Below are 63,109 nucleotides of genomic sequence, written 5' to 3'. Positions count from 1 at the left end.
AGAGAGAGAGAGGTGTTCCTTGCAATAAGGGTATTTTTTAAGTTTGATATGAGTTTGATATGAGGAAGGACTTGAATGAAAGGAAATTAATAAAACAATGGAAGTGGGTGATACTGAGGGCTGGCTGGAGGGAGTCCACAAGAGTTTGACTACTCACAATCGCAATGTTGAAACTATCGTAAAAACCTCCTCCGAGGAAATGATACAAAAAGTTGAACAGACCAAACAATCATCCACTTCCAATTGAAAAAATAAATAAATTAGGCCATGTTCATTTAAGATTAATATGACAACCATTCTGTTATCATTTCCAATTGGACGATCCATTAATCCAATTGGAGGAGGATTATAAATGGATAAATATTTTGGATTTTCACCGGAGACTAGGGATCGATGGACTTTCCATCGGACGCCATTGCAATTGCCGGAAATACTAGGCCCACTAAAGGCACAAAAATAGAGGGTAAGTTGAGATCTGTCATAGAATAGGTGCCTCAATTTAATATTTGGTCTTGGCAAACCAATTATTGGACTCGAATTTAATAGTCGGTTTGGTGTCATAATCTTAAACGAAGAGGGCCTTAAGATTATGTCAACCGATTGTGAGTCCAAAACCAATTATTGGACTCGAAATTAAACAATTTACGTTTAATTTTGGGGAAGTGATATTTACGCCCCTTTTGATCACCAGGCACACCCGGTGTCAGTGTATCAATGACGAAAGGAGGCCTGATGTACTTGATGTCAGAAAAATTCAAGGGCTTTGATTGCAACGTTGACTGTCATTGGGTGTCCCTGGTGATCAAAAGGGGTGTAAATATCATTTCCCATAATTTTGAGTCCAATATTTGTTTTGAACTCACAGTCGATTGGCATAATCTCAAACGAACAGGGCCTTAATCTAACGGTTTGGATTTAATTGTCCATAACAATGACCTTGTTCCTCACACGTATGGTGGAGAGGGGGGCCTTCAGGCATCTTTGACAAATGCTATTCCAGCGAGGTTCCATTTAATTCTTCCGATGAGTTCCATGTAAGAGGAGAAGGGTCTCTTTCATGCCTTGATTTTCAATCCTTTCTTAATGGCGTGAGTGTGTGAAATATTAAAACAGCACGTCTATTTCAATTTCCACCCACTCGACTATACAATAGTTGTTATAGAAGTAATTGGGGTCAATGATTCCAATTTCCAATGCCGTGAAGTTGGGTTTAGGAAAAAGATAAAGACCCTTACGGTTGTCTCCACGTCTAACTCTCATTTTCAATGTTTACCCATGAGAGTAGTGGTGCAACTTGGTAGGGCCCAACCCAAACCCCAGGGCTCTAACCCGATTTCGGCTCGGGTTGGGTTGGGTTGGATTAGTTTTGGAAAAAGCCAACTCAATTTAATTTCGGATTAAGTTAGGGTCAAGGTCCTGGCCCAAGCACACCTATATTGTGACCCAAACCCCTACATAACATCGAACTCTATATCTATTTTATCCCTAGGCCCAACCTGGTGACCTCGAACTCTATTTCGATTTTTGCCCTGGGCCGAAGGTGACTCGATTTGGAAATTCAAGTCGGACATCGTGGGTTAGGGTTAAGAGATTTAAATGAAGATTTGTTTAGGGTTGACCTCCTCAATGAGGTTCGAGTTGGGTCGGATTAGGAATGAGGTAATGTTACTTCGGGTTGAGTTAGGGTCGCCCGAGAGAGAGAGAGAGAGAGAGAGAGAGAGAGAGAGAGAGAGAGAGAGAGAGAGAGAGAGAGAGAGAGTTAGTGGTAATCAGCCTCATTTGAAATCAATAATTTTTGTGCATGAAAATGACTAAATGCACTTGTTATTGGAATTGGTGGGCCACACCCTAATAATTACATTCATCGAGTGATGCTGACCATCCGATCAGCGTACTTTTCATGTTTTGATGTAGAAAGCAACTACACAGAAAGTCACTTTGACAATCAGTGCTATTGTTGGGGTCCACCCATCTTGTAGAACATCACAGGATGACCAAAATGGCCTTAGTCCAGTCCCAAAAAGACATAGAAATCAATGGTTATATTTCCTTGGTGGAATCCAAAATATCTTTATATGGATCAAGGGTCTAGATCATCCGATCAAGGTGTTCTCAACTCATTTGGCTACATATGTTTCTGGTCCGGGTCAACATATCCGATCATGGAAACAGGACATAGAAGTCCATTTGGCATTTGGCATGGGACTAAGACCACGTGGTTCGCAATCTTGATCGTACATACATGTCCTCATGTGGGACCCTACAATTGACCGTTAGTGGATTAATACAATACCCAATATGGCGGGGCCTACTTATAAGATACATGATCGACTTGATGTGGGCACTTGTGGGACCAGGTGAGGATGGTGCGAAGTTTAGTTCCATTTTTCCATTTCACACCAATTTTAGAAGGAAATTGAGCTGAAATTTCTTTTATGCCCCATTTTACGTCGAAAGAAAGAGAGAAAAGGCGGTGAAAGTGCTTACAAAAGGGGTGGACGTATCATTTCTCTGTACATTGAGTTTATTAATCTTGTCGACCATCACAAGTTGGACCCATGGATTTTTAGTCCCATCTTCACCGTCGATTACATATTACATATTAAAGGGGGTGTATTAAAATTTAAAAGGCAAAGCAAAACGTTAAAGGGGCTGAATTTTCTCACGGAAACGGGGGGTGATTTATCAATTGGGGGTCGGTTCTCGGTTCAGTTCTAGGAACCCAAACCCAGAACCGAACCATGTACAATCGGTTTCCAATAGTTTGAACCGGAACTGAACCATATAACTATGGAACCGAACCGAACTGAACCAAATATGCCGGTTTGGTTCCACCCCTATCGGGAATATCTGATTTGCGTGGTTTTCAAGTTCCGGTAATTCCATGGTGGGGCCTACATGGCTAGATCGGATGGGAATGATAATTGGGAGAAGAGGAGTGCCAATATCAGAAATACTGAAAATACAGTACTCATAAAATGTTGATTTTTAGTCCATTAATTACTTTGATTGATGGATGAATGTGAAAGGTCTATGGGCCCACTTGAATTTTGTTCATTGTGTGCTATCTTTGGAAAAAAAGGAAAGGAATAAGTTCGGCCCACGTGTTCTTGGTGTTCTTTTGGAGTTTTGGGGTTGTGGGACCACCCAACATTGTTTTTCGTCCTATTTTCCAACACCTGCTGTTAGGGTGGGCCCACTTTCTAAATCTAAAGATTATTTATTTGATCGAAAGATGATTTCTTATTGGATAATCCTGACTGTTCGATGAACTTTGTGTACCAAAATTAACTGTGGGTCCCATTGAATTTATTTTCTACCAAAGCATTTCCTTTTTCAGATCATACTTTAATTTTGTAAAGTGGGTCCCATATCATTTGCGATAAGCAAACATGTAATGATGATGGCATGGGCCTGGGCCCAAGCCCGGGGGCAAAGTGGCATGACCCACTCGAGTCACCTCAATGGTGTGTCGAGCTTCAAGATTTCATTTGATATTTTATCTCATGGGCCCACTTATAGACATCATAGATTAGAGTAAAAAGTAGCATGAGGGTCACTTATTTGGGTGATCCAAACCATTCATTGATTAGTCCACATCCCCAAATATCTTTTTCATAGGATGATCCTAGCCCTTCAATTATTATGCAATGGACAACTCAGAATGTGGTATAGAAACCTACTAAAACAAAAGGTTAGGGTCACCCTGTCAATAAAATTTTTGGGGTACGACCTACATAAGGAGGAGGAGGACCTACAGGTGAATGGTTTAGATCAGCCAAATGGGTGGGCCCAGTCTAGGTTTTTCTACACATGCCTAGATTGAAACCGATATAATAAGCCCAAACAATGGTAAAATAAGGGGAGTGATAAATCGACTCCCCATATGGATAAATCCACTCCCCATGTGTCTATCTCTCTCCTCTTTCTCTCTCTAAACTAGAGGAGAGAGAAAGACACAGGGGGAGTCGATTTATCACTCCCCTTAGTTTGGGTCATTAATATTGTGGGCCATAGGATCGGATGGGTCACCTGCAGGCGAAAAGTCATGACTGTTTGATCTAATCTTTGTCAACTAATTTATGCCCTGCACCTGCACATAGACCTATAGGATGATCCAAACCGTCCATGTGATTGAACACAAGGTAAATAGCTTGTGCCCCAAAACTCATTTCCATAGGATGATCCTAGCCCTCCGATCTATAGAACTTTCCATAATATGCAGCTCCTCTATAGATCGGAGGGTTGGGATCATCCTATAGAAATGAATTTTGGGGCACATCCTATTTCCGCTATGGCCCATCACATGGACGGTTTGGATCATCATATAGTGTGGTCCGTACAGTATTTTCTTGAAAAATACGCCATATAAAGACTCTGAACTCAGAACCTTCCTTTTTTTAGTAAGCCAGAAATAGAATTAAAACACAATCGGAATTTGTTGTCGAGTAATGATAAATTCGCACCCCTGTAGAATAATTCGCACCCTTATAACGTCAATACAATCGGAATTTGTTGTTGGGTGATGATAAATTCGCAGCCCCAATAGGATAATTCGCAGCCGGCAGACTTATGTGTTGAATACGGCAGCCGGCAGACTTATGAATTGAATACGGCAGCCGGCAGACTTCAATGCTTTTTTCACGTTAAAGTGGTGTGAATTATCCTACAAAGGGGGCGAATTTTTCATCGTCCTCTGTTTTTTTAGTTTGTAATTGCCACGTAGGACATTACCTGGGTCTCACTCACATTGGCTCTATAGCAAGGAAAGACTAGTTCAGAACCCACACACACAGCTTCATTTCCAGCTCATCATCTCTCAGCGTTAAAATAAAATAAAAAATAAATAAATATACAAGTTTAAAAAAACAAAACAAAACACTAAAGATTGAAAAAACAATGTGCTTAAAATTATAACGAAGAACCGGCCTTGAAATCCTGGATTTTGTTCGAACGAAGATCGCTCTCCGCAAAACCCTAATCTCTCTCTCTCTCTCTCTCTCTAAAGGAGACTTTAATGGCCTCCTTTCCTTGAAGATAGAAAATATATGTTTTTTGTCTCACTTTTCCTCATGATTCCAGGTATTTTTATGTTTTTTTAGTTTTTTTTCTCGTTGTAACTTGATCGATTTAGTGTGGAGTTTTTTTTTTCCAGTTTTGGAGTTGTTTAGGTAGATTCGGGTGAGAAATTAGCTATGTTTTTTGGTTTTGTTGATTTTGTTGTGTCGTTGACCGTTAGGTTTTCGAATTTAGTTTAGATGATGGATTTTTTAGGGTTTTTTTATCTGCTGATTTGTTGTGGTTTCGGATTTTGAAGTTTGGAAGTTGATATTCTTGTGATGGACGTAAAGGAAGTGATTAAAATCTATTTTTCGTTGTTTTTTTTTTCTTTTATACTGTATTGTTTGTAGATCTGGAAAGAAAGACTGGCTAATTTGTATTTTTTTATTTTTTTATTTTTATTTTTTGTAATTTATTCTTCTCTTTTTCGATTTAAATTTTGAATTTTGAATTTTGAGATGTAAAGTTGATGCTTTTGTAATGTTGGTGGTTATGTGATGGGATTGGTTTCAGTTTAGATTGAAAATTCTTGTGAAATTCTTATTTTCCTGCTTTGGAATTCACGTGAATTGGGGGATATTGGTATGTTGTAAATTTTAGGGTTTGGTGAGAGTTTGGGATGGATAGAAAGATTGATGTTTGATATCTTTTTGGTGTTTGGAGTAATTTAGGTTATTCTGTTTTGCTCAACTTTTGGGGTTGTTAATTCTAACCTCTGGATTTTGTTATTGATGAAAGGGAATATGCAGCAGGAAATTGTATGTTTTCCGATTCTTCGAATGTAGAACATTAATCTTTGGGACAGATTGATCTTGGTTTTCTTCTATCTGAGCTGAAACCCTAGAATATGACATTGGTTTTTCTTATATCTGAGGTGAAACCCTAGAAAATGCTGCTGGTTTTCTTCTATCTGAGCTGAAACCCTAGAAAATGACGCGGAGGGCAAGGATAAGGGAGAAGCTCCGATGGAGCAACATCTACACCTTCTCCTGTATCCGTCCTAACGTCTTAGAGTCGGAGGGGGGCGCTCATTCCCTACAAGGCGAGGGCTTTTCTAGGATAGTTCACTGCAATCAACCCCGTGTCCACCGAAAAAAGCCTTTGAAGTACCCCTCGAATTATATATCAACCACAAAGTACAATATAATCACATTCCTGCCCAAGGCGATTTTCGAGCAGTTTCGGCGAGTCGCCAATCTGTACTTCCTCTTGGCTGCCAGTCTGTCGCTCACACCAATTACCCCCTTCACTCCTGTGAGTATGATCGCCCCTTTGGCCTTTGTTGTTGGGCTAAGTATGGCGAAGGAAGCTTTGGAAGATTGGCGTAGGTTTATCCAGGATATGAAGGTCAATAGTCGAAAGGTTTGCATCCACAAGGGGGATGGTATGTTTGGTTACAAACAGTGGCAAAAGATTCGGGTTGGAGATGTGGTGAAAGTTGAGAAGGATCAGTTCTTTCCTGCAGACTTGCTTTTGTTGTCTTCAAGCTATGAAGACGGGATTTGCTATGTAGAGACCATGAATTTGGATGGTGAAACTAACTTGAAGATTAAGAGATCTCTGGAGGTCACCCTGCCCTTGGGCGACGATGAGGATTTCAAGGATTTCAGGGGAACTATTAAATGCGAAGACCCCAACCCTAACCTTTACACATTTGTGGGTAATTTCGAGTATGATCGGCAGATTTTTGCTCTTGATCCTAGTCAGATTCTCCTCAGAGATTCCAAGCTCAGGAATACTGGATATGTCTATGGAGTTGTTATATTCACCGGTCATGATAGCAAGGTTATGCAAAACTCGACAAAATCCCCATCTAAAAGGTGCAGGATTGAAAAGAAAATGGATTACATCATATATATCCTTTTTACTCTTCTTGTTTTGATCTCTTTGATTAGCTCGATTGGCTTTGCGGTGAAAACAAAGTTTCAGATGCCAGACTGGTGGTATTTGCAACCAAAGCACACTGATGATTTATATAATCCAAAAAGGCCTGCAGTGTCCGGCTTTTTCCATATGGTCACAGCTCTCATCCTCTATGGATATTTAATTCCCATTTCTCTTTATGTTTCAATTGAGGTCGTCAAAGTCTTGCAAGCAATGTTCATTAACCAAGACATTCAAATGTATGATGAGGAGACCGGAAACCCTGCACTAGCACGGACATCTAATTTGAATGACGAGCTTGGTCAGGTTGACACCATTCTTTCAGATAAAACAGGGACGTTGACATGCAACCAGATGGATTTCCTTAAGTGTTCTATTGCCGGTGTTTCATATGGTGTGGTTTCTAGTGAGGTTGAAATTGCTGCAGTGAAGCTGATGGCTGGTGATCTTAATGAGCAGAACCCAGACATTTCTAATGTCCCGGTGCAGACCAGCAGCACCCATGATTTTTGGGGAAACAATGGAACAAATATCGAAGCATCAGAGATTGAACTAGAAGCTGGGATTACGCCTAAGATTGGAAAGTCACGGAAACATCTGATAAAAGGGTTCAGCTTTGAAGATGATCGCCTCATGGATGGGAATTGGTGCAATGAGCCCAATGCAAAAGTCATTTTGTTATTTTTTCGGATTTTAGCACTATGTCACACAGCAATTCCTGAGCCAAAAGAGGAAACTGGTGGTTTCAACTATGAAGCAGAATCACCGGATGAAGGAGCATTCCTTGCTGCCGCAAGAGAATTTGGGTTTGAGTTTTGTAAAAGAACACAAACAAGTGTGTTCATCCGAGAAAGATATCCTTCGTCTGGGCACCCAATTGAAAGGTCAGATATGAGCAACTCTGAATTACTAATCTCTTTTTCTTGGGGATTCTTGTCATCTTATCTGCCGATTTAAATTTTCAGGGAATTCAAGGTTCTCAATCTACTGGAGTTCAGTAGCAAAAGGAAGCGAATGTCTGTAATTGTTCGGGATGAGGGTGGGCAAATTCTTCTACTGTGCAAAGGTGCAGACAGGTCTGATTCACAATTCTTTTTTGCGGTTGTATTTTTCCTCGGAGGACCTGTAAGCTATCAAATAGTTTGTGTGACACTCGTATAGAATCTTATTATTTGGTTCTGCTTGTCTTGTGCTGTTTCATTATTCTTTATTCTTTACTAATTGGAATATATTCTCAACTCATTTTATAAGTAATATTCATTATACATATGTAATTATATACACAACCAAATCTTTCAACTTCTGATTGCTACAATTATAGTATGAACAGAAAACATTTTAGAGCACGGTGATGGAGCGCCCCTTATCTTTTTAACATCCTGACTCCTCGTGTATTTGATCGTAATCTTTTAATCAACTTTAAGTTATGCAATTGTGCTTTCTTTAAAAAACTCAATTATAACTCCACTTTATGAATCATGCAGCATCATATTTGAGAGGCTAGCAAAAAATGGAAGAGTGTATGAGGAAGATACGACTAGGCATCTAAATGAATATGGAGAAGCAGGGTTGCGAACATTAGTACTTGCATACAGAAAACTTGACGAATCCGAGTATTCTGCTTGGAACAGTGAATTTTTCAAAGCTAAGACCACTATAGGGCCCGAAAGAGATGCCCTTCTTGAACGTGTTGCAGACTTGATGGAAAAAGATTTGATTCTTATTGGTGCGACTGCCGTGGAGGACAAATTACAGAAGGGGGTGTGCCTTTCTATCTCTTTTTTCCATTCTAACCTGTTTCCTTATAAGTCCTTACGAGTTTTGATAGTTTTCCTTTTCCTTCTCAAAAGGTTCCTCAGTGCATAGATAAACTAGCCCAAGCCGGTCTCAAGATCTGGGTGCTGACAGGTGACAAGATGGAAACTGCAATCAACATAGGGTATGCATCCTCCACATTGTAAAATACATTTCTATTTCCAATTAGTCCTTTGCAAAATATGAGTATTTTGCACGACATGTTAGATGAAATTTTTGTTGTGTATTGCAGATTCGCATGCAGTCTACTTCGCCAAGGCATGAAACAGATTGTCATAAGCACAGCAAATGTAGATGCATTAGCCTCAGTTCCTGAAAAGGTACTCCTTTTTTGCTATATATTTTTGCTATCAATCTATCATCCTTATTTTTACTAACAAGCATAGTTTTAAATTTCGTCCGATTTCGGTTCGGCCGAAATTTTGAGAAATTGAAAAAAGAAGGGCAGCCCAGTGCACGAGGCTCCCTCCATTGGGGGGAAATTCTAATATTTTATAAAATTCAATTGTTTTAAAGAAATTTTGAGAAATGATTAATTAATTATTATTTTTAAAAAAATCCGGCTGAAATTTCCGAAATGATTAATTAATTATTTTTTTACCAGATTTCGGCCAAGGCCGAAATTGGTAGGGAAACCAAAATTTAAATCCATGCTAACAAGGTCCGGGGAGTTGATTTCATGTTAGACATTGTTGCTATGTTTGATGACCGATCAGGCTGTGAGAGAGAATATTCTGATGCAAATCACCAATGCGTCTCAAATGATCAAGCTGGAAAAGGACCCTCATGCCGCATTCGCTCTAATTATCGATGGGAAGACTTTATCTTATGCATTAGAGGATGATATGAAGCTTCAATTTTTAGGTCTGGCGGTTGATTGTGCTTCTGTCATATGCTGCCGGGTCTCTCCAAGGCAGAAGGCCCTGGTAGGATTTTGTCACCCTTTAATTGATGTCACTGTTATCCTTGCTGCTCTGTTGCTATTGATATTGTGCTAGAAAGAATATTCTTATTTCCGTTTTTCTATTGGGATTTTCTTTCATCAGGTGACTAGGTTGGTGAAAGAAGGAACAGGAAAAACTACTTTAGCAATAGGTGATGGTGCAAATGATGTTGGAATGATTCAAGAGGCAGACATTGGTGTTGGTATCAGTGGGGTAGAAGGAATGCAGGTTTGTAATGCGTGTAATAGGTGGCTTCTATATCTTCAATAGCATTAATTTGTCTTTAAATTATTTAAGTTTCACTCCTACATTTATAACTGGGCAATTACAAGAGAAGGAAATAAACCACAATTAATGGGCCGGCGCTTAATAATATTCTTTGGAACCAATAGACCTCTGGATCCTAGTCCCAGGGAATTCAATTCTGTTTTAATTATTCTGATCCATAAGATCAACCTTCAACAAATATTAACAGTTTTGCTTGTTTTGGCGGGCTCCTAAACTCACCTTATTGATCACGGTTCTAGGATCATCCAGTTACGGTGGGACAAATTGCAATGGGCTAGATGTGTGGTTGTCGACCAGTTCAACAGATTCATTATGCACATGTGGCATGCATAGGCTTAGAGCCACCTATCTTGGTTTTTCTTTTCTTTTCTTGTGTGACAAAAAAAAAATCGTCAGATTTAGACTATGCTTGTTTTTTCATTTTTCTTTTTTATATGGCCAGGTTTTCTTCATTTTAGGAAATTTTGTTCCCATGTATAGAATATTTATATTATATTTAAACCACAATGTAACACATAGGTTTCTTCAATATAGTTGTTTGTTCGTAATATATGTAATAAAAAAAGGGCGGCCAAGTGCACGAGGCTCCTGCCATTGCGGAGCTAGAGAGGGTTAGATGTACGCAGCCTTACCCCTGCTTTGCAGAGAGGCTGTTTCCGTGACTCGAACCCGTGATCACCATGTCACAATAGAGCAACCTTACCGTTGTGCCAAGGCTCGCCCTCTTTCATCTATAAAAATTACATTTATAAGGTATTTAATAGCTGAAGGTAAATTCATCTGCAAGGTTTTAAATAACTTCGAGGCTCATCTATGGCAGTCCAGGTTTTCCCACTATATAGTATATGTATTTGAAATGTTAGTAAGTGGCTTGTGGAAACTGGAAATGTCTAGTGCCATCCAGAAATGCCCAATCTGTGTTGCACACAGTATAATGATTGTATAAGCTTTTCCGCTTATTCATTTAACATTATCCATGGCACATGCCATGGTTGGTCATACACGGCTAAAACTCAAATCTCTATCTTGATATTTTTCAAAAGCATGTATTACGTGTGAAAGTTGCTTTTCATGCTTACAAAATTTCAGCTTTTTGCAGGCTGTAATGGCTAGTGATTTCTCTATCGCCCAGTTTCGGTTTTTGGAGCGACTTCTCGTTGTCCATGGGCACTGGTGCTACAAGAGGATTGCCCAGATGGTAAGAACTGTGCGCTCTTTGTTTTGGTTTCATCAAACATATAGTCAATATAGATATGGCATATAGTTAACTCCTCTTGGAACTCCATTGCATTCAGGTCTGCTATTTCTTCTACAAGAATATAGCATTTGGTCTCACCCTTTTCTACTTTGAGGCATTCACTGGCTTTTCGGGGCAGTCAGTTTACGATGATCGGTACATGCTGCTTTTCAATGTCATTCTTACCTCATTGCCCGTCATATCTCTGGGTGTCTTTGAGCAAGATGTTTCTTCCGAAGTTTGCTTACAGGTTTTCCTATACCCTTTATTTCTTCAGGCTTCCATTTTCACATTCAGTCTCTGTTTCTTTAGATGCAAAATGGGCATAAACAAATTTTACGACCATTTTAAGTGGGAAAACGGGCATAAAACAAGTTGTACGACCCTTTTAAGTGGGAAAATGAGCGTAAAACAAACTTTTCTCCCATTATTAAAGGGAAAAATGGGTGTTAAATTTGTTTTATACCCATTTCATGGAATATTAGCTTATCAAGTGTTGAGACGGGGTAGGGAGAGTGCGAGAGGGAGAGAATTGAGAGGAAATGACTCAACGAGTAAGAAGATGGTGTGAAGTGGCTGGAAAATAGGGAAAGCAAAAAACTCTATTTTGAGTTGAGTTTTTAGTTTCCCTGTTTTTCGGCAACTTCTCTCCCTCTCCTCACTCATGCCCTCTCATTCTCTACTCATGCTGTCTCATTTCTCTCCCTCTCCCACCCTCCTTGTCCCTCTCTCACCACTTGATAAACTAATATTCTCAATGATATTTCATCTTCCAGTTGTGTTGACACCTACCTATATCTTTGCAGTTTCCAGCACTCTACCAACAAGGACCAAGGAACTTATTCTTCGACTGGTATAGGATAATTGGATGGATGGCAAATGGTCTTTATGCATCTCTCATCATATTCTTCCTCAATCTCATCATATTCTACGACCAAGCATTCCGCTCCGGAGGCCAAACTGCTGACATGGCTGCCGTAGGGACCACCATGTTCACCTGCATTATCTGGGCAGTTAACTGCCAAATGGCCCTAACAATGAGCCATTTCACGTGGATCCAACATCTCTTTGTCTGGGGAAGCATTGGAACTTGGTATATCTTCCTACTACTCTACGGAATGTCTTCCCCAATTCTCTCTGGCAATGCTTTCCGAATCCTCGTAGAAGCTCTCGCTCCCGCACCCATTTTCTGGTCTGCCACACTTCTTATAACCGCCGCTTGTAATCTCCCTTATCTGACCCATATCTCCTTTCAAAGATCATTCAATCCCATGGATCACCATGTCATCCAAGAGATAAAATACTACAGGAAAGACGTTGAGGATCAACGTATGTGGACAAGGGAACGGTCCAAAGCAAGACAAGAGACCAAAATTGGGTTCACTGTGAGGGTGGAAGCCAAGATCAGACAGTTTAGAGGGAGGTTGACAAAAAAATACTCTACCTTATCAGTACAAACAGGTTCATAACAATAGCTCTTTCTTTCCTTTCTTTCCCCTTTTTTTTGTTAGGCTTTGTGATCTTCTTTTTATATTTTTACTTTTTTGGTCTTTCTCTCATTCATTTCTTAGTGTTTTCATTCGGTTTCATGGGGTTTGTTCAGGTCCCTTTATAGCAGCATTGAGGTCTTTTGTTTGTAAATTATTTATAAAAATCCATTGAGTAGCAGGTTATGAAAATAGTTGATATAGTCACAGTTTTGTTTCTTGGCTCCTCTTGTCTCTATATGCATTGTGGCTTTTGTGGGATTTGCTAGGGTCCATCGCAAAAGGCTTTTGCGGCTGGTCTGTCGCATGTCAGACCATTAGGTAATGGTCTGACATGCACCAGCCGCGAAATGCCTTTTACGAAGGACCCTAGCAATTCCCAAACTATAAACAATTTTTTTGCACTTTTATGAGTTCCATTGGGATCCATCGAATTAACTAGGGCTGCAACTCGAGCCGGGTTTTACCCGACCCGCATCGACCCGACCCGAAAATAGCCTGGGTTGGGTTCAGGTTTCATGGGTTTCGGGTTGAGCATTCAAAAGCCCGCATGAATCTCGGGTCGAGCCGGGTTTGAAGGGGCCCGACCCGACCCGAGTTACAAAAGTTATAGTATGTACATTTTTGTTCTATTGTTAGTTAAAAGTTAAAAGTGAAAACCCACGCACCCACTGTTACTGTATGTGAGTGTAATTTCTCCTTCTATGAGTTGAGTTGATTCAAGTGTTTGATTCAGCATTGTTTGATTGTAATTACAACATTGTCTAATTACAGCATTGTTTGATTCAAGTGTGATGTGAGTGTAATTACATCATTGTTTGATTCAAGTGTAATGTGAGTGTAATTTCTGCTTCTATGAGTTGAGTTGCCTTGCCAAACAAGAATTTTCCTTAAAAAATTGCGTCAACGTGAAAAGACCCGAACCGACCCGAGATTTATCATGGGTAGGGCCGGGTTTGGGAATCGTGGGTTTTCCGGAAAAAAACCCGACCCGACCCGACCCGAGATATTTCTCGGGTAGGGTTGGGTTCTCCAAAACCCGACCCGCCCGACCCGAGTTGCAGCCCTAGAATTAACTCCCGGGCCAGATATGAACTCTGACACTAGGGGCATGTTTGGTTGCACAATATAGAGAGCCTTACTAGCAGTTTACTAGTAAAGTTGGATAACACATGGCGTTTGGTTACAAAAAGGAACCAAAATGCCAGAAATCTACTTACCCACTACTCTACATGTCAGTCCCTCATCTATTGAGGCGGCACCCTTTATTGGCCTCCCTGGATCCCACCAAAATGAGTTCTTATTTGCAAATAATGTTATTTGAATCTAATCTTATTTGCAAGTGGAACATTAAGGCCTCGTAGGAAGCCACTGAGTATATTTTATTTTGAACATTAAAAGTTCATGTCAAAGTCTAACGATCTTCTAAATAACAAATCGGAGGGGGTCCCAAATCTATGAATTCGATTTCAATTTTGTCCCAACTTCAATTTCATATTAGAGACCTCGTAAAATTCAAGTTTTCCTCTAGGCTCTGTTTGGTTGTAAAAAGTAGGGAAGACGGCTGAGCATTTCTAGGAATATGAAATACCAAATGTTGTTTGGTTGTCATATTTTAGCTCAAATCCCATTGGACTACTAGACATGGAAGAGACATTATTATTAGCTTTTTGCTTAGGTGGCGCCTATGTGGCGGGATTGTCCCCTCCCCTACTTTTCCAATGCCAAACCTTGTTTTTGGTAAATTTTAGAGGGGAGAAGAGTAGAATATGAAATGCCACGTGTAATCATTACTTTTTTCTCTCTTTCTCTCTCCTCTTTCTCTCTCTTCTACTATTTATTTTGTTAATGACACCCCTCCATTCTCCCACATGCTTTAACATCTAACCAAACACACTACCAAAATTCCCTCTAATCTTCTCTAGACAAGTCTACACATATCCTACCCTTGTCACCTCCTTGTTGACTACTACTTCCACTAAAATCTCATCTAACCAAACAGAGCCCAGGGATTATTGAATTTCAACCCTAATTCCCTAGATTGGTTTTCTATGTTTTTTTTAGCTTCAACTAGATCTAAAATTCTCTAAAATCCCTCCTTACTAGCTTTTTTTTTTAGCAAAATGGGGACATTAATGGAGAACCATTGGTTGGATTTTTTTTAATCAGGAAATGGATGTTCTTTGAACATGGGCATGGGCATTCTTCTTACTAAGAATTATTGCAGAATAAGATGAAGAAATCAAATATCCTTTGACTATTCCTTTTATCGTCTATTGATTCTCCATATTTTCAAGTTGGGTCTTTGACAAGGGACATTAACATTGTCTTCCTTGCGAATGTTCCTGTCAATTGGCAGTAGCAGATTGCCCAAGGTGGCTTTGGCTTCTTTTTTTTCTGTCTCTTGTTCTTTGTTTAGATCCAACCCAAAGTTTGGATCATTGTAAGCTTCCCTGTTTGGATTAAAGGAAGTTTTTGGAAAAGAAAAATATTTCTAAAATTTTCTATATGTTTGACACACTAAAATGACAACTTGAACTAACCCTATGGATCTTTTAACAGTGGGACCTTCAAATTATTTTAATATCCCTCCAAATTAACCATAATCATACCAGTCACCTCCAAACTAATGATGGAACTAATGCATTCCATCAGCTGTAGGGCTTTATGCCTGGTTAGGTACATAAAATTTGATATATTCGAGGCACAAAAGGGATGAGTTGTGGAAAGGGCTACCTTGAAAGGAGGTCAGAGTGAAAGCCACCACAGAGTAGGCCGCCAAAGACGATGGATGGAGAAGCATTGTAGAATGCCAATGCCAGTAGGCCTACCGACCCAGCCTGGTATAAGACAAGTTTAAAGGGCCTAAGCCTAATGCTCTCTATGAGCTATGGGGCTTTTGTTTTATGAGTTTTTATATGGTGCCTATTTGTCAAGTCCCGTGTGGGCAGTACTGCCCTTGATATTTGATCCAACGGTACTTTTGACATACCGCCCCCACGTGGGACTTCACGGTTGGGCACCATATAATTTCTCTTGTTATATTGGTTGGGTACCTAACATTGCTCGTACAAGGCTGGGCCCCACCTAGATCATTACCTAGGCAGCCCCCACCTAGGACTGTTTTAGGTACCCAAATCAAGATGCCAAAAGCTCCAATCGTTGTGGGAGCTCACAAGGCATAGGCCCTTTAAACTTGTCCCATACCAAGCTGGGTCCCACCCAGTTGGCAGGCCCTCATTTAAGATCGTAACACGCACCCATTGGACTTCTCATGTGCGAGACGAAGATCTATTAAAAATCAAAGGTTGTTGTTGGTGTTGTGGGCGCACACATAAGAACACACTTGATTGATCCAGGACCTCCATCCTCTCCCACAAAACCATAAACCCCCAACACCCACCCACAAAACCCTAACCAGGGTTTTTAATTTCGATTTCGGTTCCGGTTCAGGCTACATTTCGGTTTCGGGACGAAATTTCGTCTGAAATCATGTAAAAATATAATTATGATTTCATTTTATTTTTTTTTCGACTGAAATGTGGTGGAAATTTCATAAATTTCAAAGGAAATTATAACATTTTGGTGTACATTTTTTTAAACGTTGGTGAAAATTTTGTAAAAAAATCCAAAAATAAAATTTCATCCGAAATTTGGGCGATATTTCAACGAAATTTCGGTGAAATCTTGTAAAGATTTGTTTCAGTTTCGGTTTGTGCCGAAACCGAAATCTTTCGGCCGAAACATTTTGTTCCGGACGAAATTTAAAACCATGACCCTAACCCATCTGCTCTAGAGGTTTCATAATGTGCAATCCCTCTTTAGATCAGAGGGTTAGGATTTCCATAGGGTTAGGATCATCCTATGGAAATGATTTCAGGGAACAACTTATTTACCTCGTGGCGTAACAAATGAACGGTTTGGATAAATCACATAAAGTGGGCCTATGGAAAATGCTGGACTAGGACCGCACACCATATAGACAGGAAATGATATTTCTATCCTCTTTCTCAGCATTTCCACCCCTTTTTGTTTGTCTTTTCCTGAAAATCCAGAAAAAGACAAACAAAAGGAGGTCAAATGGAACCCATGTTTTTTGGTAATTACAGACAAGAGTGCGTTGAAAATGCTGGAAAAGGGCGTGGAAAGGATATAAAGGTCATAATATTTTTCATTGTGTTGAGTCTTTCGTGTTTGCTACGACCTGCAAAATCACATGGTTCATCTTCTAAAGATGAAACAAAACCCTCCTTTTCATCCAACTTTTGTTTCATAATCTGTTCAATCAATCCTTGTTTCCATGGTTCTACTACTTATAAGCTCACTCCTCCCTATTCCAGTTTCTTCCTCATTTGCCAGTCTCAGATTCAAAGCTCCTCTCCTCAAAGCTGCAAATGAATTCCCAATTCGTGGGTTCTCACCATTTAACCGGATTTTATCAAAACTTCATTCGAGTAAGCCATCACAATACCCATTTCAAGATTCCAACTAGTTCGGTTCTATTCATATAATAGCATGCCAATTTTTTTTTTTTCACTAGTGTTCTTTATTTGAGTAATTTGTACTTGTTGATGTAATTTATATTAGTTCTGTTCTTTTTTGTTGATGTATTGATGGGAGAACGATTATACTTATTTGGTGTTGATTATGTATGCTTCATTTGAGTAATTCATCTTAATACCCTTTTGAGATTCTAATTCATTTGGGTTGTTTCCCATGTTTTTCATAGCTAATTCTTCGTTGTTTGTAAGAATTTAGAGGTTTTTTTTTAAAAAAAAAAAAAAAAATTTGTGCCAAATTAGGGATTGGTTTATAAGAACTTTCTGAAGCTGAATGTTGGAGAATATTTGGATATATTATGCAAGGACACTGAATTCTTAGGGACTTTTTCCTTTCTAGGCATGGATCAAATAATAGATGGTATTGCAAAGGTAGATTTGGTGACGTGGTTTCCGAAGAGAGGAGATCATTTCTTAGTGCTTGTTTGGTGGGACAGATCTACGCAAAATCTTTGTTGATGTAGCTCAAGAGTTGGATGATTAGAAAGTGGAGAAGGATAAACCCTTTGAGGATCAGACGGCTGAAATGGGATTATGTTTCACTGTCTGGCACATCAGAGGCCGAGGCAAAGAGGATATTATGGTTCTGTGGGGAGGCCTATCTGGGGAATTCGCTTTACTTGATGAGCCCATGGAACCCATCAGAAGTGAGGGACATTAGCATAGGATGGTATCGGGTTTTGAGGATGCCTCTAAGAGGGAAGAACCGACGGAGTCCAGAGTGGAAGAGGATGTGTTGGAAATCATCAAAGCTGATAATTGATGCAGCAATTTAGGCCAAGAAGTTGGCTTTGCTGAAGAGTTGATCAGAAGTGTAGACAACCTTGACGAAATTGTGGTTTATGATGGAGGCGATCGATAGGACGAGGGACAATTGTTCAAATATCCTGGTAGATACCGTCGCCTAGTTGGAAAGCTAATCCACCTCACTATCATACGACATTATAGTTCCTTCCCTGTAAAGTAGTTAGCCAATTTATGAAATGGCCCACTATGATCATTGGGAAGTTGTTCAATGTACTCTATGGTACATCAAGAGAGCACCAGGAGAACTTCTATTCAATAAAAGTAACCAAAGATTTTGGTTGTAGATTGGGCAAGAACACCTTTAGACAGACCATCAACTACTAGTTACTGTATGTTTGTTGGAGGAAATCTAGCTACTTGGTGCAGCAAGAAACAAAATGTAGTTGAGCTATCCAATGCAGAAGCCGGACAATGGCTCGCACAACCTATGAGTTAATATGGTTAAAGACATTGATGGAAGAAATGTGATTCAAGGTTCTTCTACCTATGAAATTGCATTGTGACAATCAAGCTACTCTATACAATGGCAGTAATCCTACGTTTCATGAAAGGTCCAAACACATTGAAGTTGATTATCATTTTCTCTCTAAAAGGCTGTCACTAAAGTGATATTTGTACTCATGGTTTTAAATTTCGACCGAAATCCGAAATCTCGTTGGAGACCGAAACCGAAATTTCCCGAGATTCCATTTTTCGCCATTTACCAAATTTCGGACCGGAATTTCGATAAAATGCCATTATTTATTAAAAAAAAAGTGTTACAAATTTTGGCTGAAATTTCGGAATTTCGGTTTTCGGTGGGGTCCGAAACGGTTACCGAAACCGAAATTTTAAACCATGTTTGCACTTATTCAGTAAAGTTCTTCACATATGGCAACTTATTTGTGAAACTTCAAACCCCTCTGGTTGCCTTGGGAGAGATTTTTTTACCGGTATTGGCAGGGACATGGAGCGCTTGGTTGAGTATAGAAGACGGCAACATATTTATAACTATATGGAAGGCCTCTTTCCATAGGTACTGCTGTGATAACAAATGAAATAGCGTGGGAAAACAAGCTTCACTGATGTGACAATGTTTTTGCTATGAAACTCCAATAGACGAAGTTTGTGGGCATGAAAATTGTTGTTGAATATGGAATAAGTGGTAATTCTGGTAGGGCCTAAGAGGTGTACTCTTCACCTCTGTCACTCCATAAATATTTTTTAGGTGCACAATGATACTCAATTGCAAGTCTAAGAAAACAAATGAAGAGTGAAGACAGGTAAAACATCAGATTTGTGCTTAAAAAAATATATCCATGTGTAACGAGAAAATTCATCCATCAAAATAACATAAAAGAGAGAACTAGAACAAGAGGCACCTGAGCTAGGGCCACGAACATCTGAACAAATAAGTTCCAATGGAATTGAGGTCTTACTATTATTACTCAAAGGACCAAGATTCCTGATTCGATACGGGACAATATCACATTTCTTCATTCATTCCCATCAAAAAAGTTTTTTTTTATTGCGTGGGTTGAGCGGCCATCCCTGGCAGAGAGAAGGGGGATCACGCTAGACCCCTCTGGCGTACCCCTAGTTTCCGCCCTCGGAACCTACTTCATTTTTTGACCAAGTCAACCAAGCCTAACCAGCAAGTGAACTTCACTCAAGACTCAGAAGGGCGTGATAGGCCTGACTACGTTTAGGGGGCCCCTATCACGGAAGGGTATCTACCGTTGGTAAGAGCTTTTCCTGACCTATGTCCCTTAGATCATTGAACCTTCGACCTTTCCATGGAAACCTTACCAGCCCTTGACTCAAAGCTTTACTTTACTTAAATAATAAAAAAAAAGTATTTTCACTCTTTCTTTTAGAATGCCCAGCCGGCACTCCTGTTTCTAGGTTGCATGGTTCCATATGCCCTAGTGGATATGATTCTCAGAACCTCTGTCATCCCAAGGCATTATTTTTTTTATCTCGCTTTGCTTCCCACTAGCTTACGCTCTGACCTAAGTAGCATGGGGCACGTGGAATCCTGTATGAATCCGCAAGGGCCACCTTGCAAGGCTAAATACTCCTGGATGACCGATACGGAAGTAGTACTGTGAAAGTCGGCGCGGGAAGAACTAAGTGCGGCGGAAGCTTTAGAACGCGAAAAACAAAAAACTTTTCTTTCCCACCAACTAAACCAAGATCCTAGTTACTGGTTCATAATGGTGATGAATTGAAATCAGAAGTAGTGAAAACATTACTAGAAATTATATAAGAACATAATCACTGCTCGATCTACTCCTCACTAGGTGCTCGACATTTCTCAAACCCGAGCTCTCTGAAAGTTGGAGCAGTGGCTTCCCTCGCTGCACGGATGAAGGAAGAAGAGAAGAATGAACTTGGGATCCGATCCCAACATTGAAATCCTTATGGCTTACTGTTCTTCCAAGAATTAGAACTAGAAGAGAGAGTAGGGAGGAGAACAAAATGTTGAGAGGGGAAATGGGCTGGACGTTTTGGGCTGAAAAATTTCCAATGTGTGTATGAAGTGAAATTCTTCTAGTCTCAACTCCCTTTTATAGAATTCCCATGTGGAATTCGCTTCCTCCTAGGAATCGTCTTGATTTTGAAAACCTTGTTGAAATAAAACTCTTTTATTAATTTTGTTTCTAAAACAAAGAAATACACACTTGGCCAAAAACGAATTTCCCATGTGGCGTAGTTTCCAAATTCAAATGAGATTACCAGAAATTAGAAACCTTCTCCAAACGAAACGCCTTCATTTTCAAATTTCCACCAGTAGGAAATAAGACAATTTTAGCCAATAGGATTTCACCTAACTCCCAACCAATAGGAATCAAGTATTTATTAAGCACATGTTAATTAAAACATGCACACTCCATAATATGGTGTATCTCCTCTTGAATAAAAAGGTACGCACCCTATGTATGGTGCATCTCCTCCGTGTATCGCATACAGTGGATCTAATCCATTCCATGCGTATGATCAAATCTGGAACCCGGATTTGTCCAACGATCCATAAGGTTCTAGCAAGTTATGAGTGGGATCGATGCATGGATCCAATGGTCGATCCTGTAGGACCCATAATGGGCCCCACTACGATCGCATTGGGCAAGTGGCCCCCCACTAGGACATTACCTTGAAGAAGACCATTAGATCAAATTACCCTAATCACATTCAATCGGTACGTCCTTCCTCCAATCCACATTTATCGAGTTGAGTCCTATAGGGGATGGACATCGATTACCTCCTGGGCCCACTCAACGGTATACCTTTCAATCTATCAGCTTGAGCCCACAAATGCATTTGCAAACACTTTTGTAAACATCTATTTTTCACAAAAACTTTTAATAAACCATTTATCAAACTGACTGGCCATTCATTATTTAAAAGGGCCTAGCTGAGATCGAAACTATAAATGACTTTCCTCTATGAGAGAGGTGGAGGATTCCTTGTTAGGCATCCTTATCGATCATATGGGTTTACCTGATGACCAAGCATTACCCGCAAGCAATCCTAGACCGGGGACTACTTTAGATAGACCAAAGCCATAAGGTGCTCCCACAGACCAAAACGACCCCTCAGGTGAAGCAGGAATCTTCCCTCAGGGTGCCGATCTTGACTCGGAACCGCAATTCGGCGCTCCTTAGGAAGGAGCTTCCAGGGAGCACGATCCCAAAGAGATGGAAACCTCTCCCATGGCGCCCCCAACCTGCTCTCTCCATTAGTACCTGTCACCAATTTACTCACATCAAGCTCCTCCAACTGTTCAAAGTACTTCATTGGAGCAAGCATAGAGGCAAAATCTTTAGAAGGTATGAGGAAAGAGGGCATGAAAATGAAGACAGTTAGAAATTACTACTTTTTAATGTGCTTAAATTTTGAAAGATTTTTATGAAGATAGATTAAAAATTACTATTTTTTATGTTCTTAAATTTTGAAAGACATGATGAAAATAGTCCATTAACGCTTCCAACCTTAGACTCTTCTAGATCCCACACTTCCCCGCCCCCGCGCCCGCTTCGTGTTTCTATGGACATATCAATGGGTCGTGATTGATAGAATAACCTTATCCAAATCCTTGTCCAGAGGCTATTCCTTAAAGTGATCCGTTCAGCGTGTCAACCATTCGTTGCATCCATTCTACCTGCTTAGAGTCAACTCCCACGTGACCGAGATAAGCCACCACAATGCGTGTATGGAGGCAGGTCCGATGCTGGTTGTGTGCAGGTTCGAGATGTCCGATCTCAACCCCAACTAGGAACATTCTAGGTTTGCAAAGAACCAAAAGGTCATATCTCCCTGCCACATAATCTATATGTGAATGACCAATCTTACGATGCTATTTAAGGATAAACGTGCGTCTAGAAGCACATCCACACTCCTTCATAGTACCCAATAGATGTCATGAAACAATATATTCTGATTAAATAATAGTTTCAATACAACTGGCTTTTAGGGCATACACTCTAACATATGGAAGTTCATAGTGCTTTTCGAGCGTACAACCAAGGCACAATTTGAACTCGGAAGCATTATTACATGATAAAGTAAACAAATGTGACACTTTCTTCACACTCAACCAATGTTCATGGCTCAGTAGATCCTCTCGTTTCCTATTTGAACAACTATTTAGCTCCATGTTAAGTCTTGAAGGTAGTTATGGGCTTCTATATATGGGCCTATCTTATTATGTATTTTTAATGAAATGGCCTCTCTTATTGTCTTTTCTATCATATATTTCTTTTATATGTGAGCTTGGGTCTTTTCTATAAGTAAATTTTGTTCCTTTCTAGGAAAATGCTACGCACAAATAAATTAGTGTCCTTGAGAAAAAATGGAACTTAGAAACACATCTCTCATTGCAAGGGAAAGGAGAGTTGGATTCAATGGTCTATTAAATCAAACCATTTTGATGGTTGGATGCGAATGTTCACACATACACTGATTCCTGGGGATATCATCAAGAATATGGGATCTTTTCTAACTTCTCAGCTATTGCATCTTGCGTATTTCAAAGACGTGAAATGAAAGCTTGGATGAATATGAGCATATGTAGGATTCTGTATTTCCTCACACTTCTTAATCATTAGTAGAAATTATTGATGACTACAACTCCCATTTAAGTTGAATACTGATATTTTTCACAACCAAACAAGTTTGTCATTTGTTTAGTAGTCTCATCTTTTAAGTTAGATACAACATTTTATACCCATTGAGAAATTCATTCTGACCAGTGGTAGATATGAGTAATGGCTCCAATTCGAAGTTTTAGAGCTTGACGAATAGAAGCTTCCCTAGAGAATTTAGTGGATTGAGACCTCTCTTAGAAACTATGATGCATGGGCATGGGTACACATCTTGGAATCTGGCACAGGTACTTAGTGTCGAAATTGGCAAACCTCAGGAAAAAGGATTCATGGAATCAGCAATGCCTTACAGAATAATATGGCTATAGCAGGTAATATATCGGGAATTTTAATAGGTTAAATAAATCATATGTTATATTTCCATACATAAATCTTGTTATTATGATGGATACAATATAAAACCCGTGTTAATTGTAAATTTTTGTTAGTAGTATCAGAGAAAAATAAATAAAAGAGATCTATAAGTGTTGCACCAAATCCATTAATTGTTGGAATCAGCACAAGTCCAACATTGGTACTTCTCCCATTTAAAAAGAGGGAAATGATATATTATCCCCTTTGTCTTCCTTGGGCCACCCGCTTGTAGTCTAATGGATTCCCATATCACTCGAGGCTCTTTCTGTTATTTGTTTCCCATATAACTAGATTCCAACAGTTAATACTTATTCTTTGGATCCAGTTTCACTCTACAGTTAATAAATGTGTTGCTCCTCTAAATAATCTTTCTCTTATTCTTTGGATGGCCTCCATAAGAAATGAAACTGTGGTACAATATTCTTGTATACGTCTTCATGGTAGTGTCTCCTGTTCAGTTATATGTGCTTTCATCATGAGATACTTTGGTGATACTACAGGCTTTTCCAATGGGGATATTGAGGCACAAGTACCCTTGGAGGGGTCGGAAATCATATTCGTAGGCACAGGAACTAGTGAAGGCATCCCCCGAGTGAGCTGCCTTACTAATCCTATAAAGACATGTGCGGTAATTACTGTAGAAGCTCGTGTGTGACATAAATGAAGTTATTTTCTTTTCCTTTTACGGAATTTTCCTTCACGCTGCTATTGCATTATGAAGATTGTTTCTGATTTTCTTTTACAGGTTTGCTCACAAGCAATAAAACCCGGTAACAAGAATCAGAGACTTAATACAAGCATCCTTATCTGCTATTCCAACTCTTTTGGGAGATGTAACATTCTTGTAGATGCTGGCAAGTATGTAGATGATACTTTGATGAGTAGTTCTATCTTGTGTTCATGCTTGATGGTAAAAACTTTGGATCATAGTTATTTCTTGTGCTGTTCCAATCCCTACGTTGCAATTTACTAATGATCCATTTGAGATATGTAGCGTTGAGCACACTTTTACTTTTAAATTTGTAATCTCTTAGTTTTTTTAATGTTTTTTTTTTTGCATGAGTAGGGCTTGAAATGTCAGAACACCTTTAAAGTTGACCTACAAGAATTGAGAAAGAGAATGCAAATCAATGCGTGTGATCTATATATTTTTATTTTGTTCCAAAAAAAATCTATATATTTTAAAGATTGAAACCTATATATAACAGTGCAGTTGCCTATTGATTTATGGGAAAAAGGAACTAGCCTGGAAGACACAATACACTGATGTTAATCACGCTTTAGAATATATATATATATATATATATATATATATATATATATATATATATATATATATATATATATTTATTTATTTATTTTTATTTTTTTTAAATTGACATATTTCATTAATTCTCAGAAAGTGCATTCAGGACCAGGGGTCCCAGCCTGCATTACAAGAGGAATATTCCTTCTACATTATTGCCTGGCTGAAGCGAAGTCCAACTAATGGCTCTTGGAATTTCTCAAATGCATTATTTACTCTTTTTTTCTTTTGTTTTTCTGTCAACACACTTCCATGGAAAAAATATATTTTTTTTTTTAAGGTTGAAACCTATATATAACAATATCAGTTGCCTATTGATTTATGGGGAAAAGGAACTAACCTGAAAGACACGATACATTGATGTTAAATCAGGCTTTTGAATATATATATATATAATTTTTTTTTTTATTATTTTTTTTTTTTTGAAAATTGGCATATTTCATTAATTCTCAGAAAGTGCATTCGGGACCAGGGGTCCCAGCCTGCATTACAAGAGGAATATTCCTTCTACATTATTGCCTGGCTGAAGCGAAGTCCAACTAATGGCTCTTGGAATTTCTCAAATGCATTATTTACTCTTTTTTTCTTTTGTTTTTCTGTCAACACACTTCCATGGAAAAAAAATCTATATATTTTTAAGGTTGAAACCTATATATAGCAATATCAGTTGCCTATTGATTTATGGGAAAAAGGAACTAACCTGAAAGACACAATACATTGATGTTAATCAGGCTTTTGAATATTTCTTATACATGATTGCCAGGCTGAAGTGAAGTCCAACTAATGGCTCTTGGAATTTCTCAAATGCATTACTTACTCTGTTTTTTTTCTGTCAACACACTTCCATGGTGGTACTGATTATATGCTTTAATCTACATCAGATAAAGAACTTTTCTTTTTTGATAATTGGACTCACTAATGTTAGGTTCTACTATGAAATGAATAAGGCCTATTTGTTTCTGTACGTTTCTTTTTATTTTATGTTGCCTGTAGCTACCTGGATATGCTGACAATTGTTTGTTGTCAAATTAACTTTGACAAGCTTATTGCTTGTGATCATCTTCGATTTTTTCTAGGATTGCTGCCACTTGAGGATGCTAGTCCTAATTGAGATTTAAGTGATCTTTTGTTGCGTTCTTGTTCTGAACTTGCATTTTCTTATATTTGTTTTAATTAGTTAAAATTATGTGCTCTTGGTTTTCCCAGTTTGTATATGTGCCAGTTCTTATGTTGCACAAACTTTCTTTCCAAATGGGTGAGAATGAAGATAAAAATTTCAAGTTGCTGTTGCTTCTTGTCTGGCACATTTTGCTTTTCATGTTTCATAATCATGTTTAATTTCCTACCATTCAAAAAATGTATATCACGTTTAATTTCTTTGACAAATAAACATACAGAAATTAAATTCGGTATTGTAAAAAATTGCCTCATTTATCATTTTTAGTAGTATTTGTTTCTGGAAATTCTTGAAAGGACGGTGATTTGATGTAGCAACACCAGGCTTTCTCCTTGTCACAGTTAATTACAAATGTTTATCTTCTGATCAGTTTCTCTTTTAGGCCCTGTTTGTTTGAGATTGTGACAACCGATTGTGTGCCCCAAACTGATTATTGGACTCAAAATTAAACTTAATTTTGAGTCCAATAATCAGTTTAGGGCTCATAATCGTCTGTCATAATCTCAAACGAACATGGCCTTAATTCTGATAGGGGCCTTCAATTATAAGCACATCAGCATATGCTATTTAGGAGTCTATGTTTTGGTTAAGCACGATTTTTGTCATTTTAGAATAATGAATGTTAATATTCCTTATTCTTCATACATACCCCTTTTCAGTTATATGTAGATATGTCTCGAATTCTTTTCGTTGTTATATGTTTCAGATCCTTACGATTCGCCTTCAAATGACTATTGGATAGAAGCTTATTTTATTGTTACTATGTAGGTTTTTCTACCATAGTGCTCTTCGATGGTTCCCTCTTTTTGGGTAAGGCTCTATGCCATTCGCCTTTTCAAGATAGTCTCTATTGTTAATAAATGTATTCAATTTCTTTTATCCTATTTCATTCTAAAGAATCGTATGATATTATTAATCTAGGATTGAGACAAAAAACCAAAATATTCCTAAAAGAAGTTCATCTTAGAATGTCTCTTTTTACTTTAGAACTTTCCAAATTTCTTCTAGGCTCTGTTCACTTGTTTTCCCGGGAAAGGAAAGGAATCTGACGTGGCAAAATGGAAAGGAAAGGAAAAGAAACTGTGATTTTCCCATGCTTTCTAGCTGTTCACTTGCCCAGAAAGGGAGGGAAAATATACAGGAAAGTTCTTTTCTCGCTGTTCACTTGCCCAGAAAGCAAGGGAAAATATGCAGAAACCCATATTAAACATATTTTCCCAGCCTTGTTTTTGTAGGAAAATTTTTACTTGAAATATTTATCACTTAAAATGGCATTACCAAACAATGGGAAAATCATTTTCCATGGAAAAATAAAATTTAGTAAAAAAAAATTGTTTTAAAACACAACTTGGAGCTCCTTTTTATGTAGGCTATAAGGAGACTTACCTGAGAGCCACCAATTAAAAAAACACCTTAGCATCCACCTCTATGCCCATCACCACTGCAAGTAAAGGGGAAAAATCCCAAAGATAGGAGGAGCCTTGTCAGTAGCTAAAACGTAGACAAATTGCATAAAACAACTTACTCGTGTGGCAAGATGCCTCCAAAAAAGCCCACCAAAATTGTTATCTGATCAGAGGGGCACTCTTGAACTCATATCCTTCATGTTTAGTCAACTATCGCTAATTAAACAGAAAATTAAATGGAAAAAATGACAGGATCCTGATGACCCCATCTTCATTTTCTTTCTTCATTCTGCTGATGCACAAATGCAAATTCTCGACAGAACAAGATTAAGAAAAAAGACAAGAAACTAGGCAGCAAGGAAGATCTAGAGCTAAGTAGGAGCAAAGCATCAGCAGACCATGATTTCCAATGAATGGCATTTCAAAACCAGGAAATAGAAATAGTTTCATTGTGTACTTTCTGCAGAAATATGTATCCGACTTAAATTTACCCTACACTCAATCGACTCTGGCATTAAAGCCTCAGAAGAATCATAGGCAAAAACAACATCACCAAAATTATTATCAGATAGTTGTTCCTGAGCATCAACGGACAGATCGCTTTTCAAATTGGAATTTTTATCAATGTAAAGTGGAATTACCAATAAGCAATTTTTATCCTCCGGCGATAGACTAGACTCAGTCAATAAAATATGATGGTGAAATATTGCAAATATTAGGTGTCCATCAATACAATATGTAAAAGTTGATGCATGATCTCATTTTCCTTGAAAAAAAAAGAAAGAAAGAGTGGGCAGTACAGGTGGGATCCACTTCCCCAATGATCCAAACCATTCATCTGTTAAACATTGCAATGGATGGTCCATAAAACAAAATCTATTCTCATCTGATGAATCTATGCCTCCAATTTGTACAGGCTTTTTCTAATGAATGTGGACCGTGTTTCTTCATTTTCTTACTGTCCATTTAATAGTTTTCAATGACCAACTGGAAAATACTTAGAATATTAGGAATTTATAAGCAGTAATCTCTCAAGTTTTAGCAACCCTTCCCAAAACTGCATATGTTTCTGTCAGTTCCCGCATTGAGGTAAAAAAATGGCACCAACAGTAGCTTTTGTATCCTTGCCTCCTTTTGAGGCCCTCCTTGGGCAATCTTAGCTGTCCTATTTGTAGCAGGTAAAACATAGGCTACTTTCCTCATTAGAAGCCAAAGAGTTTAAAACATAGGAGATGAAGATGAAGATGTTTTTGGTTGAGCAGCTATTCACACCCACGGAAAATGGAGATGAAGATGTTTTTTCACACTAAGAATTATAACTTAAAACAAATAACAATAGGAAATCCAAATACAGAGCTTTGACATTGTGTTGTTCAACTGAATACCAAATTAAGACCACATACATTTAAAAGAAGTGCATTTGGGTCTGAATAATTCTAAACTTATTGGGACAGAAACATTCTGATCTAGATACAAATTATGCATAAAAGAAACCCATAACTTGCTTGGAGTATCCTAGCTATAATCCTAGAGATTACCCCAATAAAAGAAACTTATCGCATTGCAAAGATCCCTTCAGGCAGACCAACATGGCTCCAAACTCCTCTACAAGTCAAAGATTTCCGCAACTGAAGGAGAAGCATGTTGTGAGTAATGGTTGCAGAAAGACCGATTTACGTATAATACGATGCAGTACTGGTTCAAGTTCACTAGCACTAAAGGTCATCTAGTTTCCATCAATAATAACTGAATGTGACCACTACCCTGACAGAGCTCTTGCTCTATTTATTATGAAAACACTCCTTGGAAGCAGGCAAATCAGCAGTGCTCAATGGAAATCTAAAATCCTTGGATGCCTCCTGAGTACCTGAATGAAGGATAAGAGATGAAAGATAAGAAAGTGTTAACCAGAGTAATTCATTAAAAGTAATATGGCAAATGGTATAATCAGCAGATGCTAACACCCGTGAGTCCGATGCCGACCCCTCCCACCCACAAAGGACGTAGGTAAACTTTAGGTCAAAGTCGCAACAGGCTAACACATTTTGGGATGGGAAGTGCTTACGACAAATATATCTTTTTTGAATATCCTCAGATACTTTTGCATGAATGTGGGTCCCGTCAATTGCACCAATACAATCCTATAATAAGGACATTCAGATGTCAACCGTTAGTGTTAACATACTGCCCTCAATTACTAACAACCTTCAGTCGAAATGCGTAGCTATCGTAAACGTACCTTAAAGTAAGGCATAAAATTAGGATTATCAAGGATTGCCCGTGGTGTCTCCCTTGATGGACGTACTATGAACATGTCTTGTAGGATGAGAACAGCGTCGAGAACCTTATTAAAATACTTTGAAACAGTGGCCCCTGACCTTCTTGTGGTTGCCCTAACAGTACGATTCCTTTCATTGTGTGCAATCACACTTGAGAAAATAGCCACCTGTTCCTCAACAGTGCAGTGAATTGTGTCTTTCAACAATGTTGTGCTTCTGAAAAGGCCCACGAAGGAGCGGAAGCACCGAACATCCATTCGAAGAAGAGCAACACAATGGTTCTCTGCGTGCGTGATACGTCTAACAAAGGTCCTACGGGTTAAGTACCCGCTTTCGTAAGGGGTTCTTGTAATATTCTGCTCAAGGTATAGTCGAACCCTAAGCGTAACTGCGGCCGCCACAGAGATTACTATAGCTGCAGCTCGAAGGATCAACATCCGCCTATCTGCTGGTTGACGAGGCATGATGGTAACCCTACCAAATACTAAAACAAATAACATTTAGGATAATAACACAACCGGCAAAGACACCATAACCACAGTCACAACCATCGAAACAAAACTCCTACAGCCACCACCAACCACCAAAGCACCAACAACCAACCACAACCACCGTAACACCAAACAACATCATCCACAAAAATATATCCCCTACCCTGATCAGCACCTCAGATCCACCACCAAAAAAATACATCCCCAACCCACATTAGCACCTCAAATCCACCACAAAAAATGCATCCCCAACCCACATCACCAACCAAATTTTTTTTTCACATTTAATGCTACCGCATAAACAACACGTACATACTATCACAAAAATCTTGCAGGAAAAAACTACTCATCTGTTCCAATTAATTCTACTCATCTGCTCCAATTAAAACAATGTAGCCCATGGTCCAAATCAAAACAAGAAAGATAATTACGAGTTGGAAATCAACCACACAAAAAAACCCCTCTAATCTAGAGAGAGGCAAAGACAAAAACACAAAACCCTAACAATTTAACCCCCAACATAACAGATCCTCTATGAATCAGAAACTCTCATCAAGAAAAAAATAAAAAGATGAAGCTCTCGCATGGGGAAGAAGGAACGAAACAATACCTTCTTCAACAGAGGAGAAAAATGTGCTTCGTCGGTATTTGTGTACTCGCCGGAGTATTTACCGTGACCGGAGTGCCCGAGGAAGATGAAGACGAGCGGCTACAAAGAAAAATGAGAAGAAACAAAGGCAATAACAATAAATCAGGCAATAACAAGAAACCAGATTTGTTCTGTAAAAATGAGAATGGTTTAAACCACCATCGATTTAAACCCGTTAGAATCGAAACCCTAAAATGAAAAAAAAATACCCTAAACCGAACCCTCAAAGCGGAATAAACCCTAAAAGGTTACAGATCGGAGCCCAAACAACTGAAATAGCTTATAAAACCTAAAAAAAATTCAGCAGAAACCCCACAAAAAGGAAAAATGAAACCTAAAAGGTTACAGATCGGAGCCCTTTTTAAAAGGTTACAGATCTAAAAAAGGTTACAGATCGGAGCCCTTTTTAAAACCCTAAAAGGAAAAATGAAACCTAAAAGGTTACAGATTGGAGCCCTTTTGAAAACCCTAAATTCAGCAGAAACCCTAAAAGGTTACAGATCGGAGCCCTTTTTAAAACCCCACAACTGAAAAATGATACCTTTTTAAAAGTTTACAGATCGGAGCCCAAACAACTGAAATAGCTTATAAAACCTACAAAAAATTCAGCAGAAACCCCACAAAAAAGAAAAAAACAAGAAGGCATTCCACATTTGAAGAAGAAAGAGGAAAAAAAGGAGTAAATGAGAGAGAGGGAGAGGAGATCTTACCTTTTTTTGCCTTGCCGGAGGGGAGAGGTCGCCGGAGATGATGATGGAGCCGGTGGGTTTCGTCGGAGGGTTTGTAGAGAGATTTCTGTCGAGGAGGGGAGCCCGACGTTTTTTCCCGAGCCTTTATCCCTCGCTTTTTCCCATGTTTTTCGTCGGAAAATTGCAAAGGAAATGGCGAGAAAATTTCAGTTTCCACGTCATTTTTTGACGTTAAATATATTTTCCACCTCCTCTTAACAACTTTCTCGAGAAAGCAAGCGAACATGCGAAAATGTGTTTTCCCGAGAAAATTTGGGTTACTTTCCCATCCTTTCCTTTCTCGAGATGACAAGTGAACAGAGCCCTAGATATTTATGGAGTTTTTGACTTCATATCTTAGATATATTTTATCAAATTTCATCCTCTATTCTGACCTCTTTGTCCTTTGCCTCACTGTATTTCTATGAACATCGCCAGATATAAAGAGCACGGGCATATTTCTCATCCAAGGAGACTAAGTTGGACTATTATATGCATCTCTTTGTTAAAACTATGAGGGGCAAGAGGATTATACAATAAGAAAACAGACAAAATCCCAGCTTCAGTAGACATGTCCCAGTTTTTCAAAGCCTTCTTTTGGAACTCTAACAACTTTAAGTGCTATCAGCACTCTTAAACTCAGGTTCAATGTATGTGTTGATGCCTAATCAACTAATGCACAACAAGATTCCTCAGAAAATCAAGGTTATCTCAAAATTTGGTGAATAAAGCTTTCAAATTTGACATAAGAAATTTCTCTCATCCAGAACTATGAATTCTTGTCTGAAAATTTTCTCCAGTTTGATCAATTTAACACCTGCTACAGAAGGCAGCTGATTTCTTGAAATCTGCTGACTCGATTGTCCTTTGAGAAAAGATATTTCATCTATGAAACTCTTGATGATTAGATCCTAATCATTAAGAATGGGAAGTTAGAAAAGAGTAATCCTTCCAAACCTGCATAACATATAGTATTTGGTCAATAAATTTGCAAAAATCTACTGAAGATACAAGCTCATCAAATCTTAGGTTCATAAAAGATTTTAATCTACGGCCTCGCAAGCCCTGTCCCTAAACGTCTTGGAATGTGTTGATGTTTGAGAGACCTAATTTATGTTTACAATTTCAATTAGTTAGGAGCCATGAGTTTTTTCCAATGTACAATGCACACAATGGGAGCCATGCCAGTTTTGTATTAGCTCACTTATTTGTGCAGAGCAAAGACAATTCCTGCAGGCATAATGTGGGCCATAATACACAGCTTGTATATAGATCTGCCAAGCTATCCTTAGTGCATGTATGAAGTAGCTTTGCCTATTCAATTTGCAGAAGAGATGCATATATCTTTATATACAAGATTTATGGCATCTACAATATGTGCATCAAACACTTCATTTTGTTTATGTTTTTTCCTCCCTCCTCTGTTTTGAATACGCCTCCATTTTATACTTTACATTTACTTATTTCTGCTGATTTTATTGCCAATTATTTTGCCTTTTAAATATTATGGGACACCACCGTTGGTTGTTTTCCTCTATGTCCTATCTGATTCTTTACATCACGTGAAACGAACAAGTAATGCATGAAATTGAGTAATATAGGCTTGCATGCACCAAACTTCCCTATTTTCTTTTAAAGATTTTTTAGTTATTCTGTTGATCATCTATATCTGCTTCCAAAAATTTCCTGTTGTAACTTTTTTTTTTGAATGGTAATTTCCTGCTGTAACTAGTGGCATTTCTGTCAGGGTAAGAACAATTGATGCGGTCATTATCACCCATTCTCATGCAGATGCAATAGGAGGTCTCTGAAATGCACTCTACTAAAACTTGGTCTCTTCATTTAAGATTTAGCATAATGCATGAATGCTATTAGTTGCTTTTATTAGGAAAACATGCTGGAAGCATAATGGTCTGAGATCATTTCATAAATTTATTACTGATAGTGAGCAGTAGTCCATACTCGGATTTCACCATTCCATATACTCTAATTACTATAATTTAATATTCATGAAATTACTTATATTGATCCAGGTTAGAGTACTTCAATTAATCTTGCTAGTGATGTTATTTGATTTGAGCAGCTTCTTTTGGGAATGCATCTAGCATCAAGTTGGTTATACCGTCTTCCACAATTTTACCATTACATGGATACCAACACCTTAATATGGATATTATTCAATAACCATATGGAATAATATGGATACCAACACCATTAGAGGGTGAGCCTTGGCACAACGGTAAGGTTGCTCCATTGTGACCTGGTGGTCACGGGTTCGAGTCACGGAAACAGTCTCTCTGCAAAGCAGGTTTAAGGCTGCATACATCTAGCCCTCCCCAGACCCTGCAATGGCGGGAGCCTTGTGCACTGGGCCGCCCTTTTCAATTACTTCAGAAAAAACATTTAGTCACCCACTGCATAATATTTTTTATTTTGAGTGATTTTTGTTGATCATATATTTGTTCTTTTAATCGTGAAGCACTTCTTTGATAGAATGAGAGCAAAAGAAAAACCTTGACCGAGATGGTCAAAGGAAATAAAGGGAAAACAATGAAACAAATCAAAGAAGCGTGTCAATGAGGAAGATGTTCAAATGAAGCCAAAGCATCTCTATCCAAGGTTTTAAATTTCATTTGCCACGGAAACGGAAACGTTTCTATTTCAATTGGAAATTTCAGTGGAAATCCCGTAAAATCACGAAAACTTAAACTCATATGCAAATGATAAACTTTGAAGATCAAACTTTAGGAAATGCTAGAATAAGCACATATACACACTTAAAAACCATCACATAAGCAAGGCAACCATCCATAATGATTTAAAGACTTCTAACATATTGTGACATGCATTGCCGCGCATGTCTGATAATTTAGTACATACCAAATTTCTCATGTAATTCAAATAAATATTTAAACATTATACATGCACCACACTTCGGTCGTTTCGTGTCGGTTTCAGTAGAAATTTAAAACCATGTCTCTATTGACCTCACTGCAAGCTAAAGAATCCGCCATTGGTGAGATGAAAACATGCTTAAACAAGACCCAATACCCTCCACAACGTCCAACACCTCCTTTGAAGTGCTTGCATATCTCCAAGGAATTCCTTGCCATCTTTGACCCAGCAAATGACGTTAAGGGAGTCCCCCTTTCCAAAAAAAGGGAGTCCCCCTTTCACTACAAGAGAATCAGGAAGAGCTAGATGTAGCAAAATAATTATTGATTGCTTGGATGGATCGAAGATGATGATGGAAAGAAATGAAGAAGAGGAGAGAAAAGAAGAGGACAGAGAAGGAGAGTAGAGAAATATGTGTGGAACGCTCAAGGATACAAAAGACCTTGGCATTAAAACAAAAACCAGATACGGAAGACCTCTTTTTCCTTATGTTAACATAGACAAGTAACAACATATCACAATGATGGCAAAACCATAAATGAAGGTGAAACAAATAAAGAACATATATAATACTAACATATATTACTACTCTCTATCTACACCTAACAACAAGAGTCCCATCTCGAGGGTGAGAATCTTTGCATCATTGTAGTCGACCACCCCAATGGGTGTAGAAAAAGCACAACTAATAGCGATGTTTGCTTTCTAAGAACCCCCCCGTCCAAAAAATAAAAATAAAAGCTAGCAGGATATGGAACCTCTAAGCTAAAACCATTGAAGGTAAGTTTAAAGAATCTGAAATGGGGAGGGGATCACCTAGGAGACAACGTTTCCCTAGAGGCCACACTCAGCCATACCAAATCTCAAGAAAAGCGGAAAGTCAACTTGGAGATGCCACTGAAATCAGACAAATCAACTGCCCATCTGATCACGAAGAAGAATATCTGATGCCAGTCAGGTTACACCACTTTTGTGGACCCCATGAAAATCCCAAGATTCCTTTCCTTGCAACCAACCACAGAATCATAGAAAGGGCGAGGGTTTAAAGATTTTGCATCTACTCGGTGAAGGACCAAGAGTCCAAGCCTCAGAAAGATATGCAATATGATTTGGCATGATGCAATTGACACCAAAGAGACCAAATATGAAGGTCCAGACCTTCTTGGCAGAGTTATAGGGGAAGAACAAATGATCAGCATTCTCATAGGCCACATCGCTCATAATGCATTGCTGATAATCACCCGATTTCGACTGCGCAAGTGGTTGACCATAAGGAATTCAGCCATACAGCCAGTCCCATAAAAGGCACTGACAGAGGACGAGATGAGATCTTCTGCACCTTCCCAATATGAGTAGGGGATAAAGAAGGCAAGGTTAATCGATAAAAGCAAAATGATCGAAGAGAAAACATTCCATCCACGCTCCAAATCCACACTTGTCTATCCTCACCTAGCCTCTTGATGGACACAAACTCCAACCTCAACACAAGGGATGCCATTGAATCCAACTCCCGATCGAAGAAGTCCTTGCAAAAGTAGATTTCCATACCACCTTGCCCTCTGGGCGCGATGACTCCCCCACGCTCACCCCGCATCAAGAGCCACTCTGAAGAGACCAGGGAAAGCCTCCTTCGGGGACAATCACCCCACAGTGGGTGTGCCAGAACCAAACACACATGCCATAGCTGACTCTATTATACTTGATCCCCTGCTGAAAAGATTCCACGACCTCAAGATATCCCTCCAGACAATAAATCTCCTAAAACCAAAATGTATCCATTGTTTCCCACCCTCCATAGCGCACCCTGTACTTCTCGTCAATCACAACCCTTCAAAGCTGATCCCTTTCCTCCCCAAGCCACCGGATCCATTTTCCAAGCAAGGCACAATTCATATCTTTGATTCTTTGAATCCCAAAACCCCCACACACCAAATCCTAAATCACCAAATGGTACACTCTTTCTTACCATTCCAATTGAAATTCTTATGCAAATGATCAAGTTTGTTAAGAACTCTATAAGGAGAGACATGTAGCGCATCTACCATTTGGGCCTTACATCTATCCAAACTAGGGGTTGAGCATCTAGCTCAGCTGGTAAAGACTGTTGTTTCACCCTGAGGTCAGGTGTTCGATCCCAGCTTAACCACCCAAAAAAAAATCTATCCAAACTACTATAGTATATCAATATAAGGAGAGAAGATGTCCATCTTCTTTTTAGCAACTCCATTCTGTTGATTTGTATGAGTATGACTCTTGTTAGATAGGATGCCCTCATCTTGCTGAAAGTCATGATAAAGATTTATCCTCCCTGAATCAGAGGGTAAGATTTTGATAATAGATTGATATTACACTTTCACCATTATTGCGAAGATTTAAAATTTAATCCAACTTCTTTCGTAGGTATTTCCAGGTAATCCTTGTATAATATCAATAAACATAACAAAATAGGGATACCCTTGGAGCGATGACACAAAATCGCTACGTACCAATTCAAATTGTGCCTTGGTAAAATGATTAATTATAGGAAAGGAAAACTGAGTACTTTTTGCTGAGTGAACAGCTATCACAATGAGAATAAGGAAAAGAAGAATGAGACATGTGACCTAATCGTTTAAGATAGAAGTCAATCTATCTCTGTATAGATGACCTAATCGTTTATGCACCACAAATTATTGATCGACTGTGAAGAAAGTATACAAACATGTGAGGAGGTAATCCCCTCATTCAAGTCAAGGAAGTACCATGTTTATGACTTGTTCCGATCACTTTCCACATGTGCAGGTCCTATATGATACTACCATTGGAAGAGAATACGATAAGTAATTTTGTTCCACTAATTGTGCTACAAAGAGTAAATTAGCAGATAGATCAGAATCAAATAAAACATCTTTTAGATGAAAGGACTGATAATGAGGAGCAGACAGGGTGACAATACTAGTCTGGAAATAGGCTGAAGATCCATGTTAGATGTAACAATTTTGGTAAATTTATGTATTCTTTACACTCAAATTAATAAAATAAGGGAATCCTACATGATTAGTAGTGCATCCATTTGCACGACTTATTTTCTTTCATCTCCTCTTTTTTCTCTTTTGTACTCAACGAGAAACTAAAAAGGGTACCTAGGACTGGCATGTATTGGCATGTGGTTCATAATATATATAGCATTTGCCTTCTCTCAATGGACTCAGATTTCACAGATGTAGGGATGATTGGAATCATCATATGTTTTTGTAGGATATAAAATCATTGATTTTGTTTTGTTTTGCCAGAGAGGATGTAATTATTTGTCTTTTGACTTGATGGGGAAATTCCCATGAATAGAATAAACCCTAAATAAGGGGAAAGCTTAGTGTAAGTGATTTTACTTTTCTTCTTCTCTTCATTATTGTGTAAAAGTAGAACCTGGGATAATTAAAATTCTTTGTGCTTAGGACGATGTTCTTGTAGATATTAAGTGTTCTAGTAGGACGAAGAAACTAGACACTTTATGCTCGAGACTTAAATTGTAACTTCATGCCTCTCTCTCCTATAGTAACTGTAGGAAAAAAATTCAGTGCTATGGAACTCCTTTATCTTGTTCCCAGGCATTTTTGGCACACTAAGGTTTCTTTGGGAATTGGTATAGACACAAAATATATACCCTGATGAGTTATGAAATTCAAACGTTGTTCAAGGAACGTGAATATTAGAAACACCAAGCTTTTAAATTACCTTCTTTACCGGCTCAGCATGAAACCGTTGCTACTTGTTGAAGAGTATCCTCTTGGTTTGATGTTAGATATGGCGGTCCATGTGTTCAATGTGGCATGTTATTTTGATGGAGAGTCCTTGTGTTACATGATCATTGGTTTTGTCAAACTTATTTAAACATGGCCTATGCAGATGTCTTTTCTTTGTTTTTCTCTTCATACTTAGTTCTCAGATACATGATGGGCTGTTTCTATACTTAATGCCATCAACTCAATGTTTATTGTTTGCTGCCATATATTCCTTAGAGAAAGTTCAAACACATTTATTAACATTTTCCCACGCACCTACCATGAGATTGATCATGGATTATCCCAATGGTGCAGGTCTCGATGATCTCCGTGATTGGACTAACAATGTCCAGTCCCACATCCCAATTTATGTGGCAAAGCGAGATTTTGAGGTTTGAAATCAAGAACTGGTTTGCTATTTCAACTGTTACGTTTTGTTTCAGTCACTTATTCTGTAGTGATAAAGGATTTATTTCACATTTGAAAGGTTTTCTAGATTGTTCAGTGACCATCCATCTGTCCTCACCTCTCCTCTTGCATTGATGGGAAGGCTTGTTGTCATATTACCAGTAGGAAAATGGTCAGATATTGTTGCATTAAATTTCAAAGATCTTTTTCATTTAGCACTCAGAGCAAAATGGAATTTCATAATAATTTAGTAAAGGGACCCTATATATGTAAAGAAAGAAGACTGAATTAGAGATCAGCGGGCCATGAAATTTGATGCTTATTTTTGCTAGGGTGAAGTTATTAAACCCAGTGGTTAAACACGAGGATGTGATGCGGAACACAGCCAAGAAAAATCCTTGTCGACTCGGCACGGACGTGGCCAAGAACGCGGTTGACACGGTTGACGCGGTCATAACTCGGGACAGTCGAAGGAGTTTTTATTTGACTCTGTAAGGCAAAATGCGGAATGCGGATGCGGTGCGATGCGGAATGCGGCCAAGGTAAAAGGGAGTCGACTCGGGCGAGTTCCATGTCGAGTCAACGAGTTTTTAAACACTGATTGAACCTACATGATCGCTGGCCTTTTTCTCCCTTTTAATAAAATATCATTATTTTCCAAAAAAGAATATTAAATCCGCATGTCGAGTCTAAGACGAGTGTAAGAAAATTATCTTCCAGACCAATTGTGGGAGAAATAGGTTTTCCCAAAAGAGTTGGTGTGATATGACTTGGTATTAGATCCGGGCAGAATGGGACTATACAGCTTTGGATGATTGAATAACCGAAAGAGATGCTGGTATAATATGGAGTCGCCCCCTCCTGTAGGCGCAATGCTGTTGGATGCTTCTGATCAGTAGGAAGAGGGGAAAAAAATCTAATGATTAGCATATATGGGAGTCAATCAGTACGAAGATCTCTCTCTCTCTCTCTCTCTCTCTCTCTCTCTCTCTCTCTCGATGTACACCATTGGTAAAAACTATGAATGCAGGAAATATTAAAAAACAATATATAATCATGGCAGTTGTTCATTTAAATCACTTTAATCTGTATAGGCTCAATATAGGGAGAAGGATGTTCAAAACATTGCATAAAACCCTATTTCAATAATTCGACCAACAGAACTTACATGGACAAATAACTTGCAAGAATTCTATTTGTTACAAAAGATATTCTATTTCTTCGTTGGCTTGTGGAACCACCCATCTGTTCACTTGATTGTAGCTAATGAGAAAACTGTACAATGTTCTTGCATAATTTCTGCAATATAAAGGTCATAATGGTTTAAACTTTAAACTCAGTGCTGGAACAATCTATCAAATTAGTAAATCTTGAGCTACTTCAGGCTCCTATAATCTTTCATTTATACACAGCCAATCTCTTCACTTTCCTTCACCTTTACACACTCAACTGCCCCAGGAAGGACAGGGGAAAGTTTTTCTTCCACATAGTTAAAAATAAATTGGAACATGATAGATCATGCATAAGGTTCTTTTAAACAAGTGATGGGCTCCGAATTTACAATGTTTAAGTTCTGGAGGGTAGGAGGGCCATAATACTACCTGAAAGAAGAGAGATGAAGGGTGGAGTCTACGACAAATTACAGAGCAGCCTGTGGGATGTTGAATGCGAACCTGACGAGGTATCTCCTGGGAGTGGGTTTAATGAGGTGTGGCCAACTGGTAATCACAGTCATTTGCAACAGCTGCTTCCCACCTGCTGGGCCCAACTGTCCTGGTTTGGCGGCAACCAGTGGAACGGCCCCAGCTTTACCTCTACCCCCACTGTCTTCTGGGCCCCACTGTTTGGACTCTTGGCTATTACAGTGCGTGCTCCATTGCCGAAATCATGCTTGCAGCTGTGGTTTCATTTGATCTCCACTTCGATTCGGAGCCCTCTGGAGCTTGCTGTTCTAGGTGGAGATTTGTGGGATTCGCCCTGTTCTTCCATCATCTTCAACTGCGGTTGAGCCTACTTGCACAATGAAAACTGCTAATACTGCAACTTATAATGGTAATAGCAGGTGTCAACATCATGGTTATGTTGACCGTAAATCTGACATCCTATGGATGGCATTGTACAAGGGCGATATGAACGGATCCTGGAGGTTGAGGATTACCTGGCACAAGCAGCATACCACGTTGGGGGGGCAACTGTTAGGTCGAGAAGGATAGGCCCCATGTCGAGGGTTGGAATACCGCTATTAATGTTATTGTTGTCCACCTCAGCCGTTGCCTTGGCCACGTCACATTCGTGACCATGGTTATTTGCAATCCCACACATTAGAGTACCTCAAAATTGTGCGATAATGCAGATGAATTTGTTGGAGGCTTTGGGGATGGAGCAGTAAATACCGTAACCATTGTAAGGTAACAACTAAAAAATTTACAGCTCACTAAAGGTGGGGAAATCTTTTTGCTTGATAAGGCAAGCCGTGAAAATCATAATGATATTTTAAACTAGTTATAGTGAGCTTTGTCACTTTCGTCAAGGGGCTGTTTTGTGGTTGTAAACTGGCTGAAAATATTCTTCATCTTCAACAAGAAATTGTGAGTGGTGAGATTATCTGAGCAGCCACTTTGAATTTCAGCCTGAAGTTGTAAGATGCAGAGCTTCAGACTACTGAGAGTAGGAGTCTTTGAGGGGTTTTCAGAGTTCTCTTGCAGAGGGGTTTTCAGGGAATGATCAACTGATCCTTTATATGCTAGGACTCATGCTTGAGATTTTTCTCCCTTTTGGGTGGGATCTCAATCCCTCTTGATGAGGAAGGAAGCCTAAGCATGGGCAATAGGAAGGATCTGAACTTTAGAGAGAAGATAGCTGTCATGGATAAGCTTAATAGTGACAAGTTGGGAGAGAATAACGAAGTAAAAGAAGCGGAATTGAAGAAAGTAGATGAAGAGGAGGCCATGTGATTAGATATAGATCTCGTCAGTGGGGATTAGGTATTTTCAAATGGGAAAAGGGTTGCTAGTTGATTTTCAAGAAGAGAATAGGGAGGAAAAAAATTTCTAGTGAAAGAATAGGGATGCTTTGGGGTTTATGAAGTTGAGGATTTGGGTTTACAAAGTTGTACGATTTGGTTTTTTGGGTTTTGAGCAGTTAGATGAGAGTGGATGTGGGTTTCAAAGGAAGAGAAGATGGACTTGAGGTGTGCGAGTGGAAGACCTCACCTTGTGGGCTTGGAATGGTGAGAGAATATTGATTTATGGCTGTAGAAAGGGTTTCAAGTGAGGTGGGGAGAGATTAGGTTTCAGGGCAAGCACACTAAAATGTCATGAAAAGGTGCAAATTAGTGACATAATTACCGTATCCTTATCCACAACTCAATTCTCATAACATGAAATCATATATTTTTCTGAACCCTTTTTTTTTTTTTTTGCACAAATCAGTTGATGCTGAATGACTCTGAGGAGACTGTATCCACAACTCTCATATCTGTTAAGTTTCTTATTCATCATGTCGAGACTCAAGTTAATGTGCAAGGTCTTTAAGGCTATCAAAGGGCATCACGTACCAGATCCACATTCACAATGTCACTTGTCGTCCATGATAGCATTATAGAGTTCATCCTTGTCTTACAAAAAGTGTTCTTTTTTTTTTCTCACTCAGATGCAAGCTAATGGGGAGCTACACAATGCACAATGGCATTGTCCTATTTAAGGTTTCTTTTCGTTAGGTGATAACCAGTCTACAAGGGCCTGTTTGGATACCTCAGATTTTGTATTTGGATTAGGAATTGAGTTTTCAGTACAAAATGAATAGATCTGCCAGCTCATGTTGAGGGAAACAGATGTTGCGGAATTGGGGCTCAAAATCAGCCCTCCGCAGTGACCCGTTAACGATCCAAACACGAAAGTGTGTTTCTGATTTTACGTGTTAACAATACACAACGTTGCCGAAGTAAATTTGCAAGAACAAATAAATAAAAGTGCAAGACAAACCAAAATTAAAGCACACAAGAACACCAAGATTTAACGTGGTTCACCACACGATGTGTGTGGCTACATCCACGGGAGAAGACCTCAAAAGATTTCACTATGTGGAAAATATTTGGGTTACAAGAAGCATTCACCGGATAACGAAAGCCCAAAGCTTTCTCCGGATTACACAAGATTTAATCTCTACACCCTCTAGGATCCAAGCGCCTTCGCTCCCTAGATGCTCGTGCTCCTTCTTGTTCTTGTTCCCAAGAGAGAATCCAAGAAATAACACCCTTGAAACTCTTTGCATAAGTGCCTCACCAACTCTCAGAGACATTTCACCTTTTCTGTATTTTTCACAAGTAGTATGACTCCCAAAACTCCAATAGACTTTTCTTTGTTATTTCTCTCCGTTGAAGACGTGCAACACCAAACTATGAATCCTTTTCCGTTTTGTTTTTCTTTTTGGTAGGTTCACCAAGTCGGTTTTGCAAACCCCACTAAAATGGACTCTGAATAGAAGAGTCCCACTAAACCTCAACTACCTTGAAAAATTCAAAGCAATCATAACATTCTCCACCTTGGCTTGAATTTGGTTCATCCATCACTTGCAAAAATCCTTCATACCAAAGTCTTCTCCACCACACCTCGAAGGGTGCTAGTTCAACCCAACTTGTCGAATGTTAATTAAATTCAAGCAATGCTTGAACTTGTCCGTCGGCACAGACATAGTCAACATATCTACGGCATTGTTCCTTGTAACGACCTTTTCTAAAGAAATTTCATCTCCGTCAATGACCTCTCGAATGAAATGGTACCTCACATCTATGTGTTTTGTCCTCGCATGAAAAACTTAATTCCTTGCCAAGTCCAAAGCACTTTGGCTGTCACAATACACACAAGTGTTTCCTTGCTCGACCCCAAGTTCACTTACGAGTCCTCTCAGCCATATGGCTTCTGTCACTGCTTCTGTTGCTGCCATACACTCTGCCTCTGTAGTAGACAAAGCTATAGTCGTCTGTAAAGTGGACCTCCAACTGACAAGTCCTCCAGCAAGTGTAAAAGCATAACCCGTAGTGGACCTTCTCTTGTCCAAATCTCCAGCATAATCGGAATCCACATAGCCCATGATATTTCCTTTTCCAACACTGCTCTTGTCAAACAAAATTCCAAGGGACGACGTGCCCTTTAAATACCGAAGTATCCATTTGATCCCTTGCCAGTGTTCCTTTCCTAGGTCTGCCATGTACCTACTAACAACACCCACTACCTGTGCAATATCTGGTCTAGTACAGACCATAGCATACATCATGTTGCCAACAACATTCGCATATGGAACGCGAGACATGTACCTCCTTTCTTCATCCGTAGTAGGTGCCAACTTAGAGGAAAGTTTAAAATGAGCACCAAGTGGGGTAGCAACCGGCTTTGCTTTATCCATCTCTTACCTTGAGATCATCTTCTCAATATACTTCTTTTGAGATAGCCACAACTTTCCTTTTTCCCTGTCTCGACGAATCCTCATACCCAAAATCTTCCTTGCAGTGCCTAGGTCCTTCATTTCAAACTCCTTGCTCAACATGGCTTTCAACTTATTGATTTCCAACATACTTTTAGCAGTTATAAGCATGTCATCAACATATAAAATCAAAATAAAGATAGAGCCATTGCCAAGGTTTTCGAAATAAACACATGAGTCATACTCACTTCTGAAGAAACCTTGTCCAATCATGAAAGTATCAAACCTCTTGTACCACTGCCTAGGAGATTGCTTCAAGCCATACAATGACTTTTTCAACTTGCAAACATGGTCTTCATTTCCTTCTACCTTGAAACCTTCTGGTTGATGCATGTAGATTTCCTCTTCTAGATTCCCGTGCAAAAACGCCGTTTTCACATCAAGTTGCGCAAGCTCAAGATCAAATAGTGATGTCATGGCAAGTAATACTCTGATTGAAGTGTGCTTGACCACTGGTGAAAATATCTCGTTGTAGTCCACTCCTTCCTTCTAAGCATATCCCTTTGCCACCAAACGTGCTTTGTATTTTTTTCCACCATTTTCTGAGCTTCCCTCCTTTTTCTTGTAAAGCCACTTGCACCCAATCGCCCTTTTGCCCTTTGGTAACTCCACCAAATACCAAGTATAGTTCTATGAAGAGATTCCATTTCGTCACCCATTGCATCCTCCCAATACTTAGAGTTTTCGCATGCAACTGCTTCTTGAAATGTAGCTGGATCTCCACTTTCCGTTACCAATGCAAAAGCCAACATATCCTCATAGCCATATCTTACAGGTGGCTTATGAGTTCTTTGAGATTTTCTAACCTGTAATTCTGACTGGTGCATCTGTTGATTAGGTAATCTTGCTTCAGGAAATTCAACTTGAATATTTTCTTTCTGCACTTCTCTTGGAGTATCAACCTCCACCTCAATGGTCTCAACATCTGCATATGTGACTTTAACATAGAAAATTCATCGAAAATAACATCTCGACTAATGGTTAGCTTGTTAGAAGAAGGATCCCACACTCTAAATCCCTTGACCCCACTTGCATATCCAAGAAAGATACACTTTTTTGGATTTTGGGTCAAGTTTAAAGCGTTGATCATTTTTAACATGAATATAAGCAGGACAACCAAATATTCTTAAAATAGAATAATCACTAGGTTTAGCAGACCATACCTCTTCTGGAGTCTTACAAGAAATTGCTGTTGAATGTGACCTGTTAACCAAGTAACATGCTGTATTGACCGCTTCTGCCCAGAAGTCTTTCTCTAATCCAGCATTGCTTAACATACTGTGAGCCCTCTCTAGAAGAGTCATGTTAAGTCGTTCTGCAACTCCATTTTGCTGAGGAGTTTCTGGAGTAGTAAGTGGCAAACTATGCCTTCACTCTTGCAGAACTCAATAAACTCAGAAGACTTGTATTCTCCTCCATTGTCTGTCCTCGGACACTTCACCTTCTTTTCAGTTTGCTTCTCAATCATTGTTTGCTTGAATGTAGAAAACCCTCAGATTTTCTCTTTAGAAAGTAAACCCATACCTTTTTATAGTACTCATCAACGAACGTCACAAAATAGAGAGCACCGTCCTTTGAAGCAACTGGGGTTGGTCCCCACACATCTGAGTGCACATAGTCTAACTTGCCCTTGCTTCGATGAACTGAAGTTTTAAAACTCACTCTGCACTGTTTTCCAAATACGCAATGCTCACAGAAGTCCAACTTGCAACTTTTAACACCCTTGAGTAGATACCTTTTACTGAGCTCTCTCAAACCCTGCTGATTCATATGCCCCAACAGCATTTGCCACAGCTGTGTCAAATCAGTCAAACTGTCTTCTTCTGTAGAAACGACTACTCCACCTACCACTGTATTTTCCATCAACTCGTATAAATGATTTTTGACCATCTTTGCCTTCATGACCACAAGAGAGACCTTTACAACCTTCAAAGTTCCACCATCTCCAGTAAACCAACATCCGCTGGTGTCTAAAGCACCCAAAGAAATTAAATTTTTCTTCAGCTCTGGAACATGTCCAACTCCTGTCAAGGTTCTAACGGTTCCATCATACATTTTTATATTCACTGTACCTGTCCCAATTGTCTTGTAAGAATTGTCATTCCCCATCAAAACCGAGCCACCATTCAATTGCTCATATGTAGAGAACCAATGTCTATGTGGGCACATATGAAAAGAACATCCTGTATCAAAGATCCATGGGTCCTGATAACGATCAATACCTGATGATGCGGTAAGTACCTTGCCGTAGTCTTCATCTGAGTTTTCCTCTGCCACACTTGCCTGTTCAGAAGTCTCTCCACGCTTCTTTTCCAGATCTTCCTTGTGTTTTCGGCAGTCTTTCTTTATATGGCCAATTTTATGGCAATGAAAACACTTTATCTTGCCTTTTCCTGTTTTGGATTTTAACCTAGACCTGCCTCGATTATTCCCATTCTCTTTTTCCAATGGTCTACCTCGGGCAACCAAACCTTCTGCTTGCTTCTCACCCGTTGGCCTCTTTCTCATCTCATTAGAAAGTAAAGCAGCAGTAACCTCCTCTAATTCTTTGGTATCCTTACCATAGAGTAGTGTTGTAACCAAATGTTCATACGATGAAGGTAGGGAAGTCAACAAAATCAAGGCCATCTTCGTCATCAGTTTTCACATCAATATTCGATAATTGACAGATTATCTTCTTATAGGCATTCAAGTGATCCATCACTTCAGTCCCTTCCTTCATCTTCAAGGTGTATAATTGTTGTTTTAAATACAACCTAGTTGTAAGAGACTTTGTCATGTACAAACTCTCAAGTTTCAACCACATCTTCGTCGCAGATTTCTCATACATAACATGGTGGTATTTGACATCGTTTCCCAACGACAAGCGAATAGAGCTCATAGCCTTCAAATCCATGTCATCCCAATCAGCATCTGACATATCTGCCGGCTTCTTCGCCTTCCCTGACAATGCTTTATGTAATCCTTGTTGAACCAACAAATCACGAACATTGACTTGTCACAAATTAAAACTGTTCTTTCCGTCAAATCTTTCCACTTCAAACTTTGCACTAGAAACTGTCACTACCATTGTAGAGCATGTGCTCTGATACCACTTGTTGCGGAATTAGGGCTCAAAATCAGCCCTCCGCGGTGACCCGTTAACGATCCAAACACGAAAGTGTGTTTCCGATTTTACGTGTTAACAATACGCAACGTTGCCGAAGTAAATTTGCAAGAACAAATAAATAAAAGTGCAAGACAAACCAAAATTAAAGCACACAAGAACACCAAGATTTAACGTGGTTCACCACACATGTGTGTGGCTACGTCCACGGGAGAAGACCTCAAAAGATTTCACTATGTGGAAAATATTTGGGTTACAAGAAGCACTCACCGGATAACAAAAGCCCAAAGCTTTCTCCGGATTACACAAGATTTAATCTCTACACCCTCTAAGATCCAAGCGCCTTCGCTCCCTAGATGCTCGTGCTCCTTCTTGTTCTTGTTCCCAAGAGAAAATCCAAGAAATAACACCCTTGAAACTCTTTGCGCAAGTGCCTCACCAACTCTTAGAGACGTTTCACCTTTCCTGTATTTCTCACAAGTAGTATATGACTCCCAAAACTCCAATAGCCTTTTCTTTGTTATTTCTCTCCGTTGAAGCCGTGCAACACCAAACTAGGAATCCTTTTCCGTTTTGTTTTTCTTTTTGGTAGGTTCACTAAGTCGGTTTTGCAAACCCCACTAAAATGGGCTCTGAATAGAAGAGTCCCACTAAACCTCAACTACCTTGAAAAATTCAAAGCAATCATAACAACAGAGAGGGAAGGGGGTAATTCCTGCTGCAGGGGAGAGGTTGAGGAGCCAAGAGGGTGAAGGAAACTGCCACATCTCTGGATTTCCAATTTCTTCTTTCCACAGCTTATTTGGAAATCTGATTTTTTTCACTGTCAGTCGCTGAATTGGAAATTCAAGGATTTGATCGGGATCCAAATGTCAACACAAAAAGGGCTGCAAATGTGAGAATTCCAAATCAAAATCTTCTCGGCATCCAAACGGGCCCTAAGGGTAAATTTATTGTGGTTTCTACACTTGTACTGGAATACAAGATGCATTCGTCTTTCTCTACTTTTTTTCTTTTCCCTTTTGTTTAGGCTCTTATGTGTAATCAAGAAACAGTCAATTAGATAACAGTAGTAACTTTGTTTGTTATCTATGTTCAACAAAATGGGCGAAACCTAGAAGTGACATAACTTTTTACTTTTCCCTTTTGTTTAGGCTCTTATACATAATCAACCAACAATTAATTTAATAACAGTAATAACTTTGTTTCTTATCTATGTTCAACTAAAGGGGGAAACCTAGAAGTGACATAACTTCCCATTACTTATTTCTCAAATTGAGAAAAAAAAATCCTATTACTTAAAAGATAATGTTTGATGGATTTGACCAATTCACTAACATTAATCCCAAACTCATCTGGCTGGTGTTTATAAATGGTTTATTCACGTTATGTATGTTAATTCTTCCACTATATTAGATCTGGTTAGTTTATGTAATCCAAAGTCATCTAGCCAAGTTATATTTGCATCATTTAAAAAAAATTAACGAGTGGGAGGCACCTTGCAAATTTGCTCTGGTTGCAAGGGAGTTTACAAATTCTTAAATCATTTTCTTCCATCTCATATCTGATCAGGCATTGTTACTGGAATTGTTTCAGGTGATGAAGAAAACTCATTATTATTTAGTGGACACTAGTGTCGTCACACCCGGTGCTGCAGTCTCTGATTTGCATTTTAATATCATAACGGAGAAACCCTTCACTGTTCATAATCTTAAGGTGAGGAAATTCATGGTTTATCTATAAAATTACACTCTCCTTCCTATCTTTATTCCCAACCTGATCTGGATTTCGGTTTATTCATGAAAATTGGGTGCTTTCCGACATGCACAAGTCATTTTTTTTTCGACTTATCCCAACAAAAGATCTAACAAGTACTAAACACACATTCTTAATGTATTGAAATTGAATGGAAATATAAAAAAAGAAGAATAAATAAGAAAATTAGGTAAAAAAACACTAAGATTAGGATTGCTGAAATTTTAAGTGGGGCTTATAACTCGTTAATCTTCATTTGAAAATGATAAAGTTACAAAAATTGTGAACGTAAAAAGAAAATGGTAAGTCCTGCTATATCAAATTAGATCAGGTTAGGCAGGCACAGGACTGAGTTAGAACAGGATAGGGACTAATCCGAGTCAACTAAAGTGTTTCTCTAGTTGAATTGCCCTGTTTCCAAACCATGCTATATCCAATGAGTCTATCCATGACCATAATTTTGTTTTATACATGTGTAGACACCCCATTTTGACCTAGTCCGTATTTCCAGAAAATTTTTGAATAAATCCCGAAACCTGAGTTCTGAAACCAAATTTAGAGTTTCCCATAATCAAATATCAAGTTCCTAAACTGAACCCCAAATTCCCAAAGAATCGAGCCTTAAAACGCGATACCTGTGAGTTTTGGTATTAACACTCTCTCATTTATACCACTAAGCTCCAAATAGCATCTTCGCTAGCCCATCTTGTTTCTCGTCTCGGTGTTTAAAAAAAATCGTCAATGGTCATCACTGTTCCCAAGGTGCCCTGTAAGAGGATAACATGAAAAAAAGACAAGTCGAGTTTGCGCAAAAATTAAGCATGGATGTGTCAATATCATTTCCCTAGTTAGGCAAGAAAAGGGGGTGAATTAGCAAGAAAGGGAGTGCTAGTAACAGTTCTCATTTGCAAAGAAAAGAAAAGAAGAAACCATTTTCTCTACCCTAAGCCACCCCCTGGTTGTGTAAAAGAGTGGTCATAATGCACTTGAGAAGGGCTGTACCAGGGAGAATGGGGGGGTGCAAATTTATCACTTTCCTTTACAAAACCCCCATCGAATTAGGGTTTAGGGAGATCCCATTTTCTGAAAAGAGGGGGACCTCATTTTCTGCAGCCGCAAGAGAGAATAGAGAGGGAGAGGGGAGCGGCCATCTTCCGTCCATCTTCCGGCCTCCATTGCCACCTCCACCTTCGCCCCATCCTCCTCCACGACCCATAGCCACCATCATCCAACCTCATCTTCTCAAACCCATCTTCTCCGACCACCAGCCACCACCGGCCACCATAATCCCATTCCACAACCACTAACTACATCCCACCACCACCTCTGCAACTCCGACAACCACCACCACCATCGCCTCTATTCACCATCCTTCTCACCTGTGGACCCCGATCCGAGGAGCGGCAAGGGAACGGGTCCCTAACACCATCCTCTGGATCATCCACGTGAATGGAGAGCTCTGCCAAGGAACTCTCAAAACGGATGCCACCCTCATAGCATAGCACGAGTGGCGATATAAAAAGAAAGAGATATGTCTTGATCCGGAGCCAAGGCTCGAAACCGAGACATACCTAAAATAAACTCAGAGTCGCCATCCATGGATATGCCATGGAACCCTAAAATCAAATCCTATGTGCAATGGATAACCAGAAATATATATGGGTTCGTGCCTAGTTACGAATGGAGAATGTCTGAAGAGCACCCACAATTCGTCCGAGTGCAAGCACTTGGTCTCTTATGCCATTTTCATTAACTCCAAAGAAGTTTGGGTAAAAATCATGTGAAATGGGAACAATCATCGGGAGTCGTCTACCTAAACATGCATTTCCTGAGGAAAAAGATAATAAGCACACATAAAATAAAACGAAAGATGTGTCATCTAAGCATAGCTAGGTTATGAGTGACATGCCTTATGGGTGTCTAAGTTCTGATGTGCAAACACATGCAAGCTATAGCTAAAGGTATAGGATCAGTACAAGAAAATAAGAAAACACATCAAAAAAATACAATAACTACACAACAAATCCTAAGACTCTAAATGATTAGCCCGAGTCTTCGGATGGTCTGGTATTCATCCAAAGAAGCCTACGTATCCCCGCCTCCACGAGAATCAAGGCAACGTAGTTCTTCGCGCCTATTCTAAGCTAGGATGCCTAAGACACCTAGACCTCTATCCTAGACTCGATCTAAAAGACCGGACCAATTATTAAAGTTTATTGTACGATTATTTAAATTCCAGTGAATTGTGGATTTTAGGACACCCTATATGCCCTAACTAAATGCAGATTAGCACTAGGCTAATGCAGGTGGTTCCTACAACCTATGTGTAACTAGGCTGTGTTTCCTAAGGAAAACAAAGGGTGGACTAGCGTATCCTATTCTAGTCATCACTCGGTGATGTGGATCGCCGACTGACCGGACGGAGGCGCTCCTATAACTCTAGGACAGACCCCTAACTCTAAAACAAGCACACAACAAATAAACAAACAAACAACCTATCAAAAGAAACTCCTAACTCTGAAACTCTCTATCTAGGAGAAACTCTTGAACTCTAGAGGAAGATCTTTTGAAAACAAGGTTTTAAAGGTTGATTATTCAAAAGATTTAAAAAAATGCTATTTACAAAAGTTTGGCTGGACTGCACTACGTACCTCGGAAGAGGATCAAGCCAACGTAGTTCGAATCGAACTCTCCTAATTACTACTTCTAAAACATTTAACCCTTTTGATTTTTTAAGATTTTTAAATGTTTTTGATGTTTTAAATTTCTAATATTTTTGAGTTTTCAAATATTCTAATGTTTTTTTAGATTTTAAAGCTTTTCCAATATTTTTGGATTTCGAATTTCTGATGTTTTTTGGATTTTTAAAATGTTTTAAGTGTTTTTTGGATTTTTAAGCATTTTTACCCTTTTGGTCAAAAACCTAAGGGAATACACAAAGCAAAACCCTATGGCCAAACCCTAGGGCAAATAGGGGAAACCCCTAAACAAGGTAAACTAATGATCAAGGATAAAGACAACGATATAAAATCCTAAAAGGTAAAGCTCTAATGAGACTGTGCTAGTCCATAACAAACAAGAGCGACGACAATACTAAGGAGAAACTCCTAACAGATAATACCAAGGGAGGAGCACAACTGAAACAGAGGCTCTCTAACAATTCCATCCAAAGGACGAGTGAGTCAAAGACTCTCTAACAATGCCAACCAAAGGACGAGTGAGCCAAAGGCTCTCTAATACTACAACTTAAAGGAGGAATGAGTCAAAGACTCTCTAATACTACCACTAAAAAGGATAAATGAGTCAAAGACTCTCTAACACTCTATAAAGCGGGGACAAATTGGAATACAACTTAAGAAGGGTTCTATCAACGAGGCAAGACCCGCTTCCTACGGCTAAGTTTTCTAATATGACCAAGGCTTGCCTCCGAGGGAGGAGCACCTTAAGAGACAAAGCACGCCTTCCTAAAATGGCAGGCTCCAGCTAGCGCTATCATTGCCCTCTATACCCGAGAGAAATTTTTCCAAAATCGATGGAGTCCTGAAACTCGAAAATGATCCCGAGGAACGCAAAGAATAATCCCGAAAAGAAAGAAAACCCCTCAAACCCTATGAAGACCCTACGATATGAAAAATGATAAGAAGGGCAAGGGGTTGGCTCAAGAAATATTCCGTCATCGCCTGAACCCTACGGAAAGCTACTGAAAGCCATCTCATACTTCAATGAAGATTTTAACAACAAGAGGAAGACTCAAAAACTTAATGCGAATATCAAACACCAAGACAGCCTCGAATTCTAATGAAAATCCTAAAAGCATCTGACGAAAGTCTGTAAGAGAGCAATACGCCATTCTAGGATAACTTGCAATAATGCCCCACAAGACATATATGATTTCATGAAAATAGAGGAGGGGGACAATCCACAGGGTGCTAAGATTTCAGCTTGATAAAACCAAAGATATTTCAGAAGCAAGACATAAAATCAGGCAATTTATGCCCTTGCACCCACAACATGGGGCAAAGAAAACATTTAATCACTATTATCCATTCAACATGCATTACTTTCCAATAACAAAATAAAAATGAAAATAAGAGAACAAGAATTTAATTCAACAGAGAAAAAGCCAACATGTACCGAGGAGTATCAAGTTTAAGAAACCTGCAAATGCTTCAGAATCCAAGAGAACAAGCAAATAATACCCACGACATGGGGTAGGGAAATGAGATCAAATAGTTCATACAACTAAACCCTCGACATGGGGTCTCCTGTGAAATCAGATATTACTCATACTTATGACATGGAGTAGAGTAACCATCTGATTCCCTACATCAAATAAGCATCAATAACTCCACAAGCCACTCATCATAGAATCTTATATTTTCATCTCACATTCAAAGATCAAATTGGCATCCAAACCCACGAATCAATGCCATAATGCTAGAAAACCCTGTAACAGAATTATGAATAACTCTGAAATTCAATTAAACAATTCCATTTTGCAGACAACAAAAAATGAGCAAAGTTTCAAATCCAAATGAACAGCATATGTATAAAACTATTTCCCATGTTCTTAATAACCAATTCGAGGAAGAAAGGGCCCATGTAAAACAATCGTGGATACTTTCATGAAGTGAAATTGAATGACCATAGTGAAATTCAACGAAGCATAAAAAAAGAAAAGAGAAGAACAACATCATCAGGCATTACATATGCAAAGCAAACAGAAAAAAAAAAAAAAAAAGAACAGCAGAAGACCCAAACCCTTTTGGTATAAAATATCCAACACAAGGAAAACAAGCACGCAATCGTAGGGAGTGAATTGAAATGGGCTGAGTTACCGGATTGGAGAACCGAGGGTTGCAACCAGCTTGAGATCACCGGAATGAATAATAACCGAATCTGAGGAATATTGATTACGGCACAATCGCCGGAGTAGCGAAAATCACGGAATTAGAGCTCCAAGAGACCGATCAATGGTCTCATCCCTTTTCTTCCTTCCACAGAAATTCTGAAAACCCTCTCCCACTCTCTAATTTCTAATTAAGAGATCTCCCTAGCTCTCTCCCTTCTCTCCGATGCTCTCTGGAATTTCTCACGAAAATGAGAAAATCCTTTTCTTCTTCTTGCCTTCTAACTCTCTCAAATCTGAGATCTGATTCGTTTCTCAGATCTCTTTCATTCCCCTACCAGATCTCTCCTCTCTCTCTTTTCTTACCTTGCTCTCTTATCCAAAAGAGATTGAATCGGAACTAAAAGATATTAGATCTAAGGTTTATGAAAGACCAATGCTAGCTATGAAGAGGTAAAGCTAAATTTTCAAAGCAAAACTAACAGATCTGAGATCTTTGGCAAGTAAAAGCTTATACCTAAGGTTTTATAAAAGAAAAAAAATCAGATCTGCACAAGATAAATTGGGATTTTGGGTTTAAAATGAGGAAAAAGCAACTTGGATGGAGAATATAAGAAGGAAAAAGACAAAATCTCTCGGCCGGAGCTCCGACGAGCTTAGCCGGAGAAGAAGATCTGGAAACCCCTTTTTCCGATCTCCCATTCTCTCTCTCTCCCTCTCTCTCTCTCTATCTGCGAGAATTTTTGAAGAGAAAAATGAAAAATCCCCTCTCAACTTCGGATCGGAGGTAGGGAGACAATCGGGGAAGACGATCGGAGAGGGGAAACGGACGAGGGTTCTCTCTAGATCTAGATCTGGTCTCTCTCTCTTAATCTCTGTTTCTGTTTGATGAAAAAATGAGATCTTCCTTTTTGTTCTTCGTGATTTTTTTTATATATTAAGAATAAGGGTGCTGATATACGCACTACCCATTTGATGGGCGCACAAATTTTGTTGAGCGCGCGAACTTGGCTTGGCTCCGAATAGGCTGATTCAACCCCCTTTTTCCTTTATACAAACATGATATAATCGCCTCCTTCTCTTGCGGACAACCCCCTTTTCAGATGTTTCACCCCCCTTCCGGTCCGCATTGCGCTCACTCTCTTGGCTCGTTCACTGAGCAAACGCTCTCGGATCTCGACGACATTTTACGGAGACCTTAAGCTACCCTAGGGTTCAATTTGGGACCCCAGCTCACTGATTTGACGAGGCTTTGCACAAGCAACGCGAACTCAGGTCCGGTCAAAATGGGGTGTCTACATCACCCCTTTTGCAGATTTTGTTTCTAAAACCCATAACCCACATCTGCAACCTCCGATCAAATCCACCCCAAACCCTTCTTCAAAACTCATCGGGATTCTCCATCGCCGACCAACCCCTCTTCTCCGACCAACCCCTCTCCTCCGATCACTCCTCCTCCAGCTGACCCCTCTATTGCCGCCACCATCAAACCCATTTTCCTTTTTATTTACAAACCCTCGACCACTCCCGTCTTCTCCGACCACCAGCCACCACCGACTACCACAAACCCACTTCGAAAACCCTCTTCCACCCTCATCTTCTCCAACCACCACCTCCAAAACCGAAACCCATTTCCACCCCAAACCCACTTCGAAAACCCAAGTCCAAAACTCAAAACCCATCTCCATTTCCAATCTCTGCAACCCACCCTCATTTGCATCTCCATCTCCACCATCCTACATCTCAGCCACCCTTAAACCCCTTTTCCTTTTCATCTAAAAAAAAAGAGAAACAGAGAGAAAATCCAGAGAGAGAGAGAGAGAGAGGGGAAGGCCGATCATCTTCCCCAACCTCCTCGTCGCCTCCACCCGGAATCCGGCCGGCCATCTCCACTTCCATGAGCATCTCTCAACAGATTTTCATTTTTTTAAATCCCCAAACCCATTGCACATGTGTCCTACCTCCTCTAACCCTCCATTGATTCCAACCCATCTTTTCCCTCTTGAAACCCATCTCACACCTTCATATTCTCCAACATATCTTGGAAACCCATTTCAAAACCTCTACCATCATCATCTCTCTTTCCCAATATTTCCCCCATTTGCAGCTATCCCCATGGTTATAAACCTTCTTTTTCGTTAAATCCAACCACCATCTTTATTCCCTATCATCATTAAACCCAATTACCTTGGATCTAACCACCCCACTGTAGCTGAAACTCTTGTCATTTGTTCATTTATTTCTTGCGGCAACGGCGAGGGGATTTCGCAGAATGGATCTTGATTCTATCTCGGACAGCGATTCAGGTAACATCTATCCCCATTTTTAGCTTGCATTTAGAGCATAGATCAAGGTGAATTGATAAATGGGTTTTTGGGTGCTATAAAATGGATGGGATCTGTTGTGGCTGTTGGGATGAGGTTGAAAGTTCGGATAAAGGTTTTAGATCATTTAATTTGACCTTTATCCTATTTTATAGCAGCTGATTTTGACCATGGGGAATTACGGATGTCGGGGCATGACTAGTTTGTTTTATAAGCCCAAAAGGAACTTCATTGAAATTTGGAGTTAATTTCAATGTTTGATATCTTCAATGGCTTTCAAGAGTTCTCTGTCGGGTTGAGGCGATGACGGGATGTTTCTTGAGCCATCCCTTCCCCCTTCATGTCTCTTTGCTTATCCCACCATTTCTCATAGGCTTAGGGATTTTCCCTTCTTGGAGGCCGTCCTTTTTTACAGGACTCAAGGGTTCCTTCCTCTCCGAGATGATCATTTTCTATAGGGTTAGGGATTAATTTCTTTCCTTCTTCGGGTTCATCTTTTCACACGTTCCTTGGGATTCTCCTTGCATTTCGGGATCCCCATCGATTTTGGGAACACTCGTCGGGTATAGGCGATGACGGACGACAACCTCTTGAGCCAAAACCCCCTTTCAATCAAAAGGGATAAAAAAATACATAAAGATCAAATAACAAAAATCCAAAAAACATCAAAAAACACTCAAAGCGTTTTTCGAAAAGCTGTTTCGAACTACGTTGGCTTGATCCCTTTCCACAGGGTACGTAGGCAGCTTGGGATTTTCGTCCCAAGTTCAGTCAAACTTTTCAATAAAATCAGTTAAACCCTTCAAAAAAATCATTTCAGCATCTAAAAATATCTTTCAAGCTTTTCCCCAAAATACAAAAACCAAAATGGGCAAGTATGGTGATTGCCAGGTCACTCGGAGCCTTCTTTTCATTTCATTTCCGATTTTGATCGTGGTTTGCCGGTTTTATCGGTTTTCCGACGTTTTATCGGGTTTTGGGATGGGCGACGACGTAGCGTGGCCCCTTTACAGGGCCTACTTCCAGCCTGTGGACCCCAATCCGGAGGACGGTGGGCGAATTGGGGGCGCTTAATACCTTCCCCATTCGTCATCAGGCACAGACTTTTGTATCTCTGGTTATCCGGTGCAACGGAGTATTTCATGGGATCCAGGGCCTACTTCCTTGGATGGCGACTCTTCTTTGTTATAGGTACATCTTGGTTCCGGGCTGGTCCTTGAATCGAGAGGTATCTCATTTATATCGCCACCCATGCTGTGAGTGGCATCATTTCGAGGGTTCCTTGGTAGAGCTCTCCTTCACATTGTGGAGATCTTAGAGGATCGGCGTGGGATTCGTATCCCTCGCCCACCGTCCTCCGGATCGGGGTCCACAACATGACATGCTAGCTAAGTATCAACCAAAATGGACACTCTCCATTATAACAATTAAGACATTAATTACAATTTACAAATGATTTTTTAATATATTACAAACATTTGAAGAAGTCGGTAGACAATCATAGTTGATCATGTGTATTTGTGAAATTCATCAGACATTATTGTGCGGACTAATCCGAGTCAACTAAAGCGTTTCTCTAGTTGAATTGCCCAGTTTCTAAACCATGCTATAACCAATGAGTCTATCCATGACCATAATTTTGTTTTATACATGACATGCTAGCTATCAAGTATCAACCAAATTGGACACTCTCCATTATAACAATTAAGAAATTAATTACAATTTACAAATGATTTTTTTAATATATTACAAACATTTGAAGAAGTCAATAGACAATCATAGTTGATCATGTGTATTTGTGAAATTCATCAGACATTATTGTGCTCTAATTGTGTTTAGACGCAAAGTATTTACATGCAATTGGCCTTTGGGATTCATTGCATTCTTTGCATAAAACTAGTTACAGCACGGCACAATTGTATCTTCAAGGTCTTATGGACAAAATGGTTCCCTTTAGGAGAGTTGTATATCAATTAAACTTCACAATGCAAGGGAAAAGGGTTTCTCAACCTTTTTGCTGTGTCTATTTCTCAAACTTTTTCCTCTGGATTTTCCCAAAGGGAGCATTGCCAATGTATTGAGTAGTGATTCTATCATCCAAATTTGTGAGATCAAATTGGTTCTCTCAGATCTGAATGCTATTGGATTAGTCATATACTTGCTTTTAGTGCATAATCAGGAAACATACAAATGTCTTCTAAAGATAGGAATAGCTATCACAACTTCATAAATCGAGCTTTCCTGAGTGCTGTTTGTCTCCCACTCGATGCCAGCTATACGACTATGTGGTCATTGTTGAGCGATGGCGATAGTTCGGTGTGTTTTGAAGCTCTTATACGCCTCTTTCAGATTCCTTGGCTACTTTGGACCGCGCACCGGGGGGGGGGGGGGGGGGGGGTGGTTGCGGCTGCTTATAAAAAAAATTTATTCTCAAGAAAAAACTCATACTATTAAGGCATGTTTTATTACATGACTAACTGACTAGGTAGTACCTCTACATTACAACAAACATGAGAACTAAATCAAGGAGTGCTACATTTACTCGAGATATTTTTCTGGTAGCCCTATATGAATTCCAAAAGCCTAAAACTTTACATCAGACGTGGGGCCTTAACATACTTCTTGGAGTATGCTTACTATGCCATTTGTATCGTTGGAATTTTCACTTAATATGAAGAAATCATGCTTGGAAGTAGTCACCCTGAGGGGGTTGAACCATTTAGACTACAAAAGGTAATGCATTTCCCTTGCAGATTAAAAAAAAGTAAATCACATGACATGAAAGTGAGCAACTCATGTCTTCACCCAGTGGAATTTACAGCAAGATGTATGATTTAAGAACTTCCCGACATGTTTTCCTACTAAATAAAAAGAACGGAGTTTAAAATGATGCATCTTATTATCTTTTATATGTTTATAAATTCTAAAATGCATGCATGATCCGCTTTAGGTTACCCCTTTACCTGTATGGCATGGGCAAGGTTATCGCTCTCTTGGTTTTCGGTTTGGTAACGTCTGTTACATAAGGTAATGCTGTTAAACACCTTAGGCATCCAATGCTTGGTTACATTTTTTTTGTGAACATTGTCTTTTGGTTCCATCAAGATTTTGTTCCTGATGTTTTATTTACACATGCAGTGATGCTAGTGAGATACCAGAAGAAACTTATCCGCTCCTCAAGGACTGTGAAATCCTGATTCTGGTGCTGGATATTTCTTATTCGAGTTTCCTATTCCCAAGAGGGATTTTTAGATTCATGAAAACATAAATTTATTAAGGTGTCTAATAATTTCTTCAGGATGCACTAAGGCCAGACCGTTCTTCTTCTACGCATTTTGGACTACCAAGGGTAAATCTCATCTTTGGTGTTTATGAAATGTCAGTTTCATTGTTGGATCTTTTTCAAACTCTGATTCTTGTTTACTCATCTTACCAGGCTTTAGACGAAGTTCGAAAAATTCAACCAAGGAGAACACTTTTTACTGGTTCGATTTTATTCTAAGCATTCTTTTCTAGATTAGCAACTTCTTTTTCTCTAATTTAGTTTTTTTATTTATATGGAAGTTCTTTTTGTTGTGGCTGTAACTTTTCATTACTGCATGTTTTTTAGCTTAAATTTTTGACTGATTTCTTCTTATTTCTTTTCTTGTTAGAAATCGCATATGGACAGCGATCTGGAGAAATGATATTTCTCACATATCTTATCTCGTGCTTCTAAAGTTTAAATTGATTCAAGGCCGATAAATTATAATACAATTCACAAAAGCAAGAGTTTGATGTTGGCTCTTGCTTGCAAATATATTAATCATACTTGGCCTATGGGGAGAATAGACACAACATAATCCGACGTTCTGCAACTTTTCCATTAACTAGCATAATGATGCTGAATACTTCTTGTCATAAAATGTGTTCTTTTTACTCATAGTTTGACGTCTGTCAGAAACACCCAGTGTGAAATGGGGGAGGATGGTCATATCCATCATCACTCCTAATCTCCATGTCATTGCCAGTTGGTATCCTGGTTTCATTATTTCTTTACTTTAGTTTTTCACCAAAAAAAATAAAATAATAGAAATAGCTTTTCTTCAAATTATGGAAATAAATTGAAGTGCAGTTTAGAAATGATTCAACAGTATCAGCATTTTGAAATCAACGTACCCCACAAGTTTGCTTATTTACAACTGCTCCTGTTAGGTCTGTGCATGTCTAGATACTAGTTTTATACCTCCCCCGTGTTGTCATGGACTCTCCCGAGTCGACTCCCTTGTTTCCCTCGGCTGCGTTCCGTGTTTTGCCACCGCGCTCTGCATTTTGCCCCACAGAGTCAATAAAAACTCCTCTGACTCTCCCGAGTTATGACCGTGTCAACCGTGTTCCCGTGTCCGCGCCGAGTCAACAAGGAATTTTTTGGCCGCATTTTGACCCTAATCCACGTTTTTAAACATTTTTAAACACTGGTTTAGATAGAAGACATCTCCAAAACAATGTCTACAAACCCATTTTTGGTCTAGAACTCACCCAAGTACGGTCCGGATTGGCTTAGCGACTTAGTGTTGCATGGTATTTCAACAAGTCTAAATTTGACCTTGTTAGACTCCTGGAATGACTGTTGCATGGTTAATGCCACTCATTATTCTTCTTATTTTTACTTATATCCCCTTTGATTTTGACATTTTGGCTTTCTCTTAAACAAGAGAACAGCACACGCTATGCTCGAACATGATTCATGCACAAAATATATGTTTTTATGACTGCCATTTATGGGGTAAAAGTAAAGATGTGAGAAATTTATGAGTTAAAAGGAAAATTTACATTTATTAGGTTTAAAATAGCATAGGGGAGTTGGGATAGCAACCCAACCTTTTCCATTGTATTTGGTATATATAAGGTATTTAATAGCTAGTGAGAAATTTACATTTATGAGATATTTAATAGCTATTAAGCAATTTACATTTGTAATGACATTTTTTCTTGTGGGATTGAACATGGCAATCCAAATTTTCCCATCACATATAGTTTAGATATTCTATTTGCTATTCTATAACTCAAAAAAGAAAAAAGGAAAAAAGAAAGAGAAGAAAAGTGAAGGACAAAAAAAGGAAAAGAAAAAGAAGAAAAGACCTAAAGGCCTCTTAATTCAACTGAGCTATGATGATGCCATGTTCAACTTTTACAATCAATTTGACCTTTCTTGTGCAACACATATGGCACTTGTTTCTTTTGTAAGTTATGCTGAAATTATTCCAGATTTGCTTAAACAAGTAAAAGATCATAATTTTGGAAAAAAATTGTTCTGTATCTGAAGGGATGATGCATCTTATGGACCATGATAAAGTGAACGAAGATCTCGCAAAGTTGATGGAGACAGAAGGTTTGGATGTTCAACTGAGCTATGATGGCCTTCGTGTTCCTGTAAGTCTCTAGGCTTCATAGTTCTAGGCTCTTACTAAGCTATTCTTTTCTAAATAATCATGATCACTTGGTATATCTAAATTTCAGAAAGGTCAAATTGACCTTTGATCCTTTGGAAAATGTTTTTTTCATCTTTGGTTCCGTCTCTGTAATCTTCCCAACAGGAAAAATGAAATCTAAGTTTTGTTCTTCCAAGTGACATGCATACAGCATGCATGGTATAATGTTCTCAAATGAAATTGTATTAATTGTTCTTTATAGTGACTCAGAAGGTTGATATTTCTGAATTTCTATGGAGCTTTACAAATAATATACAAAATTTTCTTTTAATTCAAAAAAATCCCATTTAATTTGATAAATGTGAGAATTTCAGAATTCTTCTGAACTTTCTTAAAGTTCGTATCGTGGCACACGAAAGATTGTGGATTGTTTCAATGGGAGAATTTTCTAACTATTGAAGGGAATTAGGGGTGTAACTTGGGCCGGGCTCAACCTGAACCTTACAGTTTTAACCCAATTTCGGCTCGGGTTGGGTTGGCATTTCATCAAGTTATTATTATTATTATTATTTTATTTTATTTTTATTTTCAACCCAAGGCCAACCCATCTAGTCCGATTTATAAAATCAGACTAGATGGGAATGGTTAGGGTTGACCCTCTTCAACCTGAGGGTCATGTTAGGGTTGGTTTCAATTTTCAACCTGACCCAACACGGCCCAAGTTGCACCTCTAGAGGGAAGCTGATAGAACATCAAATGAAAGGAGTATCAATATCAAGTAAAGGAGGTGCAAAGATGAGCTTTCCCATCACAATAAAAAGCAGGGCGTTTCACAATAGAGATATTAAGTAGCTGATAGGACTGCAGCTGGGTTCAACAATACTTACCTATTTCAATTTTACCTTGGAATTTATAAGAACTCTAAGATCGTGAAAAATAAATACAAGTTTTTTTATAGTAAAAAAACAGGGTGTGGGAAAAAAAAGAATAAAACTGGTTTTTCACATAATGACAAGTTAATTTAACTTATGGGTAATCAATATATTTCCACTAAGAGTGAATTTATAAAGTTAATAACATGTTGGCAATAAATTCCCGATAAAGCCTTTTCTTCATTATGTTATGTATCCAAAGGACGAAAAACTACGTACTATTTCATACGTAGAGAGTAGCAATGTAGATTAAGCTATTGATTTGCACTACCATGTTTTGATAACGAGACAATCTCGTCTTGTCTTCATTTTTTAATTGGAGAGCTTTTGAAGAATTGTTTTAACTTTTGACAGATGGTTAAATAATAAAAGACAGGGGGAGTGTGTCTCATTATCAAAACATGGTAATTGAAATATCAGTAGCCATAGATTATTGAAAAATCTTAAGTACTGTTATTTTTCAAGGGAAATGGTATTTCCAACCCTTTCTCAGCAATTCCATCATCTTCTGGTTGCCCTTTCCTAAAGAAATGACTTTATTTTCAAGAAAAGACAAATAAGAGAGCGTGGA

General features: G+C 39.0%; 2 protein-coding genes across 4 annotated transcripts; both read left to right on the top strand.

The window, feature by feature from the left end:
• Positions 1-4,794: 4,794 nt before the first annotated feature.
• LOC143851400 (putative phospholipid-transporting ATPase 4) lies at positions 4,795-12,940 on the top strand. 2 transcript variants are annotated; one of them, XM_077360818.1, is made up of 11 exons: positions 4,795-5,082; positions 5,800-7,829; positions 7,911-8,021; positions 8,430-8,706; positions 8,796-8,884; positions 8,993-9,080; positions 9,447-9,686; positions 9,807-9,932; positions 11,092-11,190; positions 11,288-11,479; positions 12,036-12,940. In XM_077360818.1, the coding sequence occupies exons 2-11, from the start codon at positions 5,992-5,994 to the stop codon at positions 12,696-12,698; spliced, it is 3,723 nt and encodes a 1,240-aa protein (XP_077216933.1). In that variant the 5' UTR covers positions 4,795-5,082; positions 5,800-5,991; the 3' UTR covers positions 12,699-12,940. The 2 variants fall into 2 exon arrangements, with proteins under 2 accessions (XP_077216933.1, XP_077216942.1); XM_077360827.1 differs by having other exon boundaries at positions 4,796-5,082; positions 9,477-9,686.
• A 3,926-nt stretch (positions 12,941-16,866) lies between these two features.
• LOC143851389 (Metallo-hydrolase/oxidoreductase superfamily protein) lies at positions 16,867-61,863 on the top strand. Of its 2 annotated transcripts, XM_077360801.1 has the most exons (12): positions 16,869-17,170; positions 24,081-24,208; positions 24,326-24,438; positions 26,832-26,873; positions 33,364-33,419; positions 38,588-38,664; positions 48,864-48,983; positions 59,146-59,222; positions 59,334-59,397; positions 59,494-59,544; positions 59,632-59,680; positions 61,501-61,863. In XM_077360801.1, the coding sequence occupies exons 1-12, from the start codon at positions 17,017-17,019 to the stop codon at positions 61,617-61,619; spliced, it is 1,050 nt and encodes a 349-aa protein (XP_077216916.1). In that variant the 5' UTR covers positions 16,869-17,016; the 3' UTR covers positions 61,620-61,863. The 2 variants fall into 2 exon arrangements, with proteins under 2 accessions (XP_077216923.1, XP_077216916.1); XM_077360808.1 differs by lacking the exon at positions 48,864-48,983 and having other exon boundaries at positions 16,867-17,170.
• Positions 61,864-63,109: the final 1,246 nt, after the last annotated feature.

This window comes from Tasmannia lanceolata, unplaced genomic scaffold (genome assembly GCF_043159265.1).
Source record: "Tasmannia lanceolata isolate RefF3 unplaced genomic scaffold, GAP_Taslan_0.1 ptg000003l, whole genome shotgun sequence".
NCBI classification, from domain to species: domain Eukaryota; kingdom Viridiplantae; phylum Streptophyta; class Magnoliopsida; order Canellales; family Winteraceae; genus Tasmannia; species Tasmannia lanceolata.
This window is presented reverse-complemented; position numbering and strand designations above follow the sequence as displayed.

Coding starts and splice junctions, on each gene's coding strand:
- LOC143851389 (XM_077360801.1), top strand. CDS start 17,017: ATGGTTCTACTACTTATAAGCTCACTCCTCCCTATTCCAGTTTCTTCC. Junction 59,398..59,493: donor ACTGTGAAATCCTGATTCTG/GTGCTGGATATT, acceptor TAATTTCTTCAG/GATGCACTAAGGCCAGACCG. Junction 59,545..59,631: donor CGCATTTTGGACTACCAAGG/GTAAATCTCATC, acceptor TCATCTTACCAG/GCTTTAGACGAAGTTCGAAA.
- LOC143851400 (XM_077360818.1), top strand. CDS start 5,992: ATGACGCGGAGGGCAAGGATAAGGGAGAAGCTCCGATGGAGCAACATC. Junction 8,022..8,429: donor CTGTGCAAAGGTGCAGACAG/GTCTGATTCACA, acceptor TGAATCATGCAG/CATCATATTTGAGAGGCTAG. Junction 9,687..9,806: donor CTCCAAGGCAGAAGGCCCTG/GTAGGATTTTGT, acceptor TTCTTTCATCAG/GTGACTAGGTTGGTGAAAGA.